This window comes from Haemorhous mexicanus, chromosome 4, assembly GCF_027477595.1.
Source record: "Haemorhous mexicanus isolate bHaeMex1 chromosome 4, bHaeMex1.pri, whole genome shotgun sequence".
Lineage (NCBI taxonomy): Eukaryota > Metazoa > Chordata > Aves > Passeriformes > Fringillidae > Haemorhous > Haemorhous mexicanus.
The window spans coordinates 17,151,278-17,207,234 of record NC_082344.1 but is presented as its reverse complement, the minus strand read 5'-3'; the positions used below and the strand labels follow the sequence as shown (position 1 = coordinate 17,207,234).

General features: G+C 49.4%; 1 protein-coding gene across 1 annotated transcript; it reads left to right on the top strand.

The window, feature by feature from the left end:
- Nucleotides 1-15,717: 15,717 nt before the first annotated feature.
- On the top strand, nucleotides 15,718-19,367 carry NKX6-1 (NK6 homeobox 1). Its single transcript, XM_059843926.1, has 3 exons — nucleotides 15,718-16,371; nucleotides 17,025-17,197; nucleotides 18,171-19,367. The coding sequence occupies exons 1-3, from the start codon at nucleotides 15,762-15,764 to the stop codon at nucleotides 18,420-18,422; spliced, it is 1,035 nt and encodes a 344-aa protein (XP_059699909.1). The 5' UTR covers nucleotides 15,718-15,761; the 3' UTR covers nucleotides 18,423-19,367.
- The last annotated feature ends 36,590 nt before the right edge of the window (nucleotides 19,368-55,957 follow it).

The following is a 55,957-nucleotide window of genomic DNA, read 5'->3' as shown; positions in this document are numbered from 1 at the left end:
ATGGCCGCGGAACGCTGCGTGCCTGCAGCCCGCCGGTGGAATCCCCCGGGAGCCTGGCACAGGCATCTCCAGGCAGCCCCGGTGTCAACTTCGTATCAGCGCCCGCGGGCGCCCGTGCTGCAGCCCGCGCGGGTGTCTGTAGAGTGCTTTGTTTCCTTCTGGGATGCTCATGCCCGCCTGCTCAAAGTCGAGAAAAGCGCTCTGCAAGACCAGCTACACGTGCTGAATTCCTGCAGCGCCCTGTTATCAGTGCTTGTGCCACTCCACCGGTTTTGTATGGCTACTCTCGGCCTGGCCATGGCAACAGCTGGCTGCCTGGGAGCATTCCCATAAAGACATTCAGTCTAGATGTCACTTCAATGTCCACACACCGGCTTACTGTGCCTGCAAACACAGGGCCAGCACTTCTTGTGAAGCAGTGTCGAGCCACTTCTGCTTGTCGTTTACATTATCTGTATGGTGACTGGCTTCACCAGCCTTGATTGGTTTTGTTTCATTTTTTTAGTTTTATTACATAAACAAGATTATTATTATGTCCCTCCAAAAGTATGCTTGGTATGTTTTTAATGTAAACACCATGGTTCAGAACTGATGCTGTGGGTGGACATGGATTATGACATTAGTAAAACAATTCCAGTCTTTCTGCCAGGAAGTGAGGATACCCCAGTATTTCAGAAAAACAGCCATTTATGTGAAAGGTTTTACCTGTGCACTGCTGAAAATGTCAGGGGGCAGCATCCCCAAAAGAGCTACAAAAATGTGCTAAGAGAAGGGCTGATCCAGCACAAGGCAAAGCAGAGACCCAAGGCCAGGCCAGACAGGCCACAGAAGCACAGTTTCTGGCATTGTGTCCCTTGGTGACATAATGTGAAAGGTGAAAGCAGCAGCTCACTGCAGGTCAGTGATATGGCCATGTGGCCAGGCCTCTCCAACACTTTGCTATTGCTAAGTATAATTTTGATGTATTTCTCCATAAGTGTAATATTATGGGGTAAATTGAGTTAGAAAAATTCAGCTCTCCTTGCTCAGAATATGAGAGGGCGGGGAACAGATCCCCAGCAGGTCAGATACAGGGCGAGCAGAGGGGACCCCAATGAATAATGAGGCGTCCTTTCCAGCCTCTCCTTTTTCAGGATGTTTCCCCTATTGAGTTTTCCCTTGTGAGTGTTCCTCCAGCAAAGCTCTCAGAAGAAACCAGTTTCCCTTACTTCAAGTGCAAGACGTGTGTTTAGCCTGTTGGCCCTGCAAATGGGAATAGCTGTCTGGGGAGAAAGCATAAATGTTTATTTTCTCTGTGCAGAGAGAATAAGGAGTGGTTTGTCTGGTCCCCACATCTTTACTGCCTGCCCATGGTTGCTGTAGAGCAGACATCCAGGTTGCATGTGGAGCAGACATCCAGGCTATTTCCCCCAGCATGCAGGTCCCATATATTCGTCAGTAGCCTAGACTGGGGTGGACACCAACTGCCCTATTTGCACCGTGGAGCAGCTGGGTCTAGCTGAAGAAGTACATGCCTTGTTACAGCCCTTCCTGGTAAACCTGGAGTGAAAGATATAGGGCTAGAATGACTAGATTTCTTTTGCCACAGAAAAAACCTTTCTGTGATCAATGAGACAGAGACTATACTTCAATACCTTCATAAAGATCACTAGGCAAATATTTACATCCCATCTACGAGAAGAGTAAGGACCTCCATTTCTTCTACATCTGTGCTCCATCCTTAACCTAAACAGTGAAGGGAAAGATAAATTTTTGAGAAAAGCTGAGGGAAAAAAATATTTGTTTAGCAAATGGTTGTTGGAAAAAAGTAGCAATAATGTCAAAGAAGGAAAAGGTGAAGTACTCAATGCATATTAATGAGCAGAGGCAAGGCAAATTCAAGAAGATGACTCAGTGTACAGCAAGCAATGAACAACTGGTGACAGTGGGGTGAGGGGTGAACAGTCTTCTGGGCAGGGCCACTGGGAGAGAGAAAATTAAAAACAAGGACTAGGCCCCAGCGGGATCAGGCAGGAATCCAGCCCTAGCTTTGCTCCTCTCTCCCAACTGGGTGTTCCTGCTCCTGTCATCCACCTTTTCATCCACAGAGTGTTCAGAAGTGCAGGAAGAGACAGCAAAGACAGTTGTATCACAGCAAAGCATTTCAAGCCTCTCCAGCTCAGAGGAAAGAGGGAAGGGGCTCCCAGAAGAGTTGTGGGGCAGGGGGCTTATGGATGAAGTAGATCATGGGAGTGTGGTTGTCCCGCTTCTCAGCTGCAGCACCTTGCAGCCATGGGAGCCTAGAACCTGGTTAGACTGGTCGGATGGGAATTTTCCAAGTCAACACCCTGTTACTCAGGCTCCTTTGGGGCAAGTAACTACACTGGCTGGAATGTAACATCACTTCTCCAAATGTTGTGACTAGGCATGGTTTCACAATGTGTGGCAGAAACTTCCATGTGCTCCCAGGACAGAGGGATTAGCACGTCAGCTGACAACTCTCCTGATATTCAAATATTATCACCTCTCCTGGATGGATTTTGGTGTCTTGATGTGTAAGACCTCAGATTCTGCTGCTCTGTGTTGCCTTGTGTTCCCACATGAATTTAGTGGCTCAAAGCTGCTGGTAAACAACTGGCAGCTTTGCTGTTTGGGTAAACAACTCAAACCTCATCTACCGACTCAACATTATCTGCAGTACAGGGAAGCTTTTAACAAGCAAATCCCTGCACTTCCCCCAACTGCCCCAAGTTAGGACACATCACCTGCCCCGGCTATGCTGCCTCCTGCCCTGCACTCCAGTTATCTACAGCAGGCAGATCTGTCTCGTCTGCTGCTGGCTGAGCCCAGAGCTGCCTCTGCTCTGTGCCTCGACCTACGTTCGAAAGGAGGAGTTTCCTGCAGGCAGACGCAAAAACGGAGCCCTGACATTAAAAGAGTTATATAATCCCTTACACAAGCTGCATCCAGCCTCCTGGAAAGGCAGCCGGCATGGAGCTGCTGCTGTCTCCACTGAGCAGCAGTAAGCTCCTTGCATGGTGAAGAGGCAGAGTGGAGCTGCTTCACGGCTGCAGCAGCAGAAGGAAATGGAAGGAACTGGTTCCCTGTCTGCTCAGAACCTGGGGAACAGAAAGTGTCTGTCTCAAAACATGTGTTGGAAAAAAAGGCATATCTGCAGTTGTAATACTGAGGATCCCTGTTGCCAGCAGCCTCAGAAACAGAAGTGGTTTGCAGGGTTTGCGGTTTCTTTTTCATGGATTTCTGTTGTACTGCACTAAGCAGTTTCTTTAGTTGTTTTGCACGGGACGATCCCCGCGGCCTATACCCCGGGTCGTCTGTCTCCTGGTTACCCCTCCCCTGGCCCCTCCTCAATGGTATGCCATTGGCGGCAGTCCTCTTCCTCCGCCCCCATTCCCTCGGGTATAAAACTCCTCTGCAAGAAGGGGAGCGGTCTCTTTTCTGCCTGGCGGGTTGCCGCGGTGTGAGGTGGCCCTTCCCAAGCCAATAAACAGGACACTCGTCCCCGCGTGGAGAAGAGCGTTTCTCGTCTTTTGCTTTCGTCCGTGTAAGACCGTATGGGCCAGGGTCCATAGCTAGCCAGAGTGGACTCAAACAACAGCCCGAGAGACACGGATCCCTCAGATTCCTACTAATACACAGAAGTGACACAAGCGGAAAATGTTGATACCTACTGGTCATCACAGATAGCAATGTCAGGCCTTGTCAGCAACTGTTCAGTATCCTCTTAAATAATATCAATTATGAACAATATTGCAGTGTGCTGTATTCAATCAATTTATAATTTTTTTGCATCTCTGAAGTATTTTAAAGAGAATAACCCCAAGTCAGAAAGAAGCAGAGGAACAGTGATACAACAGCCTCAATCAGGCTGTATGATTGCTCTCCAAAGCACAAGCCTAGCTATTAATACCCTGTGCTCCCCTGATGAAACCAAGAGCTGCAAAACACTGCCTGGTGCTGCCTTGATACAGTGCATGGGAGCCCAGGTGTTCAGGATATGCTTAAAGCTGAAATTCCAGGTCAGAAGCTTGTTATTACACAACCTGTGCCCTCTGGGATGAATCCTCCTCCAGCTGTAGGCACTAGACTCAGAGGCTAGAAAAAGGGAAAGCTGCACTGAAATATGGGCTTGTATGAGTCAATAAAGAAGCTGCTTTTCCCTCCTTTAAATGAATACAGCATGAGCTGTAATCAACTGTCTTACTAGGTTTAACAGGGGTCAAAAGCCAGTGAAACTTTGCCAAGACATCCTGAAGAGAGCATACATATCTATATTTTAGTAATTTAAATCTACTGACAGCACTGAATTGTTCTTTTGTGTTTAGTTAATATGTTGTGTAATCTGTTTTCATTTGCTAGTCTGGCATAAAAACCTCATAGTCTGTGGTTGAGTATTTGCTTATTAGTTGTACATTTGAACTTTATAAAATAGGCCACTTGTATGCCAGAAAAAACAAAGCAACAAAACAAACTGACCTCATTATTTCCAAGTTATGCACCAAAGTCTGAGGAACATAATCTAGTGACCACTGTGAAAGCTCTGGCAGTAGAAACCTTTGCCCTAGGCAGCTGTCACCTTCTGTTTGGTCCAAGTGACTGAGTATTGCACAGCTACTGAGTTACTCTTTTTCCTTTATTCCTATCATAATCCCAGGGATGGTCATACTTTTTCAAAAAAAAAAAAAAAAAAAGAAACCAAAACAGGGTTCATTTGTGTTGGGTGCTTGGCAAGCTGCTGCTGTTTTTGCATTAGATGTGAAATTAAGCTTGTTGAGGCTGTCTGAACATGCCATGAAATTGCAACACACCCTCCTTGTGCAATCACACGTGCTCTGTGTGTTATATTATCCATGCAGATTCTTTCTTATCATACAAACCTCCTTTTGGAATGCCATAACTTGCAACTGTTCTTTTTGCAAGGAGATGTGGGCACGGAAAAAGGTGGAGACAAGTCTGATGAGGAAACAGACTTGGCAGGAGTAAGGACTATACATTTACAACTCCAACTGGGAAAGTCTAAAGGGGTAACCACTGGATTGTTTAAAGGGACAAGTGGCACCACTCTGTCAAACACAGGTGGCTGCCAGAGAAAATAGAGGAGCTGGCTCCATTCTAGTCAAGTCCTACAAAATGTAGCACTGGCAGAATCAGCTGTCCCCCAGTAAAATTCAGTCTAAAGTATTTGGAGAAACTAGCTTGCCTCCTGCATGCCTTGGGCAGGACTGAAGAGCAAGCCATTTTTCAAAAAGATGCATAAGATGCTTTTTAAAAGGCCTCAGTAGATACACAACAGCTCCTTCAGGTGACCCCATGCACAGTAGCTCCCCAGCACCTTCAGAGTTGTAACAGCCTGGGGGAGACTCAGAGGGTGCTGGGACACCTCATCCCTCACAGGACAAGGTAAGGAGCCCTAACCCACAGCCTGCAGCAGGAAGGGCAGGAGGAAGGAAGAGGAGAGTGAGTGCCTCCTACACAGCTCCCATCACTCTGTCTGGCAACACCTCCTTGTCAGGAGAAACTTGGCCAAGCAAAATGATTGTGCCCAGGGCCACTTCCCTGGAGGTGGAGACCATTTATGTTACCACATATATGGTTGGCAGCAGCCTTAACACCACAACTGCCTGCAATTTACAGCCAGCTGCAAGAGATAATCCCTTCTGTATGATGTCAAGGCAGCGGTGTTTGTGCCCAAACTTCACTGCCCTCTTCAATCCCCGGTCGCTCTGGCTCTTCCTATCTAACTGAGCAGACCACAACGCTCTCTGATGGACAGACTCTCAGGGAATAGGCTTTCCTACCACACTATGAGCAATCCCCATTTTATCATCTGGCAACACTCACGTGCTCCCCCACAGGCCAGATACGAGGCTGAGCCCTAGTCCCATCTGTGGGAACTTTGTCATCTTAGGCTGAGGCAAAAGCTCTTTGAGAGTTTCAGCAATATCTCCCAATCTCAGGTTAGAGTAACTTCCACAGGAGGTTTTTACTGTTTACTGGATTTGTGGTGCTCAGAGCACAGCTTGCACTTGTCTCTGATCTCTGTCACTGGATTTGCTCCCCTCCTCTTTGTGTTGCTTTCAATAAGTTTTATATAATTTCATTTAATTGAGCTCCTGTATTACCCATTCTATTACATTTCAGTTCATGAGAAAAGTTCTTCTAAGGTATGATCAGGCATATCACCATTGATTTTTAGCAGTTTATGAAATATCACTCTGTTTTGCCAGCAATACCATCTAACTATCTTATCTCAAGGGACAGGAGGATCATTATGGCCCACTCAGAGTGTATATTATAAGTGGTGAGCAGCCGACAGGATGCAATTAAGCCAAGTGTTACAGTCACGATCTGCAAAGGTTGGCCTGTAAAGTCTTGGTTTGCTGCCACTTTGCTGTGATAGTCTTCAGACTGAAGTACATCTTGTACTTTACAAAGGTGTTCCTACATATTCACTTGGGAGCATTCTCTGAAAATTACCTTCCAGTGGTATAGCCATAAAAATACCCTAGAAATTACCAGCAGGTTATACATCTTTTCCATCTTTTTCCAAACCCTGTGGACTGGAACTATGTTACATGAGATCCTGAGGTTTTTGCTAGGGGGATGCCTGTTGAGAGAAGCATCTTCCCCATAGCTGAAGAGTCAAGGCAAACAAAAGACAGACACTTATGGCCTATTCTCTTTTTTTCTCTCTGTTTCCAGGTTTGTGATTGAAAGCTTCTCAATAAATCTTGACCAGTAACTTTTGGATATATGCCACAGCACTCCCATTTCTGATCTCACTTCTCTTTTTCCTAAGACACCAGCACATGCAGAAGCAGCTCCCAGGAAGTTCTTCTTATTCCTCTTTTTCTTACCTGAAAATGCTGGATTTATTGGGAAAGCACTTGATCCTGGAAAGCTTCTTCTAGAGACTTGCTCTCTGTGCTAAATGGGCAAAGGCATCCAGGCTCCATCTGTGTTGCCTGTCCCCCAAGACCCCCAGCTGGCTGCCTGCCTTGATCACAGTGAAGGAGGGGTCTGTAGCACCAGGAGGAATGGGTACTAGTTGCTCAAAAGAGGAATCAGTTCCACCTTTTAGCATTTTTAGCTCTTATGGGGGCTGTGAGCAAACTGGCTTGTCCTCTGTCAGCTACTGCCAGAAGAGAAGGACCAAAGTGGGAATGGAAAGCAACAATAGTAAGTGGCTTTCTACTGCTTCTATTGTTGTGCCGGACAAATGTCTGCTTACCTAAAGCCTGCAGTGTAAAGCCAAAACAAGAGAAAGAAGTCCAGAACCATATCTTCAGGCTCACTCACTCTTTGATCCACGTAATATTTTTTCATGTAATTGGAAACTAAAGAAATTCCCTGTTTGCCAGCACAAGAAGACTCAGTTTTAGCCAGCTGCTGTACCAGCACAGTGCTTTCTGAACAGCATCCTTCATGCCCTCATGACACATAGCCAAAGACAGTACTGGAAGAAATTACCTGTGTATCTTATTACCACCAAGAATTCCCTGCTGTTCTGTCCCCAGTGCCACTAGAGGTTCATGCAAACTGCACAACATGATTTGACATCCCTGGTTGTAGAGTTGAAAAGGAAAGTGTGAATGTAATCAGAGCAGGAGCTGATAGAGAGGATTGAGAAACATGTAGAAAAATGACAGTTTCTTCTGTCAGGCAAGAAGCATCAGTATGCTTATCCCAGGAGATTTTACATTGCCACTGCAAACTGAGGCAAGAACTGGGATTCAAACTCTCACAGTGGGAAACTGACCCTTCTGGATGCAGGCTTCTTAGTGGTCTACATTTCTGATCCTTCACTAGAGAGGAAAAAGCAAGGGGGGAAAAAACCCTAAAACACTGAACAGTTCCCCTAAGGATTCAGCTTCTTACAGAAAAATCTGATCAGCGGTTTTCCTGCTTCCTCAGCAGCTCCTTCACACCTCTGGAGAGCTGGTCCAGCCATCCTGTGCTTCCCTGCACGGGGTCATCCCCAGCTGTGAGCCTGCTGCCCCTGTCGTGTGTAGCACTTCATCTTCTCTGCCAGAGAATGGGGTGGAGCCTGACAGAAGCCACCACAACCCGTCAGTCTATGGCATAGCACTCACAATTATCTTTAACAAACCTCCAAGTTGCTGTTGGGGCCAGTGAGCTGGAGTTTGCAGGGCTGGAGGGCACCGCACTTCGGAGAGAGAAAGGAAGGGAGGGAAGTAACTCTTTCCTGCTACTCAGTGTCCTGCCAGGCTGTTCTGGTCCAGGCTGTTCTGTTCCACAGGCAGGAATTCTGTACGCCAAAAGCACCAATGGAAGCTCCAGCCCTGACCCATCCAGGGAGATGCTCTTGCCCCTTCTGTTACTGCACAACAGCCACCACTGGCATGGGGCAGGCAGACGCACACTCTCTTTCCTGAGTGCACAAATAGATTTGTACCTTCCTGTGGTTTTCAGCCGCCGGCGAGCGCTTCTCGCTAGGTGGAGCTGCCGGAGCGAGCACGGCAGCGCCGGAACCAGCCCCAGAATCGCCGGGCGCTCCCCGAGCCGCACCGCGTCCCAGCCCCGTTCCCAGAGCTCCCAGTGCTCCTGACATCGCCGACATTCCTCGGCTCGTTTCGGTTACACTGAAACTGAAAAGGAGAAAGCAAGACCTTTTCTTAAACAAAGTCGTGGTACGAAGTATACCGCTATCAGTGGTTTTCTCCATCCTTTGGGCTGAATCTGCTAATCAATGCAGCCCTGTCAGCCTTTGATGTGATGGAAAATGCTGAAATATGATTTTCTAAAAATCATAAAATTATGCGCATAATGATAGCCATGGCCACTGCTTTCCCCCTCCCACCCCCATTTAGACCATCAGTTTAATGATTTTCAGTTCCCTGATACTGGACCACCCTGTGCCAACAATTCCTAAGCAAAGCTCTCACTGCTGATTTCCATGGAGGGGCTGCTTAAAGATCAATAGCAGCGATGGCCTCGTGTACATATATTTGTCTCACAGAGTGAAAGAAACTGCATAAAAGCTCCAGCTTTGCCAATTAGATTTCCATACATTTTTGCTGCTAATGTGGAACCGAAGTAAAAGCAGACATTAGTTTTAACCATAGAATATATGTGGTTATCCACATCAAGAAATCCCTCACGTGGATGCCAGGGCAGTGCCTGGATCCATATCCAGCAGTTGTGGAGGCACTCACTGCCCTGCAAGTGCTTGGGAGGTTCAGCTGGTCAGCCAGGGCTGGGGGATGATGGGTGAACTTCTGTTGGATTTAAACTGATGTCTTTATCCACATCTCATATGCACACACACTGCAGAGTGGGAAGTTTCTGTGCGGCAATGTTCAATAGAAGAGAAAAGGAAGGTAACTTTGGAAGAGTGGCACCTTCACAGCCCTTAGGCAAAGATGAATGAAGGAGATGGAGCACCAGTGTTTCTTGCCCCTGCTGTTGCACACCTGGCCTATGACAGGTACACTTTGGCATCACTGTTAGCAGCGGGTTTCCAAAATAGTTTCTCTGCCTGAGGCTGATCAGCTACATGCATCCAGTCCTCACAGAATTCCCAACTGGAAATGAAGGAGGCTTCTCACCAGCCATCACACCACAGACTGAGGTGTTCAGAGGCAGCAGCAGTCCCATTGCTGCTGCTCCCAGATGGAGAGATGGGCCATCCCTACCACAAGGACATCAGTCCTTAGCAAGTTAGAGGGAAATGCCTCGTCTGAGTACCAGGTCACATCATGGGCACATCTGTGCTGGCTGCAGTTTTTAGTAGCACCACAGGGGAATACGCAAATGTAGGAATGTTAAGAAATCTGTTGTGCACTAATTAGGATAGATGGAGGGCAGGTAATCAGTAATGCCACAGGGCTTTTGCTAGCAGGGCTTTGGAGCCAGGATGCCAGCAGAGGGGTGGGTGCACCTGCAGCAGACCCCTGTGGCCATATTAAATCAGTATGTGATGTTTGTGCAATGCAGTGTAACAGTGGAGATGGTGACAGGTTCTGGAGGTGGAAGCTGGAAAAACTTCAGATAAGACTTGTATTGCCCAGAGGGGAGCGTGCAGTGTGGGCGGAGCCTGAGCAGGGCATGGGGGTAGGAATGGGTCTCGGAGCAGGACTGCGCCAGGAATGGTCTCCGGTGAACCTGTGGATTTTGGATAGACACTCTGCACTTGTAATCCTCTCCTCCTAGCTTCCCCCAGCAGGGGTCAGGCTGAACCAACGATCACAAATCAAAAGTAAAAGTAACTACTCCGCTTCAGCAGCAAATATTCTCAATATTCCAGAAACGAGAAAAATATTTTGCCTTCCTGAGGGTACAGAAAATGCCTGAGCATTTCACTTAAGAAAAGCAAAAGAAATATTGAAGTGGTAACAGAGGTGGGTGCAGGCAGCAGCCTGCAACACCCTCCCCTTTTAAGCTGTTTTTAAAAGGCAATGACCGTGTCCTGTTCTCACTCAGTCTCAGCCTCCGCTCCCAGTTACTCTGGATACGCTTCAGTGTAAATGCAAAGAGAAATTCGGACAGAATGCGCGGACCACAGCGTTAGCGCGGCAAAGTGACGGGAGCGTGTCCGCAGAAGTGACTGGAAGCCCCCGCAGAAGGCAGAGCTCGCAGCATCCGCCACCAGCTGGAGAGGGAAAGCCACTTCCCGCACAAACCATTCCTGCGCGGTCAGAACAAGTAAGTAACCCAGAGCGGTGCCAGTGCTAGGGCGACTTCAGCACACCCCCAGAGAGAGCTGGCTGGTTTCATGATCCTTGGCACAATGAAGAGCAACCTAGGGAGTCCGCAGTGGGATCTCCCGCGAAGTGACGCCTCTGACCTAAGCTGTCACCAGAGGTCTGTGGGCAGACACTCTGGAACAAGAATGCTAAAATACAGGTGAGATGTACCCAAAGGCCTGTCTCCTGAAAATTTTTCTGGCCAGCTTTGTCTCAGTTTATCACCTAGCAAGAGGACACAGGATGGCATTTCATGCGTGGAATTTTAATGATAAATTTAGTATATTTTAGTGTATTATTGGCGTCCAATTTTGTAGTCTTACAAGAAATTTCCGTTTCCACATCTCCATTAAATGTCTGATTCATTTTCTTGGCTCGTGGTAATGCCTCAGGCTACATCACTAAAGAATCAGTGCTCTGCATTAGATAAATATAAGACCAAGTCTGATTAACCTATTAACTATTATTAATTAACTTTTACTGTTCTTCAAATATTCCGTGTTTTTGAGGAAGCAGAAGGAGGATGAGAGCAGGCTAATTCTGTAGATATGTATAGAACTAGCATATGGACCGAGATTATTCATCATCATTGGCAGCAGCTCTGCTGTAGGGAATCTTGTAACAACATCACAATTTTCCTGCTGGAGTGAATGTCATAATGGACACATTTGTGGGGTGAGTTATGGCCAAGATAGAAAAAAATTTCAATCTTTATAGCGTTTTTATGCTCTGTCTTCCTTTTTGGTAATCAGATCTTGATTAAGAGTTCGAATTAGCGCTCAGAAGAACATTATGCTTTCCTGGCTCTGCTCCTTCCCACGATGTAGGGCAGACAACAAATTATTCAGTGGCTTTACATTGCTGCTACAACAAAAAGGTGTCTATATCCACCACTTTAAGAAATTAACCGGTTGCTTGCTTGCAATGAGGAACATATGCTAGTGGCAAAATATTTCATTTGCTAAATAAAGTGACTGCTTCATTTAGTTCAGACAGGCTTCTCTCACAGCTACGATGACTTATTAGGGAAAAAGCTGGGCAAGGTGGCATTTGCTGTCTCTGCTGTTGAGGGCTGGAACAGCTCTTCCCAGAGCAGCCCTTCCCTCTAGGGCAGCACCCCGCGTGCAGCTGGACCCCGCAGGCGGCACGATGCTGAAGTGCGGGTTCTGTCTCGTCATCTTGAAGAACATCTGATCGTGCAATGCCAAAGCACGTTCGACCTTTTAATTTTAGGTGTCCTTATGGTTTGGTTGGGGTTTTTTTTCCCTTTCAGATACGCTGGGACTATTCTGGTCGATGTGAATTTTGGAGACATAGCTGCTCCAGCACTCGAACGAGCAAAGCAGCTTTTTTTTTTTTTTTTTTTTTTTTTTTTTTTTTTTTGACAACGCTTCTTCTGTGTACCTGTGAATTCATTCACACGTCTTCTTTACTTTCTTCCGGAGTGGCCGGGCTCCCCATCGCACTTCAGCCCCTCCCTGCCCCCAGCCCCCGCCCCTCGCAGCCCGGGACCCCTACTGTCCCTGCCGTCCCCGGGGCTCTGCGGGCTGCTTCCCCGAGGCCCCGATGGGATTCTGCGGGAGCTGCCCTCCTCTCGCGGCTTTGCATCCTTCGGCTTGCCGCTCGGCCCTGCTGTCCGCTGCCCCGGCCGCGGGCCGGCCGCTCGCTCCTCCTCTCCGCCCTCACTCCACGCTCGCCCTGGCGGCTGTTCTCTCTTTCATTACTGGTCTTGGTCGTTGCTCTATTTGAAGCGGCGAAGCGCTTGTGATGAGATCCCTTGGAACTGGTGAAATGCAGCCGGGTATTGGTAAGCAGCCCCGGCTGCAGCGGGTCCGGTCAGTAATCCCATCTGCTCAAGGAGTACTTCGGCTGCGGCGTTTCCAGACTGCGGCTTTCTCGCCCTGCTAGTGAAGTTTGTTGCTGGGGTGGCTTTCACCCCCACCGCTGCCTGGGGTGCTCACGGTGTCCCCTACCCGCTGCTCAGCTGCTGAGCGGCGCATCCCAGCCCCGACTGCCTCCCGAGTTACTTTGCCTCACTAGTTTAGCTTAGGGATTGACTGCCCTAGTTTAGGGAAAACAGAAGCTGGGTATGGAAAAGAAACCAAATATTAATATTTTCGAATATTTCGGTTGTTAAAGACAGAGAGAAGGTAATTCTGGTATCTGCTTTTGAATCCGTTTCTCATGCAGGCGCAGCCGTATGGGCGCCGTCCCACCTGCGATGCTATCTTTAGGGAAGAAGTTGCACGAGGACACCCCCAAATAAACACTCGTTTTTTCAATATGCCATCAGTTTCTTACAGTAGAAAAGGAGGAAAAACTCTTGTGCTGGAGGGATTGTTTTGTTTTGCTTCCGCTAGAAAACAAGCCGAGAGGCGCCGGACGGCGAGCTCCTGGCCGGGCCGGGATAGAGGCGCGGAACGAGGGGAAAGGGCCGGTACCACCGGTACCGTCGGACCGAGCGCGAGGCTGGCAGCGCCCGCTGCCCACATAGCCCCGAGCGGTACCGCAGCTCGGGCCGGTCCGGCAGGACCGCGCTGCGGGCTCAGGGCCCGCTTCCCCCCGCGCCAGCGCAGACCCGCGGCCGAAGTGGCCGCCGCTGCCGGTGCCTGGCCCTGGCAGAGTTCCCTCGGGGCGCTGCGAGGAGGGAGGCAGTGAGTCCGGGCCGGGGGAGAGCCCCTGCCCCCGCACCGTCTCCTCTGCAGGAGGGAGGAAAAGAGGCTCTCTTGGGTGCTGGACACGCAGCGGGGCCGCTCCGCGCCTGCCTCAGCACTTAGAAAAGCGGTTTAGCATTTCTCCCCCCCTAATTCAAATGCAAATCGGTCTCCTTGAGAGGCGGCTCCCCCCTCTCTACGACCGCTGCCGGAGCTGAGCCTAGGCGCAGCCGGGGCTGCGGAGCCGGCCGTGTGGGGCTGCGGAGCCCGGAGCTCGCTGGCTCCTCTGCAACCAGCAGGAAAGCACTTATTTTGGTTTTTCTTTTAGAATATTTGAGAAGTGACAAGAGGACAAAGAAAAAAAAAATCAGACTCGGAGATTTAACTCGAGCTTCCCGGAGGTGCCCTTCGTGTGGCTGTGCCAAAGTTAAGGCGAGGCAAGATCCTACGTGCCCTTTCTCCAAGTGTATTCAGCAGATTTATAATTTAAACTAAACCAATTCAGAGCAACAAGGGATTATTTAGAAATAGAAGGAAACATCCTTGCATGTAGAGGACCAACGTGCCTTCGCTTTAGCTAAGATTCGTAATTAAAATAAAATTAATTTTCATATCATCCCGTTTTTCCACGCTCGAGGAAAATAGAGTTTCCCCCAGGTACAACACACGGTCACAGACAGCATAGGGTAAAAATTGTTCAGGGTGATTTTACATCACTCTTCCGTGGAATGCTCTTTAGGGGACAAATAGGGTTTATTTTTTCCCCCTTGCAGCCTTAGGCTACGGCAATTGCCATGAGCAGCCGGGGATGCTGGGCAAAAGTGTCCAGGGGGCTCGCTGTTACCGGGGCCTTCGGGTGTACAGCACCGGGCAGTGCCGGGCCCGGAGGGGCCGGGCCCGGTGGCACCAACACCCGGTTCCAGCGGGGACAGAGAGCATCCAAACGGTCTAGAGGCGTGCTGGAAGGGTCGAGTCAGTTCACACCACCCGCATCCCAAGGAAACGCCGGGGCAGGCCCGGCCCGAGTCCCGGGACTCGGGCGGCTCTTCTCACTGGAGTCGCTCCCAAGGAACAGAGACAGAAAGACAGAGAGAGAGAGAGAGAAAGGGAGAAAGAGAGGGGAAAAGAGAGAGAAAGGGAGAAAGAGGGGAAAAGAGAGAGAAAGGGAGAAAGAGAGGGAATAAGAGAGAGAAAGGGAGAAAGAGAGAGAAAGGGAGGAAGAGAGGGAGAGAAAGAGAGAGAGAGAGAGAGAGAGAGAGAGAGAGAGAGAGAGAAAGAAAGAAAGAAAGAAAGAAAGAAAGAAAGAAAGAAAGAAAGAAAGAGGAAGAAAAGAAAGAAAGAGTGATACGGATAGATAATATGATGGGAGGAAACAGAGGAATTAAATGAGAGAGGGAAAAGAAAAAGAGAAGGAGAGAGAAAATGAAAAAGGAAAGGAAACGAGAAAGTAAAGGAAAAAGAAATCAAATGTAGAAAAATAAATTACAATTAAATATAAAAATAAAACGCAAAAGAGAAAGGAAAAAACAAAGGGAAAAGGAAAACAAGAAAGAAAAGGAAAAAAGAAGAAAAAAATGAGAGGCAAAAAAGGAAAGCAAAAGAGAGAAAAAGAGGGAGAAGAAAGAGGAGAGGAAAAGGGGTTAACAAAAGGGTAAAATGAAAGGAAAAGGGAAAGAGAAGAAAAGGAGAGGAAAAGGGAAAAGATAAACAAGAGGAAAGAGGGAAAAGAAAAATGGAAAGGCAAAAGAGAGGGGAAAAGGAGAAGAGGGGAAAATAAAAGAAAAGCCAGGAGAAGAGAGGAGAGGAGAGCCAGGCAAGCCCGAAGTTGGTGGCAGGGCGGGCGCGGCTCGGGTGGGCAGGGCAGGCTGTCGCCCCGCCCCCGCCCCGCCGCCGCCGCCGCCGCCGCCGCGCCCGCTGCCGGCCGTGCCCCCGCTAAAGGAGGCAGGGAGCGGGGTGGCGCGGCAGTGCGCCCCGAGCCGCGCCCGCAGCCCCGACAGCAGCCGACAGGAACCGCGCCGGGAGGGATGCGGGGCGCCGGGGAGGAGGCAGGGACGGCGAACGCAGCCCCCGTGCCGCGGTGAGCCCCCGGCCGCTGGCGGGCAGCGGGAGCGGAGGTCTGTCAGTGTAGGCGCACGGCCGCTGCGCAGACACACGCGTACAGCCGCCGTCCGACAGCACCGCCGCTTTCCGCCCCGGCAGCGTCCGCCGAGGCACAGCCCCGATGCCCAGCGGGACGGCGGGGCCGCCGCTCGGCCGTGTAGCTCCCCGCTAGAGGCGGCGGGCCCCGTGGGCTGGATGCGCGTCGTCGGTGCGGGCGGCACCCCCGGGCCGGCCGCCGGGGCCCAGCGGCGCTAGGTGCCGTCCGGGCCCCTCGCCCCGGGTCGGCGGCGGCGGCACGGGGATGCTGGCGCTGGGGCAGATGGACGGCGCGCCCCCGCAGGGCGCCTTCCTGCTGGGCAGCCCGCCGCTGGCCGCCCTGCACAGCATGGCCGAGATGAAGGCACCGCTGTACCCCGCGTACCCCCTACCCGCCGGGCCCGCCTCCTCCTCCTCCGCCTCCGCCTCGCCCGCCTCTGCCTCGCCCTCGCCGCCGCTCGGCTCCCCCGGCCTCAAGGCGCCCGCCGCCTCCGCTGCCGCCGCGGGCGGGCTCTCGGCGCTGGGCACGGCCCCGCCGCAGCTCTCGGCCGCCACTCCGCACGGCATCAACGACATCCTCAGTCGGCCCTCCATGCCTCTGCCGGGCGCCGCGCTCGCCTCCGCCTCCCCCTCCGCTTCCTCGGCGGCGCCGGCCGGGCTGCTGGCCGGGCTGCCCCGCTTCGGCAGCCTCAGCCCTCCGCCGCCGCCGCCGCCCGCCCTCTACTTCAGCCCTGGGGCCGCCGCCGCCGCCGCCGCCGTGGCCGCCGGGCGTTACCCCAAGCCGCTGGCCGAGCTGCCCGGCCGGACGCCTATCTTCTGGCCGGGTGTCATGCAGAGCCCGCCCTGGAGGGACGCCCGCCTCGCCTGCGCCCCCCGTGAGTACCCAGCGTCGCGGGGCAGCAAGGGGGAGAGGGCGCGGGGAGCCCCGGTGGGAGTCCGCTCCCCGTGCTAGGGAGTCCCCGCGCCCTGGTATCGCTGTGAGACCCTCCTGCCCCTCCACCCAGGGCCCGCAGTAGCCGAGGGGGCTGGCTTTGCCTCGATTTCTTTTGTTTTCGTTTCTTAAGTTCATTTTGCTTTCTCCGTCCCCTCAGTCAGCGCAAAACTCTGTAATATGTCACCCATTATCGCCGGCGAAAAGCGAAACCCTCCGAGGGGAAATTGGCCGCGCTGCCGCCGCCGTCGCTGCTGGGGACTCTTGGGGCCGGGGTTGGCTTTAGGGGCACGCACAAACTTTCCCCGAGAAGGAGTTTCTGCTACCACCCGCTCGCACCGGCCGCGGCTTTTTTAAAAAAATATCATTTGCTCGCTCAGATTTTTGATCCTTAAAGGAAAAATAATCAGGCAGAGCCGAAAGGCCAGAGCCGTCGCTTGGCTTAGGCAGTAGTTTTCTTACACACGCATCCCCCGAGTAGAGACCCCTCCGTCCCCTGGGGCCGCTTGAGAGTGAAGTGCTTTCCCAAATCCGTAGATTAACTTGTCTGTCCCTGCCTTCCCTTTCTCTACCCCCCCCCCCCCCCCCCTTCGCCAGATCAAGGCTCAATTTTGCTGGATAAGGACGGAAAGAGAAAACATACAAGACCCACTTTTTCTGGCCAGCAGATTTTCGCTCTGGAAAAGACTTTTGAACAGACGAAATACCTGGCGGGCCCGGAGCGAGCCCGGCTGGCCTATTCCCTGGGGATGACGGAGAGCCAAGTAAAGGTGAGAGCAACGGCTCACGCACTGAGTGGTGCGGGGCTGGAGGAGAGGGGAACAAAAGGACCCCACTGCGGAAACGGGGTCCCGCCTGAACCAGCCGGAGATGCTGTGGGCTGGCGTGGCCGAGCCAGCGGGCACACGGCGAGGGCTTCCCCGGCAACCACCGGCATTTCTCCCCTTATTGCCTTGCTGCGGGGCTGAGAAGGTTGTTTTAAAGCATTTTAAAAACCAGTCAAATTGAACCGAACAAGTCCAAGCGAGACTGAGAAGCTCTGAATACCAGGGGGGTGGCCAGCGTTCTGGGAAAGCCAGGGAAAGGGTGATATTAGGGTGTCGCACTGCCGCACCCGCACTCTTATGTTTTGGTTAAAAACTCTGTGCTTTGAGCAAAGCGGAGGTGTGAGGGGTTGGGAGAGCGGGGTGAGCTCCCCGAGAACATGCAGATGCATTTGCTTGGTGGACTGGGCCATAGGGGCCCCTCGGCGGTGCTCACGCTTTCAGTCTGATCTGCAGAGCCTCCTTTGTCACAGCAAATACGTCCCGATGGCTGCGAATAAATTATTGCAGCTTCCACAATGAAAGTGCCCCCCTCCTCTGGCAGTGCCCTGCCGGAGAGTAAATACATCTGACGGGGCAGGGGGGCTGGGAAAGGAATCAGCCCCAAATGTGTGTTTCCCCGCCCCAGGCAGGATGGCAAGGAGCCGCCCGTGCCCGATGCGAGACTCGGGCGAGCTGGGACGGCTGCTGGCCCACGCTGGGGGGACCCCTCGCCGGGCCGGGTGTCGGCGGCTGCCGGGAGCGCGGTGCCGTGGGGATCGGCCGCTTTCGTTGTGGGGAAATTGCCTAAAGGGCGGCGAAGGGGAAATCGCTGCCGCAGGCCGGGGATGGGGACTGACAGGGCAGCGGGGTGGGAGCGGCCCGGTCCAGCCGCCGCAGGTGGCCGTGCCGGTGATGGTGACGGTGGCGGCGGGGGCAGGTCTGGTTCCAGAACCGACGGACCAAGTGGCGGAAGAAGCACGCTGCGGAGATGGCGACGGCAAAGAAGAAGCAGGACTCGGAGACGGAGCGGCTGAAGGGCGCCTCGGAGAACGAGGAGGAGGACGATGACTACAACAAGCCCCTGGACCCCAATTCGGACGATGAGAAGATAACGCAGCTCCTGAAGAAACACAAGCCGGGGGGCGGCGGGCTGTTGCTGCATCCCCCGGAGGGGGAGGCCTCCGTCTAGCCTGCTTCGCCCGCCGCCGCTTTCGGAGATGTACAGATCTATTTTTCTAGACTCTAAGCGCCCGGGAGGAGGAGGACACGCCGGAGGGAGAGTAGAGAGGACTGCGGGCAGTGGGCCCCGGCGGGCGCGCCCGCTCCCCCGCGCCACGCGTTGTTGTAGGGTGGCGGGCGGAGGGGAGCGACGGGGGCTGGCCGGACCCCCGGTCCCGCTCCCGGCCGTGCGGCGGCCGCGTCTTTGCCGGCTCTTTGTAAATAAACCGTGAGTCACTGCTACCATAGGCGTTCCTTACTGTGAATATTTAAAATGTAATATACATTCTTTTTTTTTTTTTTGTACAGCGGGGGCCGAGGGCACAGCCGTCCTGCCCGCCCCGCTCTCGCCGGCAGCACCGGGGGCACCGCAGAAGCCTCGGCGGGACCGCCGAGGAAAAGCCGGCCGTGGCCGCCACCGGTCCTTCCCTCGGGCCGAAACTGCAGCGGCCCCGCGTGCTATTTATTAGTATTTTTGAAACACTTTCTGTTGCGGTCGTCGTGCAAGGGACGGGGAGAGGGGGGCTGAGGGAGAGGGCGGAGGGACAGAGTTTGCTCTCATTTACACCGTTTCCAATCAACATCGCGTTGAAAAAGTAGCTGGTGGGAATTGTCACTACCACTGTCAGTCAAAGTATAAAATTCATTTAGTTGCTGTATTTGAATTTAAAGTGTGTTTTCTTTTGTATTATACGGAATACTAGAGAATGTAAATTGTTTTTTCTTTTTTTTAAGCTAATAACGATGATATATCGTGATATGGCATCTTAACATTTATTAATTTATATTAAAAATAATTCGGTTTGTAAAGAGAAGAAAAGCCCTTTGCAAGACCAGTTAAATGTAATGCACTTTCTGTTAAAAAAAAAACAAAAACAACAAACAAAACAACAAAACGATAAATCAATTAAACCAGTTTAAAGACGTCTGCTGCCTTCACTAAAGAGTACCGATAAAATGAGATGATCAGAGGTTATATAATGAAACCACGGAAAAGGGGAGGAAAAAAAGAGAAGAGATCATTTTCTTGGTCTTTTGTTGACTCTCAGTAGTAGGGTTTTTGTTGTCGTTTCGTTTGTTTGAAGACTTTTGTTGTTTGGGAGTTTTTTTTTTTGTTGTTGTTTTTGTTTTTTTGGTTTTTTTTAAGATTGGCAGTTGACTATTTTGCGGTGGGAGCTCAAGAAGGATACAAATAAAATAAACCGCTGGTTGTTTGGGGACGTGAGCGGGCAGGGAGTTTCCACCGACCACTGGAGAGGCTCGGCTCATTCTAAATTAGGATGTTTCAACTTTCTCCGAGGCGGGCTACGCAGGGCTTTATTAACGGCAGAGTATTACCATTATTATGGGAAATAAACCGCTTTCCAAGAAGAAAACAGTGGATAAAATAAGACCCCGGCTAAGTCTCTAGAACAAATAGATAGACCCAATACCAGAATTGGTTCAAATTGAAACTCATTATCTGACGCGATAATTTCCATATCTAAACAGTCCAGAAACAATCACTTTTTTTTTTTTTTTTTTTTTTCTTCCCAAGGACCAGCAGAGCAAACCAGAGAATCGCTCATATGAGAGGGAAAAAGGGCCAGCTATTCTGGAGGAAATAAATAAACAATTCTATTTCGGAATAATTTTCTAAACAGAAAAGAAAAAATAAAGGAAAGAAAGAAAAAAAAAGAAGTTAGAGCAGGGTTTTATTCCTCTTTCGGCTTCCACAATGCCGGGGCGGGAGTAGGCAACGAGCCCGGCGCTCTGCGGCTGCCTCGGCGCGGCTGCCCCGGCTCTCCCTGGCCGGGGGACCGGGGGTGCCCATCGTCCACCGACACTTCTACCCCCATCTTTCCCGACTAGTTGTAAAGGCAGGAAGGGAAAGGCCGGTCGTTTCCCAGAGAGCTGACGCTGCCCTGCCGGCTCACGCCGTTACCATATCTCCGCGGGTTTTGCGGGACGGCGGGAAAGAAATCAAAATACCGCGGGGTCCGGATCACCGGGGTGGGGACTCTCCGGACCCCGGCAGGGGGTCTCCTCCCGCGCACCCTCAGCCCCTTTCCCCGGCTGCCACTCCGCCGGCCCCGCTCCCCAGCAGCCCGGTTCCGGCCCCTGCCCGCGCCCTCCCGAATGCCCCCGGGCTGCCGCGAGTGCTCTGGCGGTCCCCGGCCCCTTTTCCAGTTCACCGCAGCACCGACTGAGGCTTTCCAGTTAATTTAGTTCTGCACAGAGACCCAGCTGGCCACCAGTTGCAGTTGGCACCGTCAAAGTGGAATCGCAGGGAAAAGAGCCCAACGCTCTCCGCTTGGTTAGGCTGGTTTTGTCTGGGGTGCTGGAAGAAAGAGCAGGGGATTCACCACGAACTCACAGTCCCCCTTTTCGGGACATGTTTTGGAAGCCAAAGCCGGCTGGGCTCCCTCTCCTCCAGGAAAGGACTTTTTAGGAAGAGATTCAATAGCTAACCTCTGGATCGCTGCCACAGACAGCACGGTGAACAATTAAAAGACAAATGTCAGCTGGCTTCACGGGGCGCAAGGTTCCCCCCGTGCGCGGGGGCCTGGCCGAGATCAGCCTCAGTTTCAGCTCAGTCCTTCATGCAGGCAGGAATTTGTGACGGAACTGTATCAACTCCGGGAAACCGACATTTAAAGAGTGCTGCAGAATCATGTCCATAGGGAATGGGGCCAGCGGAGCTGCTCCCCGGCAGCCGCCCCTAGCTCGGGCCCGGGCCGAAACCCCCGCGGGGAGTAAGCAGTTGCGCACACGCGTGGGGAGTGGCGGGCGCCGGCTGCGCGGCCGCTGAGCTGGGCGACAGGGCCCCTGCCTAAGGGGTAAGAGACCGCCGCAGGCCGCTCCCGACAACTCCCTTCGCACACAGCTTTTGGCTTTCCTTTTTTTTTTGTCACAGAGCCCTCGGTTTTAAACCACAGTCCCTTCCGTGCGCGGGACTTCCAGGCTCAGCGGAAATAAAACCAGCTGTTTCTGGGATTTCCCGGCTCAGGGGAAATAGAGGCGGCTGGGTTTACCCTGCCTCGGTCCCTGTCATGTGCCTTCTCTAGGGTCCAGAAGATATCGCGGGAGAAGTTCCCGGTTGTGCAATCCCAGAGTGCCCAAAGCATCCTCCCTACTTTTCCAACGCCTCTACTTTGTCGAGGTATTTTGCAAAAGGAGCCCGCTGCGGTCCGTCTCCAGCCCAAGCGAGCGTCACCACGGACGGAGGAAAAAATTTTCTTCCCCGTGGAAGTGCCCCAGGCGCCGGACCATCTCCGCGCCCTGCAGTAGCCGTGGGACCACGAGACTGCGGGGAGGGAGGCAGGGGAGGTACGGGAAGCAAAAGAGGGGCCGGGGGCCACCCCACCCCCCGCGCCCCACTGCCGGCCAGCAGCTGCTGCCTGCGGGACGCATGCATAAGGCTGTGGACATATGGACGCGGGCAGGATCCGCACCGTAGTGCCGCAGGGGGATACAGGTTACAAGGGGAAGCCCACAGCCGGCGGGTGGGCTTGAGTGGCAGCTGGGAGGGGGTTAAGGAAGTGCTCTCCGCTCTCCGCGGGGTAACGAAGGGGTCGCTCTACTCGGGGCGTGTGCGCTGGGGGAAAGCCCAGTACGTAGGCCGCTGTCACCCGGTCCCCGACAAGGCCCTACACCAGCGCTGTCACAGCCCCGAGGCCTTCGGGCTCTCTCATTCTGACAGCAACTCCCGCCCAGAGCCCCCGGAGCAGGCAGCAAGGAAGGAAATGCCTCCACCCTGCCAGAGGGATGCCCAAACCGACAACCACGCGGGACAGCGCTACCATTTCAGCAAGCGATGGCTTCTCCCGCCCTTTCCCTCAAGCGTGGTCTCCCGTTGTCGCTCATCACGTCTCAGTGCTGTTAATTTTTAACGCTTCCCATTTAACACGCACGCCATCTTCCCTCCGCTCTCCCTCCGTTTGCTGCCATGATGTTGTTTCGTGCAAGACTTTTCGTTGTATCCCTACCAGCCTCCCCGAGGCTTTGCTTTAGGCACCCCTTCCCTCGGGACATGTGTCGTCCCTCAGGCCAGAGAACCCGGGGGTTAAAATGAGCGTGATGGGCTTTCGGCCCTGGCCCGGACACTGCGAGTCCCTTCTAGTATCGCGGCCGCGGGGAGAGGAACCGCTGGGAGAGGCGCTTGCTGTATGATCCACAGCTCAGAGTCGGCGTCGCTAGCCGCAAATTAAAAAGTGAGATGAACTGCTCCCTCCTAATTGCAGCTCCGCCTTTACCTTCTGCACCGATAGGTATTTCCCAGATACGCGTTTCTGGCGGCGTTTGCCAGCTGTCTCCAACAGCGGTTGCAAGTCTCCGTGAGGGATGCAAACATCTGCCGGGGAGGAGGAGGCGCTGCCGCGGGGAGCAGCTGGCACCCCACACTGCACCCGCACCGAGCACCCCACACTGCACCCGCACCGAGCCCGCACCGCACCCGCACCGAGCCCGGCAGCGGCTCCGCGCCCCAGCGAGCGTGTTGATAAGAATAAAGTTATTGATACAAGGGCACGAGCAGGCATCACCGCGCCTCTCCGTATCCCCCCGGGGTTCAAGCCTTGCTCAGAGGTCTGGGGCTTGAGGGAGGCCCTCGGCGGGGCCGGTCAGTGCCCGCGCTGCCCTCCGGGACCGGAGGGCTGCGGGGAGAGCCTGGCACCGGCCCCGCGGCAATAACCCGCTTCCGCACACACAAGTGCATCCCTGTAATAACGTCCTCGATCATTTATTAAAAGTCGTGTCAAGCGAGCCCATATAATTCATCTTTATGCAAATACATCAATGTCAAACCATTAGTGTATTGCTCAGTTTTTTTATTAAAGTGCATTCTTTTTAATTCAGCTCAGTAAAATATGAGCCCTATTGCTCAAGAATTATAGCAACTATTAGAGTAACATATGGGCAACATGCACTCAGAAAATAAAAATCAACAGATAAAGTGGCAGGGTCACAACGGGGAGCAAACACTTAACAAAATGGCAGCCGGGTAATAGATTTTCCGCCCTCGCCCCCGGCTCTGGGGTGTCAGGAGGAGCCCCCCGGCACGACGGTGGGGCGGCCGTGCCCAGAGCCCACAGCCATCCCCCCCCGGCTCCGACGCCAGTACCTTCCCCGGTCCCTTCCCGGCCGGGACTGCGGGAGCGCAGCCCTGCCCCACAGACACGCACCTCCGCACCGCCCCCTTCCGCACCTCCCAAGTCTATCCCGGATTTAATGAGAGAGTTGCCCGCATCCTCATCACCCCAGCATGGTAATTGAGCAGATCTATTAACTTGTTACACTAGATTTGTTTAAAGAGACTATTACACAGTCATTTAATCAATTTGTTACACTGGAGGTCCTGACTTATGAGACACTTGCCGTATGATTCCTTAATGACTGAATTAATTTGTTTTAATAAAACCAACATTGTGTACAAGTACATTTCGAGAAATGTAATTTTGGAGACGGAACAGTCCAATGCTTCATCTGATTAAGTCTTTTCGATGGTTTATCAAAGTCGGGAGTTGCCGTCATAAACTGCATGTATTGGGTATTTTTCTTTTTTATAGCGTCATTAATTTAATATGGATCATTAGTTCTTTATACACATGCATGTTCTGACAAATGTACCCAATGAATAATGCACCTAATGTGTTTGGGCTCAAATGCATCACGCCATAAACAGAAACTGCTGCAAAATAAATAACAATAAACAATAATAACAACAACTAATATCGCAGCCGTCCCCTTCCCTCCCGTCCGGCTGCGCTCCGGGCCAGTTTCGGGCCGGAGGAGCCGGGGCGCTCCCACGCCCTCACGTCACACCGGGCTCGCGGCCACGGGAGCGCCGATAGATTTACGGTGAGTTAAGGTTATCCCGAGAGCAGAGATGTAGGACAAGAAAATCGGTTTTGCTCCTGATGGGAGCTGACGTGTGTGGAATAAGTGTAAATAAACACGAGGGTTCCCAAGAAAAGGAACTTGATGATATCGATTATGTAAAATAATCGCCGCATTAGAAATGTTAATGTACTATGGTAATGCACCGCAAACAGCCGGCGTGCGAGGGCCGGCGCTGCGCAGGGAAGGAAAGAGCAGCCTCGGGAAACGCTCAGGGAATCGGGACGGCCTCAGCAATACCGACAGCGTTACCTACAGTAGTGTCGCTGTCGCGGTGACGGGAGAGATGACCCCGCTGCGGCCCCTCGCTGGGCACCACGGGGGCTGCGGGCCCCCCACCCCCAGCCGGGATCCCCGCCCGGCCGGGGCATCGCCACACGCGGGGCCGTGCACGACGCCAAGAGCCAAAACGACTTCTGTACCGAACGTCCCAGGGTCTTAATATCCGTCAGAGAAGGCTCCTGAACAGATTGGTCTCATCTAAATCCTTGCACGCTGCCTTTGAAATTCCTCACCCTGAGAGTGTAGTTTGGTTTTAGTTTTTTAAAATAATTTCCGCCAATGACCTTGTGGTCCAGGAAGTCTGCTGGGCATCTACTTCTTCTTAGACACTGAGCATCTCCTTTTTTTTAAACATGAACATGTATTTCTCACACTCCAGTGGAACCTAAACTTCAGCCCAAAATGTGACACTGCTGCTACACCTTGTGCCTCCTGCCCCAGATGAGTGTCCACCGGCCCCACACGTTCCTCTGCAAACAGAAATCTCAGCTGCAGAGCCCACCAAGCAGCAGCAGCATTTTCCACACTGTAATCATCTGCACATAGCAGAACTTAAAAGTGAAACTCGAAGAGGTTTACTGCTCAAGAAAATAAAACGAGATGGTGAAAATACATCTTCAGAGCCGTTTTTCACCCTCCTCACATGGTTTCTCATAGATAAACTACCTTTTTCCCTCAAAGGTAGATGTTCTATCCACTTTATAATTGCAGGCAGCACACCCACCAGCAATGCGTGCAGGAGGTGTATTTAAGTAAATGGATTCAACCTTTTGGCCATTTTAACAGATGCTGCTTCTGACCACCCCAAAAAACTTGTTTAAAGTTAACAGCATTAAGCATTGGAGGTCACAAGGCCAATTCAAGGTCATTTCAATTCTGGCTAGAGGTTAATTAGATCACTGCATTAAAGCAAAAATGGACTATATTCAACTTTAATGAGGACAGGCAGGTTTTTTACACACTTCTTAAGTGCTCCCTTTATGATAAGGATATAGGGTATGTATTAGAGAGGAAATCTTGCTGTCAGTTCCACAAATCAAGTTACAGGAGTTACACTGGCAAGGCATAAATACAGCTCTTGGTTTGTTTGTACTCTTTTGTTATTTGCAAGATTGGACATCTGGGTTTCCTGCTACTCTTTCCTCTGTCCTCTCACAGAGAGCCCAGGGTTCCTCTGCTCTGAGGAACACGAGCCTCAATGTCCGAATGGGCACGCTGGAGGTGTGATCATTGAAGTCAGCAGGACTCATCGATGGTGAGGCACTTTCCCTGGACTGATACCGCCAGCTCACAGAGACAACAAGTCTCATTTGGAAAACTCCACAATACTTTGCTTAGGAATGCTGAACCAAATGGAAAGGCAGCTCCTGATCTGGCATGTGTTTGTGAGCTTTCATAATACTTTGCAATCTGCACTTGAAAAATCCAGATTTTTTTTTTTTTTTTCAAAAAAATCCAGATAGAAGGAAGAGACTATGGAAATGAAAGATCTTGGTCTGAACCCCATTATCCCTTCTGAGGGAAAGCAAAGACCTCTAACTGTCCCTCCTTTCTCCCATGCAATTCCCTGGCTGCAGGATACTTTTGTGAGAACTTCTCTCTGGATGGAGCTGTTCAGCTTTGAGTCAGCAACTACATCAGAGCTGAGCAGAGAGGACAGATATTCTTTTTTTAGCAAAATAGCCTCACTGATGGGCCTCTAGCTGATCAAGATTTTTATCCCTCATGCCTTCCCAAACTGGATACATAATTCCAATCTCCTTCATAGACACTCTCTGTGGGAGAACTTAACCTAAATTATGATTCCTAGGAGAAAAATGTGGCTTGGCAGATATTTTTTCCAGCAAAATCCTGCACTGTAGTGAAAATTCCTAATCAGTTCAACACATAAAATCAATCCAGAACATCAGGGTGGAAGTAAGGTTTTTATTGATTATTAAACTACAGGTATTGGATGAATCATGATGCACAAGGATAATGGTGTGGCTTATGCTCCCAATATGACCATTTCACCAAAACAATTGCCCGAGACCACTAGGACATACTCTAAAGCCCCCACTCTGACTCACCATGGAAGTGTGACTGGAGTCACCAGAAAAGACAAGCCATCTGAGGGCTGGGTGTTACTGAGACACAGGCAAGCTGGAGCACCAGGCAAGTCACCAGAGGGAAAGAAGTGAAGAAGAGAGAGCTGGGGAGCTTATGTGCCAGACAAAACAATAAAAACTCTGAATTATCAGTTTGCAGCAACTGGTCACTAATGTTATTTTCATCTTAAAAGAAGAGAGTGTGAATAGTGCAACAATACCTAGTGAGGTACCCTCAAAAGAAACAGCCTGGAAATAGCCCCTTCTTCACATACCTCTGGGTACCAAAAACATCTACCGAAATCAGGATTGGGTTGTTAGTTATTTATGATCACCAAAAGGGCTACATTTATTGGATAATTTATTTATAATGAATAATTCAACCAGTTTTATATGGAAGAGTCTCATTCCCTCGGGCTGCTCACTTGGGAGGCAGCAAGGCTGTATCACTACATATTTTTCAGAGAGCCTTCAATTCCTAAATCTGCTTGTTCTGTTACTTGAGTTACAACACAATCACCAAATTCCAAGCTATTTTATGTATATATTTTTCTGTCTTGATATGGTGATTTCTGACTCTCACAGCTTCCAACTACAGCATAAAATATCAGTAGGAGAGAGGCTTGCTCTTGTAGCATTTTGGGGTTTGCCCTGTATTTTTAAATTAATTGCTTTATTAAAACAGTATTTTATGTTACATGAAGTGCTTTATTAAAATGGTATTATTGGTACATGCTGCTGGTGTCCTGCTATCCCTGCATGCTACATCACTGTTTCCTCATGCTCTCCCCCCAAAACTACCCTGAGACTCTCATCTTACCCTGAGACCCTTTGCAGACCAGAGTTAGCTGTTGACTGGGCCAGCCAAATTCTTCCCCACTATTTCCACCAGGATTAATCCAAATGAGGACCCACCTTCTGTTTTCCCTGTAGTGCAGGTGATTCAGACACAAGCCATGGATTGCACCCTCACTGGACTTTGCTTCCCAGTCATCTTAGCTTACCAATAAGCTTATAAAGAAGTTCACTTCATTTTTTGGGAGTTTGTTTTTTTTCTTATTTAAATGACATCGTACTCCCAGTCAATATCCCACTGGAAGAGGAACTCTATGATCCATCTTCTCAAGAAAGAAATATTTATAGAAGACTGTTGCTTGGTTTCTTTCTGTGGTTTAAGCTTTTTTTTTTTCACAAAATTTTCCAAGATCTACCTCCCACAATTAAAAAAAAATAAAAAAAAATTATACTTGCCATGGACAACTGTGCAATAAATAAACAAATAAGCCAAGCAGTCATGAATCTGATTCTCTGCTAGGAAAAACTATCCTTGTTTAGTCAGATCACCTCCTGAGGACCTTGGCAATTGTCTTTTTTCTGGGGGCTGACAAGCTCCTGACCAGATACTCCAACAATACCTTTCTATTTTGGTAGAAATATCTTCCATTGGAAAAAAAAGTTCCCAGGTCTAATATATATACATACATACATACATACATACATACATACATACATACATATATATATATATATATATAAATGTATGCATGTAAGTATGTATGTATAATGTATGCGTAAATATATAAAATATGTGTGTATGTAAAATAAACCTTTACCTATCCAGGCATATCCCTGTACACATCTTTATTTGAATAGCTGTTAATCGCTGATGTTCCCCAAGGAGACTAGCAGAAAGAATGTCAGGGGCCCTGCTCATAACCCAGCAGAATACCTGACTATTTTAAGGTACTCTGGAGCTGCATGAATCAGAAAGAAAACAGCTCCCCCTACCCATTTTATTAGAAGGTAATAAAATCTGGTGGTGTCTCATTAAATTTAATGAGCCTTCATAAAATAACCATTACACTGTGGAGGTAATGAAAAGAATAACTATGATGGTTAGTAAATAAACCAGCAAGGGTGATAGACGTCCCGATACCTATCAGTATCAAACAGGTAAATGACTGTCAGAGAGGATTATGGAGCCTTACACACCTTTTCATGCATTGATTCCTTCTTCTGTATCAGGTTTGAGGAATTTCTTTCCCCTTCCCATATGACAACAATGCCATTTGTTTTTATGGCCCCATGCTGCATGTGTAAAACCCTGAACAAATGAGTGCACAGGGATCCTTAAAAACTGCGTGCAAATTTCCATCAGAGGTCATGGGCTTGGTGCTTGTCCGTTTCTGAAGTTTCTTTTGAACTAGCCATCACTGCTGGAAATGTCACTGCAGAAGCCTCTTGGGAAAAACATTCTCATTTGGTATATATCAGCACTATCTCATTCTGTGCATTCTCTAATCATGGTACAGGCACTAAGATTTAAAAAAAATGGCCCAAAGTCAAAGTCTTTCTTACCTCGCTCATGCATACCTAAGAAATAAAAGAATGAATCTAATTATAGGATCAGCTCCACTCAGAGGTTAGGACTGCCCATAAAAAAGCAAGAAGACGGGCTGGTAGAGACGGGCACAAAACTCCAGAAGGTTGCTGCAGGAAATGCACCTTTTGCATTTCCCATTTCACTTGAAATGGCACAAGGAAAGATTTCATCACAGTGGGATTATTCACAGGAACAAGCAATGTGATCTGTGGGCTTATTTCTATACCAGTGCTTCCTTCTGAGATTCCTCTTGCTCCTGCTGAGTGTGACTGTACTACAGCACCACGCTCCTTTGTGAGAGGAGACTTTTGTACCAGTGTAGCAGCATGGGAAGCTTACCAACAAGCCCTTCGCTTACTCAAAAACCATTTCTTGGCAATTCACAGTCATTACTGTTATTTTATGGTAGAGGTGGTGCAATTTTTGTTGAATTATAAATATTGCATATCTATTTCCCCCCTCCCCAGCAGTTCCCAAAGACATCCAAACCCACAGTGTGATTGCTCCCTAATCTAGTTGAGGTGATGAAATGGTGCCAAAGCTCTCACTGCAATTTCATTAGGATATTCATGAGTCGCACTTTTGCAGTGTTGCAGAAACAACACAAATTGGTTTGTGAATTGTGAACTCCCCCTTCTTTGCCATCATCATCATCTTTTTCTTCAGAATCATAAATTGTGGATTATCAAGGTAGGTGTGCTTGGGTGATTTTGGGACTCAGCTGCTGAAGTTTGTTAATGCACATCTCTGGGTCTCCCTGTGGTTTTCCCCTTGCCTGGCATCCGTGTGGAAGTGCTTTGTTAGCAGAGGAGCGGGAAGGGCAGCCATTGTGGGGCTTCTGGCTCTGCCAGCCGGCTGCACTCCCACTGCTCTGTTTCCTCACCAACAGCAGGTATAACCACGTCACTGGCAAAAATGCTTACATGCAACAGGCACAGGCAGTTGCATATTTCCAATGACAAGTACTGGAGATGAGCCACTTTGTAGCCTTGGCAGGCATAGATGTCCACTGCTGGTGCTGACATCCTGCTGGTGGTAGGTAGTCACCTGAAACTCAAGTTACCTAAAGCAATAGGCAACAATGTTCCACTTCCCTCTAGGATTCCTGGGACATGCTTCTAAAGGTCTTCTCTGACCCGCCAGGAAAGTGTCTGATATTTATGGGTGGTACCTGCCTGTCCCAGCTGATGGGATATTTTGTGTTCAGAAACTGCAGCAGAATTTGAGGGAGGGTTCTCCCTGCAGCTTGGCAATAAATTTGGATGCTGGGTCTCCCTGTGGCTTTAGAGCAGGCAATGTATTTGCAGATGACACCCCAGGCCCTGCCTTGTGCAACCACCATCATTAAACAACAGAGAGGGGCAGTACCCACTCCCTGAGCATATGCAGCTGAATTTCACAATAAGACAGCTGCTTTTAAGCATGTTCCACTTTAACTACACATCCAAAGAGACCTATTAGTTAACTTAGCATGGGCTGCAGTTACATCTCTTACAGGGAAATCACTCCTGTATCCATGGGATATTACTCTGGTACCACATTTGGAAAACATGAGGAGCTCCCCAGCTCCATGGTGGGCATTGATGAGATGGGGAGATGGGAATGCTGCTTCTGGGGAAGGTCTGTCACAGCTCACAGTCCTCCTCTGTGCAACCCAAACCTCTTAGGAACACAGGATATGAAATATATTTGAAATGGCAGACTTTCACATGGAACTCAATTTAATTTTTCTGTGGAAAGATCAGTTTAGACTCACATTGTTCACATGAAATAATGAAACATTACTGATTTAATTAGCGCTCGGTTTTCAGTCTGTACTTTCTATATTGTTGAAATTGCATTTTGCGTGGGACAAAACTATCAATAGATAAAGCAATTTAAAAGGCACGTCTATAGAATATATTCTCTTCCCCTTTTCTTTTGCTAGTTTCAATTCATTGCTCAATTTAGGTATGGAAATAATGTTTGTCAAAGATTTCCTGACACGTGATTTACAGGAAAAAAAAAAAAGAAGATGTTGGAAGAATGGTAGGAAAAAACATCAGGGCATCTCCTGCTTGTACTTCTAACCCATTTATGGTACAATATACAGATAATCCAATCTACTGCTGAAAACAAGGTTTGTGCAGTTATGCTCCACTACTTCACAATGCTTCGCTTAAAACTTGATAGTTTTCTCATATTTTCTTTCTCCTTGAACTGACAAAGTGGATTGGGCAGGTTCTAGCTGACAGAAATAACTTCACTCCTGAGCATTAGCTCTCTGATGTTTTACATGGAGGCTGCGAGTTCAATTTAAGGAAAACAGGGAGTCAGTTTGTGAGATCCCCACATGTCCCTGAGGGCAGGGCAGGGAGCAAGCCCCACTTCTGGGCCCCAGAGTGGAACAGGAATGGGAAAGGGGTCTGATCTCCAGGGTCCACTCAAAATCACAGAGTCACGGAATGGTTAGGTTTGGAAGGGACCACAGTGGTCCAGCCTTCCTGCTCAAGCAGGGTCATGCCAGAGCATATGGCACAGGATTGCATCCAGGTGGTCCTTGATGATTAATATGCCCAGTGAGATATTCATGTCCACACCATCTCTGGACAATCTGTTCCAGTGCTATGTCCCAGTCCCTGCACAGAAAGAAGTTCTTCCTCATGTTCAGGTGGAACTTCCTGTGCATCAATTTCTGCCTGTTCCTCTTGCCCTGTTGCTTGGCACCACTGAGCAGAGCCTGGTCCATCCTCCTGGCATCCCTCCTTCAGATACTGACAGACACCGATGAGGTCTCCTCTCAGTCATCTCCTCTTGAGGTTGAACAGGCACAGCCTTAATCATCTTTCTTGCTCTTCACTGGACCTGGTCGAGGAGCTCCATGTCTTTCTTGTGCTGAGGAGCCCAGGACTGGACACAGCACTCTAGGTAAGGCCTCACTAGGGCTGAACAGAGGGGCAGGATCACTGGCAATGCTTCTTCTAATGTTCCCCGGGACACCATTGTCCTTCTTGGGCACAAGGACTCACTTCTGGCTCATAGAAAGCCGTTGTCCACCAGGACTCCCAGGTCCTTCTCCACATAGCTGCTTCTCAGGAGGTGGCCCCCAGCCTGTGCTGGCGCTAGGAGCAGGATCCAGCACTTGCCTTTGTTGCATTTCAGACAGTTCTTTTCTGCTCATCTCTCCAAACTGCCGAGGTCCTTCTGTAGGGCTGCACATCCCTCTGAGGTATCAGTCACTCCTCTCAGCTTTGTGTCATCTTGCTGAGGAGGCCTCTGCCCCATTGTCCAAGTCATTGGTGAGCAGGTTAAACAATACTGGGCCCAGTATTGAACTGTGGGGGACGCCACTATGGACAGACTTCCAACGGGACCCTGTGCTACAGATTATGACCCTCTGAGATCAGTCAGTCAGCTCAATCCACCTGACTGTCCACTCATCCAGCCCACAATTCCTTAGTTTGCCTCTGAGAATGTTGTGAGAGATGGTGTCAAAACCCTTGCTGAAGTTGAGTTAGACAATGTCCACTGCTGTCCCCTTGTCTGTCCAGGCAGTTGTTCCATCACAAAATGCAACCAGGCTGGTCAAGTGTAATTTACCTTTCATGAATCCACATTGGCTACCCTGATCCCCTTCTTGTCATTCATGTGGACAGCGATGGCTTTCAGAATTAACTGTTCCTTCACTTTCCCAGGGATTGGGATGAGACTGACTGTCCAGTAGTACCCTGGGTCCAGCTTCCAGCCCTATTTGGTGGCTGGAGACACATTTGCTTTCTTCCTCAGGCACCTCTCCTGATCACCAGAGTTGATTGTGAGCAGCTTTACTGCAGTGTCCATCAGCTCTCACAGCACGTGTGTATGCATCCCATCAGGACCCATCCATGTGGATGCCAAATTTATGTAGGTGTTCTTGAACCCAATTCTTCCTGGCCAAGGTGAAGTCTTCCTTCCAGTATTCTTCTTTCCCTGGTCTCCTGGGTCAAAGATTGCTGAGGGCTGGCCTTGTTAGTGAAGGTTGATGCAAAGAAAAGCGTTTGGTAACTTTGTGTTCTCTGTGTCCTCTCTTACCAGGTTCCCCTCCACCATTTAGTAATGGGCCCACAATACCCTTAGTTTTCCAAACACTCACTCCAAGCAACATTCTCAGAAAAGAGCTAAACAAACACAACCAGAATTGTGACTTCTGTTTTTTTTCCTCATTCATGAAAAAAGCCTGAAATGTATTTTTTGCTACTCACTTAAGGGTTAGTTGTCTCCCTGAAGGGGCAGATGAGAAGTAACTGAAGTGCACCCAGGAATGAGAGCTCGGCACTTAGTTGGACAGCTCTCAGCAGGGTCAGTGATTTTGACTCACAAACCCTACCAGACAACTGAGACAATTCTGCCAGTTTTCTAGCACAAAGTGAGGCATGAAGCGTGCTATGCCCCAACTCGAGGCACATGGGGTGAAAACTGAAATAATCCTACTAACTTTACTGGCATAATATGAATAGTGAAGTGATTCCAAATGAGGACTTAGCCCCCCAGAATACAAAATCCTTGAAAACGTACACCCTTGATTTAAGGGTATAATCCAGTCATGGACCACATCATCTTATAGATGACCATTGCATCATTGCTGGCAAAATCAGATTATTTGGACAATAATTTATGTTGATACTGATATTTGTGCAAGAATGTCAGCACTAGTTGTGTTTCACTGCTAGAGCCACAGGATTATTCTGTCAGCACCAACAGGGACTAGGGGAAGCTTTCCCTAGAGCAAGGGTTTTTCATTGTCTTGTTTGCAGTAAAGAAGCCTTTTTGAGCAAGCTGACATCCACCCTAAATTACTTCCCTGTGTAGAGTGTCTGTGCTGTACAGTAGGAGACTGCTTATTTTTCATATTGATTTACACAAGACAGGGTAGTGAACATACAATTAATTAATAGTTGACTTCATTGGAAGCCAGCTGTTGGCCCCATAATTTACAATGGGAACAAATTCAGAATAAGAAGAATTATTCTTTTAGAAACTGTATTTCTGTGTTTTAAAGGTCAAATCCACTTCCACTAAGGTTGGTGGAGACCCTCATGATCTGGAAGTGATGCTATGTGCTGATGCACACCACCACGAGTTTCATGTCTTACTGAAAGAATGACTTTTATGGTACATGTTATCCTTAGCTTAGTCACAGGCATTTTCCCCAGGCCAAATCAGAAATGGTACTGTTAAGTCTGCATATCTCTGTCCAACTTTGCTCCTGAAATAAGTCCAATCCCACAAACATTTCTTTTAAAATTTCTGGGTTACTAAACTAAAACTTTCTACTGCTTCTCTTTGAATTTTATTTGTTTCTATGTGCCATGAAATAAATCCATGCAACACAGCTTGGCTCCACAACCAATGAATTAATTTATTGACAGAGCCTTCCTCAATATATTGGGTCAGATATTAAACAGTATTTAATTTGATGATACCCTTGAAGCTAAAATATGGATATTATTTCCATGTTGTCATATCAGGAATTCATCCTGGAGGGTCATGAACTAATACTTTCTGTATGTTTTGAACATGCTTTTCTCAGCCTCTCTGAAGCACTAGGAAGTTAAATGCTTGCACTGCAAACAAACCGGCCTCTGTTCCCAGGCCTGACAACCTGAAGGGTGACCATTACTTCACACATTCTTTTTCCTGGTGTCAAATACACTGTGGGGAATATTGGAAAGAAGATAAGAGAAGAATGCACATTTTGCAGGACAGAATGCCAACATCTGACACTGAGGAAATGAAATCTGGCAGAGTCTCAGGAGTTGGCAAAGAAAACCTAATGATCCCAAGTTACCTTACAAACAAGCTTGTTCCTGTGCAACTTTGCCTTCCAGGATCTTTAACATGAAATATAAGATGCTTGTGTCTTCCTGAAGGACCTGTCACGCACAGCAGCACATCAAGGCCAGGTTTTGTTATTCTCTGAAGCAGCCAGTGGTTTAATAACTTCTTCATGTGGCTGTTTCTGAGGGTGGGTTGAGAAGAGGATGAAATCCTGTCAAGGAGGACTGAGGAGCTCCTGAAGGTTTTTAGATTTACTTTGTAGACTCAAAAGTGCTGGAAGTCTTGCAGGACATTTGGATCAGTGTCTGTGCTTCAGATCTCACCCCAGATAGGTTTGGACCCAGAGGACATTGTCTGGCTTGTCTGCAGGCAGGCTACCTTCAGTTCAGCTCAAGCAGGAGCCTAAAACTGAAGCAGGAGGCCTGCAGATCCCCTCGTCTTTGGGGAGGAGTGGCTGGATGTGTACATGGATCCAGCAAGGCTGTGGGACAGCCAGTGGAGCCAAGTACAACAGTCACAATAACAATCAGAGAATCCACATGATTAAAAGGAAAGATTCTCAGAGTTAGTATCCGGATGAGCAGCTGGGTCACAGACGGAATGAACCCAGAGAGAATGGGGTAGGATTTTAAGTAACTTTTTAAGTGCCTGGCTACACATGAATGCCACTGCTTTCTGGGGAAGAATATGCATGTTCTTGCCATTTGTATTGTTATTTTTGCATGTTTAACAGTGTTGCTCATCAAAAAGTTTAAACCTTGAGGCAATGTGGAGAGCCAATTTCTTCTCTGACTTTTGTGGATTCTGTGTTGGCCTGAATTGTGGTAAAGTGATGCTGCTTGCTCACTAGTCCCACGATTACAGTGCCAGCCTCTGGGTAAGAGCGCCATTACAGGACAGCCCCTTAGGCTGCGGGGCCTGGCTGGAGAATAGGAAGGGAAACGGATCCGTATCCTTCTGCTTTGACCTACAGCTCTGTGAAAATCAGCTCCACTTCTACTTATCACAGTGTAAGAACATGAGAAGAAATTATCTTTCATTGCCATGAAAAGTTTCTATCAATTCGCAGAACCTGAACAGAAAAAGGAGGTCTAGAAAGACCTTTTAAAATCCTTCTGAGGTGCTTGGTTTGGGGCACAGTAGATAGCAGAGGTGCTGCGCCTAAAGGAGATTTCTTGATGCATCCAAAGGTTGCTGAATCAACTTCTCTTCATGAGTTCATCTCAGAAAGGCTTCCCTTTGAGCAAGAAAATGAGGGGAACTTGTGGTTTTGTCTTCCCCAGCCAGCTGAAAGACTTACTTATAATAATAATGATGATTTTATAATCATCAACCATTAATCATTTTAACAATGATTATTTTATAAACATTAGCAATGAAAATGGGGTTAATAACAAAGGAAAGGAACTTCCTTGCAAATGAGATTAATAACAACAACTCAAATCCAGAATTCCTGTATGCCAGTTCAGAGCCTGTGGCTCTTATTCATCTCATTAATGTAAAGCAGACTTTTGTTTAGAAAAGTATGAGACCAAAGCCAATGTTTTGACATTTGTGTTGTTATCCTTTATTTGGTGACTGTTTTCTGGTATTGGAATCATGCTACTTGCTTTCACTGCTTTAGGTTCTTTACTGTTCTTACTCCAGCCCTCATTTTAGGGATTTTGTATTATTTAAACAAACAAGAGATATAAGACTGCTTCCTCTCAGAAGCCCAACCTCAGATAGGACATGTGGCTCTTTTGGATAAGTCTTGCAGTGACTGAACTGCCCTTTTTCTGTGGAGAGGCAATAACAATTCACAGTAGCATAAGGCTGTTTGCTGTCAGCCTGACAGGTGCACAATGTTGGGATATCTGATTTGCCAAAAACACTTCATAATATGATGAAGATGAAAACACTTCACAAATTTCAACTACTCACATGCTGCATCCTCCTCTGCTCCTCCCAGGGCTTGCCTTGGGTATTGGAGAGCGGAGCCCACAGCTCTGGCAGCAGGTTTGCAGCTTCATTCACTTGCTCTCCAAACCTATACGCTCTTGACCAGGCCATGGGAAAGTGGGGTGAGATGAAGGAAAAAAAGGCAAAGATGTCAAAGTAAAGGCAAATCTTACTGAAATCAATCACACACAGAGTACATCCTCAGTACATCCTCAGTACTCAGTACATCCTCACACTCACAGAAAAAAAAAGGTTAATATTTGCTTAATATTTTCAATGTGGTCACATTCTTTTTCATTGGAAGCATTTATTTCTTTAAAACATATTTCATTTGATTGAAAAAAAAACCAACCCTTGATAATGAATGAAATACCTAACTTTTGGTCAGGAATAACATTCTGTTCAACCACATAAGACTTTTGATGGATCATTTATCATCTGATGAAAAATAAAGTCCCTTTGGTTTTGACTTATTCAAAATACACTTTTAATGCCCTACAGCACAAGGAAATTGAAAGAAGGCCTAGTGTGCATTTTAACTACAATATTTACTCCTGAAAACACTCATTCTGGAAGAAAAGCTGAGTATCTAAGTGTTCTGCTTAAGCTTTGTGTTGCTCTGTATCACATTCTTCAGGTTTTCTTGAATTATTTTTTCACATGATTTTGAATGCCCATGCATACCCACAGAAACACCACCAATACCCTCCACACAGCCAAAATGATTTCTGGTGGCTCCCTGTGCACTTCTGGTAAAGGACTAAATCCAAGACTCCTGCTGGGCAGGGAAAACTAAGTGCAAAACCACTGACAAAAGCCAAAATGATGGCAGGGCATTGGAGACGAGGGCCATCAGACCCTTTTGGGAGGATGCCATAAAGAGACGCTGAGTGCTCATCGCTAAGATAAAGGGCAGTGAATGCAGGGCCACAGGCAGGACATACCTATGAGGGCAGCAATGACCAGGGAGCTGCTGGATGCGAGCTGAGCTCTGGATCATGCTGATAATGTGGGAGTTTTCCCGGCCTCTCTCTTCCTTTGCAAGATAGATTTTCTTCTGATTGTTCAATTGTTGTTCATATTAGATCATCAATGATGATGATCCCCCACTGATTTACAATTGACCAGGGAGCGCACTCCCTAACCTGGGCATTTTTCCTCAGCACCAAACCTTTATCTGTAATGCAGTGGAAGAGAAACATCTGAAAAATTTACCCAGGGTTTTGTTAGTCTTCCTGGCTTGTTTTGCTTTCTCTCCCATCAACAAAAGAGTTGTCAAAAGTAATGTTTATAATAATTTAACGGATTATTTGCTTATTAGATATTAATCATTCTGCTGTGGCCAGGGTCCATGCTGGTGCTCCTCTACTAGAACAGTGATTCTGATCTCAATTAGATTATGTCTCTCTCCTTTACCTCCCCATAAATCATTCCAGCAAACTGAAATTAACAGCTACTGGAGCGCATTAATAATCTGCCTCACACATTGGAAAATGCATTAGCCGGAACCCTCCCATCACTCTGACTGTTAAGCACATCATTTTGTTTATGAAATATAAACATTTCATGGAAGAGCTCTCCCACATTTCTCTGGGCCTTGTGACAGCTAAAATGATTGCCCACAATTGCCAGTCAGTCAAGCGCCCAAATAAAGTTTGTTTAAAGCCATGGTTCTGTGACTGCTCTATTTTCTCAAGCACTAAAAAACCCATGTTTAAAATAAAACTCCTCTTTATATGGGAAGAAAGGAAAAAGAATAGCTGTGCATCCGTCGGAGTTGTACGGAGACAGATGTAAACTTTGCAAAGGCTCTGTGGTTTCAATATTTGGTTTAGCTTCACAGAGGAGGAAGTGCTGCCAAATTCTTTGTAAAATAAAGCTCCAGAATAATGATTTTTAGGATGATCTAATTAAAACATTTCATTTCTGACAAACTGACATTTTGATCAACTTGCCAAGTAACATTCCAACTTGCATCTTAAAAGCTCAGTGTCTTATTGTAAAGCATGTTGAAATAGAATACTACGGTGCCCCCCCAACCTAGGAGTTAAATTTCAAAATGAAATATGAAAATGTAGCATGCAAAGAACATTGATGCAGCATGCTATGTCAACACTGGGCTTTCTGGAGGTTTGCTTGCAAAGCAAAAACCAGCCCATAATTAAATTGCTTCCAAGCTTGCTAGCCACATAGCTCAGGAGCAATACTTCCACCCATTGCCTCTTCCATCCAACCCCAACATTCAGATTTGTCACCAGCTGGGAGTTGGGGTTTTTGTTTCTCTCTTGCATGTGCACTGGCAGTGCAGGAACACAGGCAGGCCCACAGTGACAGTATTTCTCTTCTCGGAAGTGAAAAGTCCAAGTTTTTTGGGAATGTAGATTGTTTTCACCTAATCTTGGATGCATTTGCACATCAATACTGTCAGTATCTTGAATATATTGATAACAGCGCTACCTTAACCCAAAAGATTTGATCCTCGGCTGCTGCTAGGTTAAAGATCATATAGACTGAATTAAGCAGCAAACCCCAGAGAATCTACCCATGAAACTTAACACTAAATCTTACAGGGTCTTTAAACTGGTATGTGTAGTTTACAAGGAATTCATGTCCGTCTACTTGCAACAACAAAACCAGGATAGCACCTGCTGTATAATGCATAAATAAAAACCTCACACCCAACTCTATTCAGCAGTCAGAGGAAGTGGTTGCAAATAAGCAACATTGGCATCACCTTCACTTTCACCTTTGCCAAGCTCTTGGTCTGAAAATGAGCATTAAAACTGTAATTAAACTCTGCATTAAAATAGTTAGGCACCTGTGACCACTTTTGCTAGCTGGGAGGCCTGGTGTCCACATACTTTCTCATCTGTATCTGGGGAAGAAGTACTGAAGGCTTCGGCTGAGCAAGCTTCTTGAAATATGTGCTTGGGCTTCTGGGAGTGTGCTGCCCTCCCTAAAGCCAGGCTTTTGGGATGGCCTTTGCTGTATCAGAGCTCATGTGAGTTCAGCTGTTCAGGTGTTGGTATGAGAACAGAGTTTGCAGCTGTAAATTCCTAGGGGTACCGGCTGAGTCATTCTTACTGGGCTGTGGTCATCTGTGCACTGATAAGCAATAAATAATTCTAATGAATGGTAGTATTTTTTAAATACAAGAACGAGCCTATTTAAGATTTAGCTGCATTTTGTTTATTATTCTCAAAATGCATTTGCAGCATATAGAGTAACGTCTCCAGAGGGCTGTTCTGCCATGGAATATTATGCGACTCCCTATCAATAAATGACACAGCTTTTTATATGTTTGAAGTAAAAGAAATTGCTGTTCCTTGTGGAATTAGGCAATAAATTGTCTAATTATTTTGTTAAGTGTCACTACTAGAAGAAAAACATTACTGGAGCTTTACAGGCAAATCTCATCTGAACTGAGGGTGAAATTCTGGGAAAGAGCATATATGCTCTATATCTGCACCATATCGAAGTACTAAACTCCTAATAAAAATGCCCTTGGGGAAAATTAAATTTGTTTCTTTATCAGTAGCTTGGCCTAATTTTTTCATACTTATATTTTTGCTGCCTCATAATTTTTGATCTCTCCCTGGCTTCCTCCATGGTGCTGATGCATCTTGGCAGAGCCAGGCTAGCAGAAGGCTGAGGGGAAGCTCCCAGTGTGCACTGATCTTTTGTAAAACAAGGGGCTTTGGAGCCCCACAGTCCTGTGCACACACTGTGAAGTGTCTTTTGTTATGAGGAGCAGGAATTATAGCACCTGTGAGGTAATAAAGCAAATAGCATCCTTCCTAGTTGAGATATAATGCTGAAACCTGGAATTTGGGGTGCTTGATACCTCAGGGCGACCTTCTATTTACTCCCTGTAATGGTGCTGTCCCATGGATCTTTCCCAAGTTAGCAAAATTCCCATAATTAGGGATGAAAATGAAGGCACTGTCCTTCACGACCTCTCCCAGTGATGGCAGCAGGGGCCTGTCAGCCTCCAGGCACTTAAGTGGAAATTCAAGCCCAAACTGCAAACCTCCTGCTCTAAGTGTGGCTGCCATTTCAGGAAGTTCAAGTGATGTTGTTCACCCAATTAAAAAGGCTGGGATGAAGGAAAACAGAAGGGAATAACTCTACTTCGACTTGAAGCTAGAGTCCCAGAGGTGCTAACTGTGTTTCTGATGGTGGTACAAGTGCAGTTGGATGGGAGAGGAGCCTGGGAGAGGACCTCTGGCAGCCCTGTCAGGGTTTTCAGTTGCTGTGAGATGGGGTCCCGGAGGCTTTTGCCCCAGAAATCACAGTGTCAGGGTCACTTTACATGGCCACTGCATCTCCCTGTCTGCCAGAGAAGACAGAGTTGAGAGTCCTGGGTTAACAGGATCCTGCCCACAAGCTACAGCCCATGTGCTTGTGCAGCTACACTCCATATATCTCCAAGGAATCCATGAGGTTTATCTCCTGAGCAAGAAAGGAGGAAAGGAAAGCAGGACTGGCAGAAAACAGGGCTTTACTGCAGCCCTCCTCTGAAATCCCTTGGGGGCATCAACAGGAATTTCACACCTCCCCTACAGACCATCAATTTTCCCTGTGAGTGTGCTTCAGACTGAAAGAGGCAGCCAGGTCCAGGAACCCAGCCTGCAGTTATTCAGAGGGATATGGAGGACTCTGTCATATAATTATCTTCATAAACCCATCAAGCTTCATCTTAAAGCTGGCCGGGGCTCAGTTCTTTCTTTTCCTATAAGAAGTCTCTTCCAGAGCTTGGCTCCTCTGCTAGTTAGAAATAACACAATTGCTTAAATTTATTCACAGCCAGTTCAAAGCCATTTGTTCTTCTGCCAATATTGTTCTTTAGCTCAAACAGCTCTCCTCTGTTGCACAGTGGGCAGCAAATTTCAGTGTCTAAAAATCCAGTGTTTGGGATGCATAAGGATTAGACAGGGGCCAGCTGCAGCAGATTTGGAGAGGACGCAGACAGACAACTCTGGTTTGCTATACTATTCGATTCTTTGCTATACTTTCTGCCATTCTCCCATCTTATCCTGCCTCATACCTTGACTAAAACTGACTTAGCTCTATTTCCTAAAAGCTTCCAAAGAAACAAGATGTACCTGAAATTCTGTGGGAAATTTTCAGTTTTAATTAGTGCAACAGGAGACTGTTTAACAAGCCCATTGCCCTTTCAGGGGGAGTGCTGGGGAAATGCAGCATTTTGTCTGAAGCTCTACACTTTAAACAAAAGAATATTGTTATGTGTGAGAGATATCAGCTTTATTCCATCTCTGCCTAAACCAAAGCCAAATGATTTTTTTTCCATGGCCTACTACATGCTGGATGTAAGACAGCCAGAGGCATAGCTTACCAAAATCTATTCTCTCCAATATTTACTCCCATGTACTTCTTCCTCTAGTGATCTTATAGCTGAACTAGTAGCACTTGCACAGCATTTGTTTTCTTCTTCTCTGAGACCTGTAGGAAGCTTTTGAGCAATGGCTGGCACTCGATGTTTATCAATGTTTTCCTCTCACTATGTAGGAGAAAGTATCAGGGATATATTTAATGATGAAGTGGTTTTCTATTTAACAGGACAAAATGAAAGCCAAGCCATAGGTCAGCATAATATGTCAAAAGAGAAAAGAGTTTTATTTATTTTAAATTATATCCAATGCTAGAAATCAAGATCCTGATTTAAGAAAGTACTCAAAGTTGTGCTTAAAAAAAAGCATATACTTCAGCTAGGGAAGCCAAAGGATATGATTGTTTTCTTCCTTTAAAAAGATCACGAAATATATTTTTTGTTTAGGCATGTCTTTGATGTTGCACTTAATGCTGTGCACACCACGTTATAGGAGACAACGGGGCATATTATACCCCTTGAAAAATATTCTGGGATAGTGTAAAACTTTGTACATATTTTCTAGTCTAAATTAGCATTAAAAAGTAGGAGATAGGTTGTAGGGCTGCAACAAGCACAAGAAGCAGGGCTGAAACCCCAGTATGTAGTCAGGTTTTTATTGCCTGATCTGACCCTGAAAGGTTGAGGAGAGCTTTGTGCCTTCTGAAGTGAGCAAACACCAGGGTCAAAGAAGTACCGTTCTCATTGTGTTAGTTTTTACAAGGTAAGGGGTTTTTCCCACAGGAAAAAGTTAGCCCAGGAGTTTCACACTTTATCGCTGCGCATGTTGCTTTTATCAACCTGGGTATTTACTGCAGGCGCAGCCTTCACAAACTGTGTGAAGGTTGGACCACCTCAGCTGCTTTTCGTGTTTGCCAGGGTGTGGAAGACTTTGGTGACAATTTCAAATTATAGACAATAGCTACTGAGAGAACACAGTAACTTTTAACCTGCTATTTGTAAATAAACACAACCATAAGCCTATGGGCAAGACCTGTAATTTAAAAGAAGTCTGTTACTGACTGCACATACCAAGCCAGCTGCATCTGCCATAGGAATAAATAGGATTTGATATAAATACATTAGGATAAGGAATTAATAGCAGATTATCCGACAACAGTAATGGTATTTTAATTTACAGTAAGAAAATGATTCTAGATCTATAGCATCCAAGCATGTAATAGAATGGTCCATATTCAGAATACAGACCAGATAAGAGCTGGATGACTACATTCACTGACATACATAATACTACTTTTTGAGCTTCATACAACAGATAGCTACAAAGCAAGATAAAAAAATCCATACTTGCATCCTCCAAAGTGAATGCTCTCATGTTATGGGGATTGTGCCTGGCTCAGACTTCACTGTGGAGGTGAGTCAAGTGAAGTGCTTGTGCAGAGACAGGGCAGGGGCATCTCCCCAGCTGTCAGGGCCCTGGACTCCCTCCTGCCCAGTCCCAAACACTTTGCTGACCTCTTCCTCTAAATGTTTCCAAATGAAGCACCACCTAAGCCTTCACTGCAGGAAGGCTTCACTGGCTTTAGCAGGAGACAACTTTGGAAGGCCTCTCTAAGACTCTTCAGACCTCCTCTCCCACTCCTTCAGACTCTCCTTCCTCCACAACTGCTTAGCAGGAGCTCATTTAAAGGAAAGCAAGAAATCCATATTTCCACAGACGTAATTACACCAGCAATTACAATCATTACCATAGCTGTGACTCAGGAGACCTCCCTGAGACCTGAGAACACAAGAATGGATTTTGGGCTCATGATTTCTGCACTGTCACAAGTGAAACTGGACAACCCAGGAGCTCCAGGAATGTCCTCAAACTGTTTTGTAATGAAAGGACAATCAGATTTGTTCCATTTAACCTTCAGGCATTAACTGATATGGACACAGACAGCTCTGCCACTAGATATTGATAAATAACCTGACCTTGTTGTGGTCTAACTGCTGCAGAAATGATCAGCCCACCTATGTCTAGGTCCATCAGTGGGCTGCTGCTGCAAAATTTCCACAATGTTGGGTAGCCAGAGCTTTGTCATAGCTGCCTGTGTGGGGAGGTGTGCAGTGGCACCAGCAGCTGTGCTCTGTGCCGTTTCCCTGTGCTTGTTTTAGCTGCCATAAATAAAAACATGAGCAGAGCAGTGCCTCGGAAGTATTTACAGAATAATTTTCAATTGCTGACACTGCCGGGCTTAGCACTGAATGCTAAAGTTTATGATGTGTAATGCCTTGGGCTACCATGGCCCCAATTTGGACAAACCTGCCATTAACACCCGTGTGGCAGTTATTTTACCGGGGGTGACAGATTGTGAGGTAGGGAGAGTAATTCAGACTATTACCCAGGTGAAGGCATGAAAGCTCAGTGATATATGAAGACCACTTAAATTCATTGTATCTTGTACATCACATCTTTGATAGATTATAGCTGTGGCATTAAAATGGAAATGGTTTCTCTGAGGCCTGACAGGGGCTGGGGTGACCCATGACCTCCCTCTGAGGAATGTGACTGACCGAATTATCAGTTAAGAGAAAAATCTATGGGGAATAGACTCGCAGTGATGGAGAATCCACCATGCATATATATTTTTTTTAGCTTTTGCTTTGATTGAAAGCTGTGGTACTTGAGCATCCCCCCAACCTCCTCCTCTCCTTGTGTCCCTGCTCCCCCCGAGCCAATCCCAGACTCCTCCGCTCTGATTCCAGATCAGCCGGGCCCACAATATTGATTGAAAAATTGTTATTAGAGATAGTAGGTCTTCCTGCATGCTGCCTACTGATTTAATTTGGAAAACACTTAATTTTATGAAGCGGTAAATGATAGTGGCACGCTCTCTCATGTTAGGGAGCAGCTGGCTCTTTAGCTGTGCGCTGTCACTACTCCCAGGTGTCCTCTTTGCAATCATGTGTTCCCTTCCCCTTTGCTTAACAAGTTATTTCAATTTCTAAACGAATGCTGAACAAGAGAAAGACAACATGCAAATTGAGATCCCAGCCGCCATTCACACATGAAAAAGTTCCCCTGGAATTCCCTCAACTCTGCCCGTCCCTCCCGCCCTCCCTTTGCATCTGTCAGGAAAAAACAGAGCCCTTGTTCTCATCAGATTGTTTTTACCAATGACCTGACACCACCATCTATAATTAATTACATCATTTACATTAGACTATTGACTAAACAAATACATAAATCATAGGCAGAGTCAATAGACGCAGACATATTTAATCATGTTCTAAATAATGATTACTGCTCCCATAATGCAATAATTATTTTCAGCAGCTGACTTGAATTAATCTTCTGTCGAAGTGCCATCTGAAAAAAGAAAGCGGACCTCGACAAAGATGAAAGTGGCGGCCCTGGTGATGGAAAAGCTGTCTAGCGCTTCGCCCACACTCTCCCCATGTCCCTGCCTGGCTCCCAGTTCCCATGAAATCTGCAGGTGCTGGTTCCTGGAGGATGCTCAGTGTTCTCACCTGCCAACAGCAGCACACCGAGCATCTCGTGGGGCTGGCCCTGGCATCTGCTCTGCTCCCACAAGATTTAAATCTGCTGTCAGGCAAAGGATGACCTCCCATTTACTCCAGTGGGTGCCCAGAATTGTCTCTTCACACCTGAAGGGACCTAGGCTCTGTTCAGGCACCTCTGTATCCATCCTCCCTTCTCTCCATACAGAGGATCCTGGTTTGCAAGGTGCCGAATGTGTCTGAAACCCAGGCGGATGTGACCCTGAATGGATACTGCTTTCTGTAGAGGTTAATGCAATTAGGGTGAATTTAACTCTCATTTACTTAAAAGCATTTCAAAAGGCATTTCATTAATTTGCAAAACACACATCTGGTCTGTCGTGCTTATCTGCCTGGTGTGCTCTGACCATGGTGTGTTTTCAAAGAGCTTTGAGGATGGTGCTGCACTACCCCTCCTCGTTTCCACAGCAGCCAAAAGCCTCCCTCCACCAAATCCCATATAAGCATCTGTGTGAAGACTATGAGGCCAGAGCCCCATCTCCCCATAGGATACCGTCCCTAGTGGTTAGCTTATGGTGCCATAATAATGGAAGCAGAGTATTTTACTGGGGAGAGGCTTAATCATTACAGGTGCTGCTGCAGTGCTCAATAGGAATCATCAGAGAAGAAGGGATACCCTGTGCTTAGGGTTGGAAATCCTCCAAGAAGTAACTGAGACTGTCTAGACCATGATGCCCGCTCAAAAACTTGTGGAATGACAGCTCTATCTGAGAGCATAGGGAAAAGGATTTCTAGCTGGGAGAAGTTTGGGTAATTTAGGGGGTTCTTTCTCTTGCAGCCAGCACAAGAGTGGATTTGTGGAGGAAGAAAAAACCTCTTAACAGCTTTCCTCTTCCAACTGCAAGATTAGATCTAACAACCTTTTGGTCAATGAGTAATTTTGATAACATGTAACTTGATGAAACAGGATTGTACTGTAGGTAACTGCAGGTTTTTGTCCATATTGCTGTGCATTGGGATAAAAATTACTCTGTACCTGACACTGGACGAGGGATTAAGAGGTCTGGAAGAGACAAACTGTCCTGCCTCAGGTATTATCCAGTATCCACCAGGAAGGAGTTAGCATGTCTCTAAATTGCTTATTGCATAGCTTTTCCTGGTCTTGTGGCATTGTCAGGATACAACGTTTCATCCAGTGAAGCCCTTCGGTTTCTGACAGTCAAGGAAGTGTAAAAGTAGACAAGAGAGAATTTACCATGTGGAACTTGTTAGGAATTTCAATTCCAAAAAAAAAAAAAAGATAGGAGGAGAGGAGCGGATTTAGGAGGAGAGGAGACTCGAGGAGAGGAGACCCGAGGAGAGGAGAGGAGAGAAGACTCGAGAAGGGGAGGGGACGGGAGGGAAGGGAAGGTTTCGGGAAGGGAAGGTTTCGGGAAGGGAAGGTTTCGGGAAGGTTTCGGGAAGGTTTCGGGAAGGGAAGGTTTCGGGAAGGTTTCGGGAAGGTTTCGGGAAGGTTTCGGGAAGGGAAGGTTTCAGGAAGGGAAGGGAAGGTTTCGGGAAGGGAAGGTTTCGGGAAGGGAAGGTTTCGGGAAGGTTTCGGGAAGGTTTCGGGAAGGTTTCGGGAAGGTTTCGGGAAGGGAAAGGAAGGTTTCGGGAAGGTTTCGGGAAGGTTTCGGGAAGGTTTCGGGAAGGGAAGGGAAGGGAAGGTTTCGGGAAGGGAAGGTTTCGGGAAGGGAAGGTTTCGGGAAAGGAAGGTTTCGGGAAGGGAAGGGAAGGTTTCGGGAAGGGAAGGTTTCGGGAAGGGAAGGTTTCGGGAAGGGAAGGTTTCGGGAAGGTTTCGGGAAGGGAAGGATTCGGGAAGGTTTCGGGAAGGGAAGGGAAGATTTCGGGAAGGGAAGGTTTTGGGAAGGGAAGGGAAGGTTTCGGGAAGGGAAGGTTTCGGGAAGGGAAGGTTTCGGGAAGGTTTCGGGAAGGTTTCGGGAAGGTTTCGGGAAGGGAAGGGAAGGTTTCGGGAAGGTTTCGGGAAGGGAAGGTTTCGGGAAGGTTTCGGGAAGGTTTCGGGAAGGTTTCGGGAAGGGAAGGGAAGGGAAGGGAAGGTTTCGGGAAGGGAAGGGAAGGGAAGGTTTCGGGAAGGGAAGGTTTCGGGAAGGTTTCGGGAAGGTTTCGGGAAGGTCTCGGGAAGGTTTTGGGAAGGTTTCGGGAAGGTTTCGGGAAGGGAAAGGAAGGTTTCGGGAAGGTTTCGGGAAGGTTTCGGGAAGGTTTCGGGAAGGGAAGGGAAGGTTTCGGGAAGGGAAGGGAAGGTTTCGGGAAGGGAAGGTTTCGGGAAGGGAAGGGAAGGGAAGGGAAGGTTTCGGGAAGGGAAGGTTTCGGGAAGGGAAGGTTTCGGGAAGGGAAGGTTTCGGGAAGGGAAGGGAAGGGAAGGGAAGGGAAGGGAAGGGAAGGGAAGGGAAGGGAAGGGAAGGGAAGGGAAGGGAAGGGAAGGGAAGGGAAGGGAAGGGAAGGGAAGGGAAGGGAAGGTTTCGGGAAGGGAAGGGAAGGGAAGGGAAGGGAAGGGAAGGGAAGGGAAGGGAAGGGAAGGGAAGGGAAGGGAAGGGAAGGGAAGGGAAGGTTTCGGGAAGGGAAGGTTTCGGGAAGGGAAGGGAAGGTTTCGGGAAGGGAAGGTTTCGGGAAGGGAAGGTTTCGGGAAGGGAAGGTTTCGGGAAGGGAAGGTTTCGGGAAGGGAAGGGAAGGGAAGGGAAGGGAAGGGAAGGGAAGGGAAGGGAAGGGAAGGGAAGGGAAGGGAAGGGAAGGGAAGGGAAGGGAAGGGAAGGGAAGGGAAGGGAAGGGAAGGGAAGGGAAGGGAAGGGAAGGGAAGGGAAGGGAAGGGAAGGCAAGGCAAGGGAAGGGAAGGGAAGGGAAGGGAAGGGAAGGGAAGGGAAGGGAAGGGAAGGGAAGGGAAGGGAAGGGAAGGGAAGGGAAGGGAAGGGAAGGGAAGGGAAGGGAAGGGAAGGGAAGGGAAGGGAAGGGAAGGGAAGGGAAGGGAAGGTTTCGGGAAGGGAAGGGAAGGTTTCGGGAAGGTTTCGGGAAGGTTTCGGGAAGGGAAGGGAAGGGAAGGTTTCGGAAAGGGAAGGTTTAGGTAAGGGAAGGTTTCGGGAAGGGAAGGGAAGGGAAGGGAAGGCAAAGGGAAGGTTTCGGGAAGGTTTCGGGAAGGTTTCGGGAAGGTTTAGGGAAGGTTTCGGGAAGGTTTCGGGAAGGTTTCGGGAAGGGAAGGTTTCGAGAAGGCTTCGGGAAGGGAAGGGAAGGGAAGGTTTCGGGAAGGGAAGGTTTCGGGAAGGGAAGGTTTCGGGAAGGTTTCGGGAAGGTTTCGGGAAGGGAAGGTTTCGGGAAGGTTTCGGGAAGGTTTCGGGAAGGTTTCGGGAAGGTTTCGGGAAGGTTTCGGGAAGGTTTCGGGAAGGTTTCGGGAAGGGAAGGGAAGGTTTCGGGAAGGGAAGGGAAGGGAAGGGAAGGGAAGGGAAGGGAAGGTTTCGGGAAGGGAAGGGAAGGGAAGGGAAGGGAAGGGAAGGGAAGGGAAGGGAAGGGAAGGGAAGGGAAGGGAAGGGAAGGTTTCGGGAAGGTTTCGGGAAGGGAAGGGAAGGTTTCGGGAAGGGAAGGGAAGGGAAGGGAAGGGAAGGGAAGGGAAGGGAAGGGAAGGTTTCGGGAAGGGAAGGTTTCGGGAAGGTTTCGGGAAGGTTTCGGGAAGGGAAGGGAAGGGAAGGGAAGGGAAGGGAAGGGAAGGGAAGGGAAGGGAAGGGAAGGGAAGGGAAGGGAAGGGAAGGGAAGGGAAGGGAAGGGAAGGGAAGGGAAGGCAAAGGGAAGGTTTCGGGAAGGTTTCGGGAAGGTTTCGGGAAGGTTTAGGGAAGGTTTCGGGAAGGTTTCGGGAAGGTTTCGGGAAGGGAAGGTTTCGAGAAGGCTTCGGGAAGGGAAGGGAAGGGAAGGTTTCGGGAAGGGAAGGTTTCGGGAAGGGAAGGTTTCGGGAAGGTTTCGGGAAGGTTTCGGGAAGGGAAGGTTTCGGGAAGGTTTCGGGAAGGTTTCGGGAAGGTTTCGGGAAGGTTTCGGGAAGGTTTCGGGAAGGGAAGGGAAGGTTTCGGGAAGGGAAGGGAAGGTTTCGGGAAGGTTTCGGGAAGGTTTCGGGAAGGGAAGGGAAGGGAAGGGAAGGGAAGGGAAGGGAAGGGAAGGGAAGGGAAGGGAAGGGAAGGGAAGGGAAGGGAAGGGAAGGGAAGGGAAGGGAAGGGAAGGTTTCGGGAAGGTTTCGGGAAGGTTTCGGGAAGGGAAGGGAAGGGAAGGGAAGGGAAGGGAAGGGAAGGGAAGGGAAGGGAAGGTTTCGGGAAGGGAAGGTTTCGGGAAGGGAAGGGAAGGGAAGGGATAGGAAGGGAAGGGAAGGGAAGGGAAGGGAAGGGAAGGGAAGGGAAGGGAAGGGAAGGGAAGGGAAGGGAAGGGAAGGGAAGGGAAGGGAAGGGAAGGGAAGGGAAGGGAAGGGAAGGGAAGGGAAGGGAAGGGAAGGGAAGGGAAGGGAAGGGAAGGTTTCGGGAAGGGAAGGTTTCGGGAAGGGAAGGTTTCGGGAAGGGAAGGTTTCGGGAAGGTTTCGGGAAGGTTTCGGGAAGGTTTCGGGAAGGTTTCGGGAAGGTTTCGGGAAGGTTTCGGGAAGGTTTCGGGAAGGTTTCGGGAAGGTTTCGGGAAGGGAAGGGAAGGGAAGGTTTCGGGAAGGGAAGGGAAGGGAATGGAAGGGAAGGGAAGGTTTCGGGAAGGTTTCGGGAAGGTTTCGGGAAGGTTTCGGGAAGGGAAGGGAAGGGAAGGGAAGGGAAGGGAAGGGAAGGGAAGGAAGGGAAGGGAAGGGAAGGGAAGGGAAGGGAAGGGAAGGGAAGGGAAGGGAAGGGAAGGGAAGGGAAGGGAAGGGAAGGGAAGGGAAGGGAAGGGAAGGGAAGGGAAGGGAAGGGAAGGGAAGGGAAGGGAAGGGAAGGGAAGGGAAGGGAAGGGAAGGGAAGGGAAGGGAAGGGAAGGGAAGGGAAGGGAAGGGAAGGGAAGGTTTCGGGAAGGGAAGGGAAGGTTTCGGGAAGGGAAGGGAAGGTTTCGGGAAGGGAAGGGAAGGTTTCGGGAAGGGAAGGGAAGGGAAGGGAAGGGAAGGTTTCGGGAAGGGAAGGGAAGGGAAGGGAAGGGAAGGTTTCGGGAAGGGAAGGGAAGGGAAGGGAAGGTTTCGGGAAGGGAAGGGAAGGTTTCGGGAAGGGAAGGGAAGGTTTCGGGAAGGTTTCGGGAAGGTTTCGGGAAGGTTTCGGGAAGGTTTCGGGAAGGTTTCGGGAAGGGAAGGGAAGGGAAGGGAAGGGAAGGGAAGGGAAGGGAAGGGAAGGGAAGGGAAGGGAAGGGAAGGGAAGGGAAGGGAAGGGAAGGGAAGGGAAGGGAAGGGAAGGGAAGGGAAGGGAAGGGAAGGGAAGGGAAGGGAAGGGAAGGGAAGGGAAGGGAAGGTTTCGGGAAGGGAAGGGAAGGGAAGGGAAGGGAAAGGAAGGGAAGGGAAGGGAAGGGAAGGTTTCGGGAAGGGAAGGGAAGGTTTCGGGAAGGTTTCGGGAAGGGAAGGGAAGGTTTCGGGAAGGGAAGGGATAGTTTCGGGAAGGGAAGGGAAGGTTTCGGGAAGGGAAGGGAAGGTTTCGGGAAGGGAAGGTTTCGGGAAGGGAAGGTTTCGGGAAGGTTTCGGGAAGGGAAGGGAAGGGAAGGGAAGGTTTCGGGAAGGGAAGGGAAGGGAAGGGAAGGGAAGGTTTCGGGAAGGGAAGGGAAGGTTTCGGGAAGGGAAGGTTTCGGGAAGGGAAGGTTTCGGGAAGGTTTCGGGAAGGTTTCGGGAAGGTTCGGGAAGGTTTCGGGAAGGTTTCGGGAAGGGAAGGGAAGGGAAGGGAAGGGAAGGGAAGGGAAGGGAAGGGAAGGGAAGGTTTCGGCAAGGTTTCGGGAAGGGAAGGTTTCGGGAAGGGAAGGTTTCGGGAAGGTTTCGGGAAGGGAAGGGAAGGTTTCGTGAAGGGAGAGAAGGTTTCGGGAAGGGAAGGGAAGGTTTCGGGAAGGTTTCGGGAAGGTTCGGGAAGGGAAGGTTTCGGGAAGGAAGGTTTCGGGAAGGGAAGGTTTCGGGAAGGTTTCGGGAAGGTTTCGGGAAGGTTTCGGGAAGGGAAGTTTCGGGAAGGGAAGGAAGGGAAGGAAGGAAGGAAGGAAGGGAAGGGAAGGGAAGGGAAGGAAGGGAAGGGAAGGGAAGGGAAGGGAAGGGAAGGGAAGGGAAGGGAAGGGAAGGGAAGGGAAGGAAGGGAAGGGAAGGGAAGGGAAGGGAAGGGAAGGGAGGGAAGGGAAGGGAAGGGAAGGGAAGGGAAGGTTTCGGGAAGGGAAGGTTTCGGAAGGAAGGTTTCGGGAAGGTTTCGGGAAGGTTTCGGGAAGGTTTCGGGAAGGGAAGGTTTCGGGAAGGAAGGGAAGGGAAGGGAAGGGAAGGAGAAGGGAAGGGAAGGGAAGGGAAGGGAAGGGAAGGGAAGGGAAGGGAAGGGAAGGGAAGGGAAGGAAGGGAAGGGGAAGGAAGGGAAGGGAAGGAAGGGAAGGTTTCGGGAAGGGAAGGGAAGGGAAGGGAAGGGAAGGTTTCGGGAAGGGAAGGGAAGGTTTCGGGAAGGGAAGGGAAGGTTTCGGGAAGGGAAGGGAAGGGAAGGGAAGGGAAGGGAAGGGAAGGGAAGGTTTCGGGAAGGGAAGGTTTCGGGAAGGGAAGGGAAGGGAAGGTTTCGGGAGGAAGGGAAGGGAAGGGAAGGGAAGGAAGGGAAGGGAAGGGAAGGGAAGGGAAGGGAAGGGAAGGGAAGGGAAGGGAAGGGAAGGGAAGGGAAGGGAAGGGAAGGGAAGGTTTCGGGAAGGGAAGGTTCGGAAGGGAAGGGAAGGTTTCGGGAGGGAAGGGAAGGTTTCGGGAAGGTTTCGGGAAGGGAAGGGAGGTTTCGGGAAGGGAAGGGAAGGTTTCGGGAAGGAAGGTTTCGGGAAAGGGAAGGTTTCGGGAAGGGAAGGTTTCGGGAAGGGAAGGAAGGGAGGAAGGGAAGGGAAGGGAAGGGAAGGGAAGGGAAGGGAAGGAAGGGAAGGGAAGGGAAGGGAAGGGAAGGGAAGGGAAGGGAAGGGAAGGGAAGGGAGGGAAGGGAAGGGAAGGGAAGGGAGGGAAGGGAAGGGAAGGGAAGGTTTCGGGAAGGTTTCGGAAGAGAAGGGAAGGGAAGGGAAGGGAAGGGAAGGGAAGGGAAGGGAAGGGAAGGGAAGGTTTCGGAAGGGAAGGGAAGGGAAGGGAAGGGAAGGGAAGGGAAGGGAAGGGAAGGGAAGGGAAGGGAAGGAAGGGAAGGGAAGGGAAGGGAAGGGAAGGGAAGGAAGGGAAGGGAAGGGAAGGAGAAGGGAAGGGAAGGGAAGGGAAGGGAAGGAAGGGAAGGGAAGGGAAGGGAAGGTTTCGGGAAGGGAAGGGAAGGTTTCGGGAAGGGAAGGGAAGGGAAGGGAAGGGAAGGGAAGGGAAGGGAAGGGAAGGTTTCGGAGGGAAGGGAAGGTTTCGGGAAGGAAGGTTTCGGGAAGGGAAGGGAAGGGAAGGTTTCGGGAGGGAAGGGAAGGGAAGGTTTCGGGAAGGGGAGGGAAGGTTTCGGGAAGGAAGGGAAGGGAAGGGGAAGGGAAGGGAAGGGAAGGGAAGGGAAGGGAAGGGAAGGGAAGGGAAGGAAGGGATGGGAAGGGAAGGGAAGGGAAGGTTTCGGGAAGGGAAGGGAAGGGAGGGAAGGGAAGGGAAGGGAAGGGAAGGAAGGGAAGGGAAGGGAAGGGAAGGGAAGGGAAGGGAAGGAAGGGAAGGGAAGGGAAGGGAAGAGGGAAGGGAAGGGAAGGGAGGGAAGGGAAGGGAAGGGAAGGGAAGGAAGGGAAGGGAAGGGAAGGGAAGGTTTCGGGAAGGGAAGGGAAGGTTCGGGAAGGGAAGGGAAGGGAAGGGAAGGGAAGGGAAGGGAAGGGAAGGGAAGGGAAGGGAAGGGAAGGGAAGGGAAGGGAAGGGAAGGGAAGGAAGGGAGGGAAGGGAAGGAAGGGAAGGGAAGGGAAGGGAAGGGAAGGGAAGGGAAGGGAAGGGAAGGGAAGGTTTCGGGAAGGGAAGGAAGGTTTCGGGAAGGGAAGGGAAGGGAAGAAGGGAAGTTTTCGGGAAGGTTTCGGGAAGGTTTCGGGAAGGTTTCGGGAAGGTTTCGGGAAGGTTTCGGGAAGGGAAGGGAAGGTTTCGGGAAGGTTTCGGAAGGTTTCGGAAGGTTTCGGGAAGGGAAGGGAAGGGAAGGGAAGGGAAGGGAAGGGAAGGGAAGGGAAGGGAAGGAAGGGAAGGGAAGGGAAGGGAAGGGAAGGGAAGGGAAGGGAAGGGAAGGGAAGGGAAGGGAAGGGAAGGGAAGGGAAGGGAAGGGAAGGGAAGGGAAGGGAAGGGAAGGGAAGGGAAGGGAAGGTTTCGGGAAGGGAAGGAAGGGAGAGGGAAGGGGAAGGGAAGGGAAGGGAAGGAAGGGAAGGAAGGAAGGGAAGGGAAGGGAAGGGAAGGGAAGGGAAGGAAGGGAAGGAAGGGAAGGAAGGGAAGGGAAGGGAAGGGAAGGGAAGGGAAGGGAAGGGAAGGGAAGGTTTCGGGAAGGGAAGGGAAGGGAAGGGAAGGGAAGGTTTCGGGAAGGAAGGGAAGGTTTCGGGAAGGTTTCGGGAAGGTTTCGGGAAGGTTTCGGGAAGGTTTCGGGAAGGTTTCGGGAAGGTTTCGGAAGGTTTCGGAAGGGAAGGGAAGGGAAGGAAGGGAAGGAAGGGAAGGGAAGGGAAGGGAAGGGAAGGGAAGGAAGGGAAGGGAAGGAAGGAGTTCGGGAAGGAAGGGAAGGGAAGGGAAGGTTTCGGGAAGGGAAGGGAAGGAAGGGAAGGAAGGTTTCGGGAAGGGAAGGGAAAGGTTCGGGAAGGGAAGGGAAGGTTTCGGGAAGGGAAGGGAAGGAAGGAAGGGAAGGGAAGGGAAGGGAAGGAAGGTTTCGGGAAGGGAAGGTTTCGGGAAGGGAAGGGAAGGGAAGGTTTCGGGAAGGGAAGGGAAGGTTTCGGGAAGGGAAGGGAAGGGAAGGGAAGGAAGGGAAGGGAAGGAAGGGAAGGGAAGGGAAGGGAAGGGAAGGGAAGGGAAGGGAAGGGAAGGGAAGGGAAGGAAGGGAAGGGAAGGGAAGGGAAGGGAAGGGAGGGAAGGTTTCGGGAAGGGACGGTTTCGGGAAGGGAAGGGAAGGTTTCGGGAAGGGAAGGGAAGGTTTCGGGAAGGTTTCGGGAAGGGAAGGGAAGGTTTCGGAAGGGAAGGAGTTTCGGGAAGGGAAGGTTTCGGGAAGGGAAGGTTCGGGAAGGGAAGGTTTCGGGAAGGGAAGGGAAGGGAAGAGGAAGGGAAGGGAAGGGAAGGGAAGGGAAGGGAAGGGAAGGGAAGGGAAGGGAAGGGAAGGAAGGGAAAGGGAAGGGAAGGGAAGGGAAGGGAAGGGAAGGGAAGGGAAGGGAAGGTTTCGGGAAGGTTTCGGGAAGGTTTCGGGAAGAGAAGGGAAGGGAAGGGAAGGGAGGGAAGGGAAGGGAAGGGAAGGGAAGGGAAGGGAAGGGAAGGGAAGGGAAGGGAAGGGAAGGGAAGGGAAGGGAAGGGAAGGAAGGGAAGGAAGGGAAGGGAAGGGAAGGGAAGGGAAGGGAAGGGAAGGGAAGGGAAGGGAAGGGAAGGGAAGGGAAGGGAAGGGAAGGGAAGGGAAGGGAAGGGAAGGGAAGGTTTCGGGAAGGGAAGGTTTCGGAAGGGAAGGGAAGGGAAGGGAAGGGAAGGGAAGGGAAGGGAAGGGAAGGGAAGGGAAGGTTTCGGGAAGGGAAGGAAGGTTTCGGGATAGGGAAGGTTTCGGGAAGGGAAGGAAGGGAAGGGAAGGAAGGGAAGGGAAGGGAGGAAGGGAAGGGAAGGGAAGGGAAGGGAAGGGAAGGGAAGGGAAGGAGAAGGGAAGGAAGGGAAGGGAAGAGTTTCGGGAAGGGAAGGGAAGGGAAGGGAAGGGAAGGTTTCGGGAAGGGAAGGGAAGGTTTCGGGAAGGTTTCGGGAAGGTTTCGGGAAGGTTTCGGGAAGGTTTCAGGAAGGTTTCGGGAAGGGAAGGGAAGGGAAGGGAAGGGAAGGGAAGGGAAGGGAAGGAAGGGAAGGGAGGGAAGGGAAGGGAAGGGAAGGGAAGGGAAGGGAAGGGAAGGGAAGGGAAGGGAAGGGAAGGGAAGGGAAGGGAAGGGAAGGGAAGGGAAGGAAGGGAAGGAAGGAGGGAAGGGAAGGGAGAGTTTCGGGAGGGAAG

Coding starts and splice junctions, on each gene's coding strand:
- NKX6-1 (XM_059843926.1), top strand. CDS start 15,762: ATGCTGGCGCTGGGGCAGATGGACGGCGCGCCCCCGCAGGGCGCCTTC. Junction 16,372..17,024: donor CCGCCTCGCCTGCGCCCCCC/GTGAGTACCCAG, acceptor CCCCTTCGCCAG/ATCAAGGCTCAATTTTGCTG. Junction 17,198..18,170: donor TGACGGAGAGCCAAGTAAAG/GTGAGAGCAACG, acceptor CGGCGGGGGCAG/GTCTGGTTCCAGAACCGACG.